Source organism: Tachypleus tridentatus, chromosome 1 (genome assembly GCF_004210375.1).
Source record: "Tachypleus tridentatus isolate NWPU-2018 chromosome 1, ASM421037v1, whole genome shotgun sequence".
Taxonomy (NCBI): domain Eukaryota; kingdom Metazoa; phylum Arthropoda; class Merostomata; order Xiphosura; family Limulidae; genus Tachypleus; species Tachypleus tridentatus.
In genome coordinates, this window is record NC_134825.1 from 86,889,433 (window position 1) to 86,961,521 (window position 72,089).

Sequence of the window (72,089 nt, forward strand, 5' to 3'; positions counted from 1 at the left end):
TACAAAAATTGTCCCAGTATAAGTTCTCCTGATGTTAGCACTGCAAAGTGCGTAATGTAATGGATTCATTATGCTGTTGATATAACAAAGATAATGGCCCAGCATGGCCAGGTGGTTAAGGCACTTGTTCGAATTCCCGCTATACCAAACATGCTTGCTCTTTCAGTCGTGGGGGTTTTATAATGTAACGGTCAATCCCGCTATTCGTTGATAAAAGAATAGCCTAAGATTTGGCGGTGGTTGTGATGACTAGCTGCCTTTCTTCTAGTCTTACACTGCTAAATTAGGAACAACTAGCGCAGATAGCCCTCGTGTAGCTTTGCGAGAAATTTAAAAACCAAAAACCAAACCAATAGAGATAATAAACAGTAATATAAGATTGACCCTTATTTAATGTTAGGTAACTTAATTTCATAAACAAACAAAAAAATAAACTAATTTTTTTTGCCTAACAAATGATTTCTCTATTTTGCTCTTTTGTGAAGAATACGCATGTTTTATCGAATTACTTTTTTTCAGTATTTCCGTCAGAGTCTAAAATTGTATGTCTTAAAAGCAAATTTTATCCTTTAGCAATCCTTTAAAGTTTGATCATTATACATGTATTTGTTTCCAACCTTCTTTTAGTAAGGGATAACTAAACATAACCCTTGTTCATGTACGACAAGTGTTCGTGTGTAAACGTACCGTATGCAGGTGTGAGAAATATTCTTACTTCCGTAGACAGCTTTGCAACGTTAAAAGTGGAGGTTTGATCCTCTCGGTAGGCACAACACAGGTAACCCATTGTGTAGTTTTACGTTTAAAAACAAACTCGACTTAACAAGTAGTAATTGTGTGAACTGTATTACATCTCTTTATGTAGTAATTTTCTTAGCATAAAATGGATCGACATTTGTTTCTTAAAATATGGTTACATTCACCATTGTGATATGCACTAATTGCATTTCATTCAGTGGACGCGAATTTTCACCATTTACTAACACTGAGTGTTAATATTCAAATCAGTTGTTTTTTAAGTGTATAAAATGTTCGGGTATTGCAAGTAACTTTTCCAAATAACAAAGAATTGTCACACTAATCTATTATTGTACAACAATGAATCAACCTCGTTTAAACAATAAGTCTATTTATCTTATCATCTTCTCGTAACCAAATCACCAAGTATGATTAAGTTAATACAAAATCTCTGGATGCATTAGTTTTTTGTGTATGTTTGTATCTTGTCTTGCTTTGGGATATATAACTATTTTGTGTTTCAATATCGATTAGAAGATCGGATAATACGATTTATTGTAATGATGTAAGCAATTTATTAGACTTAAAAAGTCAAGTTGACAAGTATTTAAAGACATTAGATCCGTATGACGTAGAAATATATATTTACATAAGCTTACAGACATATAGAAATATTTTCATGCAGTCATAAAGAAAAAGCTAACGCATCAAACGCGTACGTACATAAACAGTTTGATATATACATATCGTACACATACATGATGGAAACGATAATATACAAAAGGAAGACAAAGAAAGAGAAGTGGAACTGGTAGCTGAGTAAACAGAAAATCAATCAAATATAATATGTCAAAGAGAGTCAACATAAAATAATCTGATAATTGTTAATAATATACAGACACTGGTGTTATTATACTAATATTTAATCCGAACACTGACAATCAGAAACAAATAGTATACCCAATAATACGTGTAATTAATGCAGCTACTTCAATATGAGCCAATTGTTTTAATGGATTTACTATAAATACTACAAGTAAAATATTGAATCTTGTGTCACAGTTAACCACTCAGCACAGCTACCATACATACTCAGCTTTATATTTAGTTAAAATAACCTCGATTGACAATGTGTCGTTTTTTGTTTTGCCATTTGCAGGATAAAATCCTGGTATAGGTTCTTCTGAAGTTAGCATTGCAAAGTGCGTAACATAAAGGATTCACTGTGCTGTTAATATAACAGAGATAATAAGCAAAATTCCATAGTCCTTCCGGGATGCACTCGTCGTCCGCACAATAAGACAAGGTTTTGACCAATACTAACACATTGTAAGGTGTCCACGTGACAATAAAAGCCAACAAGATAGCACTTAAAGTCTTAGCTGCCTTCTTTTCCTGTTTCCTTTCTTGCTGTTTTCGCTTTCTTTTGGGCACTCTGTTTTTGGCAACTTGCTTATGAACTAGTTTAGTGTTAAGCGGAAGTCGGATGGCATCAAGTGCTGATTCCGATGTTTTTAATGAGGAACGGCGATACTGGCTCACTTCAGAAATGCAGTGCTGACTGTTTAAATTTCCCATGCTCTCTGAAGATTTCACATTATGGAGACTTGTCTCTGCCTGGATGACTTCTTCTTCCAGGATCATTTTTATGGAAGCTTGTGACTCTCCATCGCCCACAGATGGGTAGGTTGGCAAGCGAATCAAGATAGTGTAGACAGAATCTGAAGAAAACGATCGGAAAGTAGGGGACGCCACGGTACTTGTTGCCATATCATCAGCCCTTTTAGGTCCATTCCTAGTGATAACAGGAATTCCTGAATCTAAACGGCGCTGCGCTCTAAATGTTGCAGAGGTTGTTCTAGAAGATGACTGAATGGGAGTTTCATGAGAACCCGGAGTTTCAGCTTCAGGAGATCCATGACTCGAACTGTCATCTTCCTGAACATCCTGATCCCTATCTACTCTGCACCAAGACACCAAAGCTTGCTTCAGAGTTCGGGGCTGACTCTTTTGGGGCTTGGTAGGCTCCACACAAAGAGAAGTTGGAACATAAGTCCTTTCCAGCGTATCACCCGGTACACATGAATCAGTTCTTGCTCTGAGATACTCCTCTGTCTCTGCCGGGTCATCACTAGAGGATGACTTTTTACTGTCTCTCCTCTTTTCAGCTTGGAGTTGAGTGAGATCCTTCTTCCTTTGTTCTGTCTCTTGCCAAATGCGCCAGTAAAGGATACACATCACAGTGACGGGCAAGTAGAAAGCTGCGATAGCTGTCCCGAACGTTACATAGGAATTTGTCTCCAAAAACTGAATGTGACATTCGTGAGCCTGAACCTTTCGTTGACCTTCAATGTACGGCCAGGCATATATCCAAGGTGGCCACAAGACAAGTGATATAACCCAAGCACTAGTGATCATAAAGGCTGCACGTTTAGTGGTCCTTTTGGCCCTATAGGTTAATGGTCGAGTGACTGAGAAATAACGGTCAAAGCTAATAATCAGTAAGTTAAGAACGGAAGCATTACTACTGAGATAGTCCAAAGCAAGCCACGTGTCACAAATCATGGGACCCAATGGCCAGTATCCTAACAACGTAAACACAGTGAATAAGGGCATGGAAATGAGTCCTATCGAGACATCAGCAGCAGCCAGGCTCAACAGAAAATAGTTGCTGATGGTTTGAAGCTGTTTGTCCATCTTGAAAGAAATCATTACCATCACGTTTCCTACGACTGTACCAAGACTTAGAAGGCCTGCTACCAGAGCTATCAAGATGACTTCGGCCAGTGAGTATCGGGATTCAGGCAGCTTGTTATCTTCCTGCACAGTATTGTTCACCAGTGAAGAAAGATTACTTCCGATGTCGTAAGAGCCGAGTACAGTAGCCGCCGACGAGTACACTAGGAACTTAGACTGAACAACGGGGTTCATTCTGTCGACAACCTTCCATTTAAGATTCGTCATCTCGGCTTCAAACAATTAAACTCAGCTATGGTTTAATGTCTTTATTCAGGATCGTACAGAAGTTTACGATTTAGAGGTTATGTTTTCTTCTGTTTCACGTGATATAACTCTTGGTTCACAGTAAAATCTATTTCATTGTTGTCTATTTTCCATGGGATGTTTTCTTTTGAGTTTAACTGTTCATACTGGAAAACAAAATAACAATAAATAACAATATTATAAGCTATGCACGTTTTCTTAGATATAAACAGTTTATGTGAACAGTTATAATACAATCCACTCACAATTCAAATTACTCAAATATGTAACCGAGTGACCTATGAAAAATAGTATGACAATTTTAAGTTGACTTTAAACCTTAACTTTAAAAAGAACAACATGAATTTCAAGTTAGCTTTATGTCTCCATTTTTCTGAAGCTATAGATTTCGTGATTCAAGGTTAACTATTTGTCAGTGTAAAAGTGATCCCAGGAAAATATCATTTAAGTAAATATTTGTTGAAACCCTAACATAAATATATATAAGCTTAGCATATGTCTAAATTAAGAGCTTCACGATCAGAAAATTTTACTTCTTTAGCATTCTAGATGAGAAATGTACATCAAAAACTTGTTTTTAAATACTTTTTTCACTTCAATTTTACAATGAGTTCAACAAAGTAGAGTAATAATAAATAAATATATCTACTTAAATTCTTAAATCTTTTAACACTAACTGGCGTTTATTATTGTAAAGATAAGATGCCCTCTGTAAAACTCTTGTCGAGGTACTCTAAAGCGAAATATTGAGTTACAACAAAAACAGTATTCTGGAGATTGGTTGTGTTATATGTATTTTAGAAAGTATGTTTAGTTTAGTGATTAACGATCCAATCGTCCATTACTTCGGAAGCAAAGCGTTCCATCTTGTGATTTTAGTAATTAACGGATGAGTTAAATGTGAGTGAATTTTCAAGCTGAGAGTAACCTTAACTCGACAGCTTCTCGACTTGAATATTCAGTTCTGATATAAAATCAGTAGTGCTGAATAATATGTCATGGTTTGTGCTTACTTAAGCGTTATAATTAAATGTGTTAATATTATCATAAAACTTGTAAGTTTCAAAACCTGTTTTTACTTGTGTATATACCTTAATACCAAGAATAAACCAAACTGCTATTGAGAAGCGCGTTGTAGTTATCAAAAGATACTTTATATTCAGGTGAAAACGAATAAGAAATTTATACCGATAAAATTCAACACCTAGAGATAAATTTCGAAATAACAAACATTTTTAGAGATAAATGTATAATTATATTTATAAAAAAAAAAACATTGGTTAACTTTAAACTCCTAATTCGTCGGCTTTCGGAAAATTGATTAAAAATAAACACATAAGAAAAGGTGTTTATCACATTACTCAACACAAAGCTGAGGCTATATAAATCTGAATGCTAATGAGTTCTTTCTCAAAGATTAATTTAATAGGATGATGACTGTTTACATTCCACAGTGCACAAAAGTAGTAATGCATTAAGATTAGCATCAGTGAGTAACAAAGAGCTCGAAGCTTGACTAAGGTTAGAAGGCTTAACTAGAACATTATATTACGATAGACTCACGAGGTTGTAATAAAGTTTATACTCTTTTATTTTGGGAGCTATTAGTGATGGATTCAATATATTTATATCGCTTATGTTTGGAAACAACAACACATCTGTAGCAAAACAAAATATGAATTTAGACCGTCCTTGTGGATATGTATATGTGTTTTTCTTATAGTAAAGCTACATCAAGCTATCTGCTGTGTCCACCGAGGAGAATCGAACCCCTGATTTTAGAGTTGTTAATCTGAAGACTTTCCGCTGTCCCAGCAGGGAACGCTTGTGGATATACAGAACTATTTTACTTCTCCCTCTTCTAAAGTTAGCATAATGCTGTTCTGTACATGGTTACAAGATTTTATTAAACAGTAACATAATACTGTTCTGTACGTGGTTACAAGATTTTATTAAACAGTAACATAATACTGTTCTGTACGTGGTTACAAGATTTTATTAAACAGTAAACTGTTGGAGTTGAAAGATTGTTAAACAAACAAAGATAGGTGAATCATGTTCTCAAAAACAATTTATACGTTTATTCACTATGAAATATCAATAATCTTAATTATTTCCTTATATATGAAAATGTTCACCCATTCATAGGTTAGTAAGACTGTTCAGCATGAACATGTATTTCAATTTCGTAATGAAAGAAATATCGGTATTTATCTACGGGTGTTCGTGTAAAAATACGTATCCACCGAGTGGAATCAAACACCTTTGTAAATCCGTAAACTTACCGCTGTCCTACTGGTGAACACAACAGAGGTCTCACAATTTAACTATGTTGAGCTATGAACATAAAAAATATTTATGTGGTTTCAAATATACTTCGAGGACCAAATAATAAAACGTTTGGTTCATTAACCCAATGCATTACTCTACAGGGCCTATTTCTAGGGCTGCTATAATGCAAATTTAATTTCTTTAATTAAATTATAAACGTAATTAGTAGGTCTACTTCTGTGCTTTAATATAAATCATTGTCAGATTTAGGGTCCACTTACAAGGAATGTCCAAGAAAGCGTTTTCGCGAAATGTTTGTTTGTTTTTTGAATTTCTGACAAAGCTACTCGAGGACTATCTGCGCTAGCTGTTCCTAATTCATCAAAGACTAGAGAGAAGGCAGCTAGTTATCCGCCAACTCTTAGTGGGATTGACCGTCATATTTTAACACCTCCACGGCTGAAAGGGCGAGCATATCTGGTTTACGCCAAATACTCAGGTTCTTTAAGGACTGGATGAAACGTTTTACATTTATTCAAATTTCGGGTACTAGGCGATTAGTTTGGTACCATTTAGAAGTCAGTGCAGCCAGTGGTTTAGACAATGTTATGTGACACAAAAACATAAACATTGAATCTTATTATACTTAATGGAATGTTTTCTGTAAGTTGATGAGGTATAACTTCTGTTGAGCTACTTTTACGAATAATTTATTTCTAGAGATATTTATTATTGTTAACTCGTAACCTTTTAACTTTAGAAGTATTCATCAAATTCCCCTGTTGGTATTTTATCTCCTGTTAGCTTGTGATATCTTCATCCCAGGAGTATCGATATATTTCTCCTTGTGGTATTTATTTTTATTTAATTTTGATCCTTGGACACTGAAGGTAAGTAACCATGACTTTCTTCTAGTGGTAGCTAAATTATCATTCACTTAAAATCGATTACTTTCTATGATTTCACGAAAATTCGATTTAATCGACAATTTGCCTTTTCTTTTTTGACATTATCGCACAAACATGATATATGTGTGGGAATAATTTAAACAGTACTGAAAATATACAACAGAGAGGAAACATGAGGCTGTTGTTTGAGTGATAATTATGCTTTTCATTTCAAAATACAAAATCCGTAAAATAAATTTACGTATTATTTTTAAGAGACCGAAGAAATATCTGAACAACAATGTAAAAGATAGGTGTAAAAAATTTAAAATACATATATATAAACTTCTACTGGTGTAACCTACAATATAACAATTACGCACACTCTAGTCCAGATGGATACTTATACTGACGAGATTAAACTTCCATTGACGTGTTTCTTCATTACATTGGAGTTTACTATAGCTGCTGATTACGTTCTATTGCAACAATTCTTTATTCTCAACACCATGCTATAGTCCATGTCACCATATTCGGTAGTTCTCTATCTGACTAGTTTACGTATTACCAAAAACATAGTTTCTAATGCAAAAGGCTCTGGTCGTAAAGCTGTCATGACTAAAGTATGTCATTTTTCCGCGCTTGCTTTCAATATTCCGTCTTGTGTATGAAAACTATGGTTTCCTAGTATATGTCCAATTGCGCGTAAATCTTTAGGTGACAATATATGATTTGCTGATCTGCCTATTGAAAATCGTTTTAATATAACGTACTCAGTTCTCTGTATGAAAGCTTTTTGTGTGCAAAATTCCAAAGATGCACTTGTACCTAAATGAGATTTAAGCTCCTAGTATCTTGTAATATGTATTCTAATTCAAGAGATACGATTTTACTTCAAAGAAAGCTAAGCACATACTGATCTGTATTAATAGGTGGAATTGTACAGAAATGTATTTACATGAAAGAGATTTAATTGTTTAGTGACTTGAACTATACTAATAGGAGTGTAACATCCAACAGACACGTATGTAGTTTAATAATGCATGTGAAATTCCAGATATACTCGTCTGCTTCAACGAGATTTAAGTATTATTACAGTATTATTAGTACTATTACAGGCATTATCTAACACTTATGAGATATTATTCTATAAATTCCAAAATTAGTTTAAGCACAAATATAAAACTTGTCATCCAATTTTTTTGTGTGTTTTCATCACTCTAAAATTTAAAAAAATAAATAAAGAACACATTTCTGCGTTCGAACCATTCTTTTTTATATCATTTCACTTATCTACTTAAATAACACTATGTAACAAAATTTTTACTTTTTCTTGTTCCTGGACAGAAAGTGTTATTTCCCAATTGCTTATGCCTAAAGTAAATGGAAAATACCTGCTTTTCTATTCAAACTTTGCTTTTGTGAGGGTGAGTTACATTACAGTGGCAAATCTCGAAAAACTACTCACTTCTAAACATTTTTGAATAACCTTAATATAAATACATGTAAATCTTGATTCATATGTTGTTTTATTCAGATCTTATGTAAATGAAAATGTGAAAATTTGCCTGTTTTTACATAGAAAATGGGTTAGTTTGTACTTTTTATTATCCAAGTCACATAAGCAAAGTTTGAATGGAATAATGGCCACTTTCTGTACTTTTACAACATAAGCAATTAAGAAATAACACATACTATCCAGGAACAAAATTTGTGTTACATTGTGTTATCTGAAAACAAATACTTGTAAAATGAAAAAGAAAACTTTACCATTGAGTCAGTCTCTGTATTATATGAAAACTTTACCATTGAGTCAGTCTCTGTATTATATGAAAACTTTACCATTGAGTCAGTCTCTGTATTATATGCTGTTATTTTTAGTATTACCAGAGCAAAAACTTACCACCAAATTATTCTGTTACTTTAAGTCAGATCTAAAAGAAGAGGAAATGGTCATTGTTAATGGAAGTCAGCGGTAGAAACTTTTTACAAAAAAGAACAAAATAATTTACTCTTCTGTTTTTTTTTTTACTCAAAGTTTCTTACAATATTATGACTCGCGATATTTGCTATAATCGACAAGAATGTTTTTAATATGTTTCATATATTATGGTGAAAATAAATGTTTTTTTGTATATGCTACTCTTATGTAAGCTGCTATTTATTATGGTACTTATAGACCAAGATGAGTAACAAATGTTTCGGATACTTTTCTGCTTCAGGCTAACGGCTACAGGAAGAACTCACGATTAACATGAAAACATCGCTTATAGAAACACAAGAACAGCGAATGACGCCCTTCTAAACCATTAAAATATATTGATTTACTAGATATTTCTTCTTGTACACTATCGTCTAATTGAATCATCTGATTATACATCTAAGTAGTTAATGCCATTTTTTCAATTTTTTTAACTTCTTCATATTTTTCTCAGTTAAGCTAATTAGCTTGACTCAGTTTCATTTTGAAATTTTTTCTTCATTATTTTCTTTGCTATAAATTCATGTCATGACCTACTTTGTGATCTTAAGTTAGGCTTCTAAATTAGACTTTAATTTAATGGCTTTAAGAAGAAAACATAGCTTGTAGTTTCAGTCTTCTTCGTCCATGATTACCTTTTTAACTTATTTGTTGTTTAATTGGGAATTATATTTACTTCGATAGCTTTCATAAATTAGCATAATTAATCACTTTTGTAACTGTATGTCTAAGTTTAAAGAGAGTTAACAAGTCATAATTCACGTGTGACTTTAAAAGTGGAAGAACTCTCAAGTAACATACAGAAACTCATCCAGCCATGTGGAAAAACATGCACGCGTATATTGATATCAGTTGAAATAAAAACGTTGTGCTGAAAACCTAAACATATTAGTGTTTTTTTTCCTCTCAAACGCAGAACTAGTTTTTTGCAGCCTTCGACTCGTAATCCGAGGGTCGCTGGTTCGAATCCTGGTCGCACCAAACATGCTCGCCCTCCCAGCCGTGGGGGCGTTATAATGTGACGGTCAATCCCTATATTCGTTGGTAAAAGAGTAGCCCAAGAGTTGGCGGTGGGTGGTGATGACTAGATGCCTTCCCTTTAGTTTTACATTGCTAAATTAGGGACGGCTAGCACAGATAGCCCTCGAGTAGCTTTGTGCGAAATTAAAAAAAAACAAAAAACTTTTTGCAGCCATGAGAAAAATCCATGGAATTCTAAGAATCACTACACCATTTCAATCCTTTGTGTATTTTTTTCTAAATGTCGAGCATGTTGCTTTTAACTTGCTGATAGTTTTTATCAATATATAATGTAAAACTTTTTTAAAGTTTTCCTCTATAAATGATCATAAAATTCTATTCGACTTTGATCTCTATTTTTGTTGTTCTTGTAGTAAAAAAAAAACTCAAATTATCAAATTAGTGAATTAGTAGAGAAACATTACATTATTCGAATAACATTTCTAGAATATTTTATTTTCAGAACACCTTATGTTTTGACTTATAAGCAATTCCAAAATAATTATTATTGAAAACTATATTATTGTTACTGCTTTAACATTTCTTGATACTTACATGAATGACGCTTGTGAACTAAATTTTCAGTTTACTAAACAATGTATGTCGTTTATTGTTTCCTTTTTAATTTTAACGCGGCTGGTTGGTGCTTATTAACCAACACTTTATAACACTTGTCAATGTTCACTGTTTTAATTAGTGACTCTTTGATTGTCGACATAAGTCCAAGTCATTTTCTTGAGCAACCACATATATTTGTTATAGCAAATATTAAAAAGTAAATTGTTTATATAATGTTTTGTACTAAAGTGGAAAGACCTGTGTTTCACTTTAGATAAATTCAATGAACTATATCTAAATACATTAATTTTCTTAATCAAAAATTTCCAGTGATGTCGAGAAACCCACTTGTTAAGAAATTTATATGCAAAAACGGCTGACGATGACCGAAGAAGGTCGAAACGTTGTTTGCTCTTCTATGTAAAATATTTTCTCAACCCAAACAAGCCGTTTTTGCATATAAATTAATCGAAAATTTATATTATACACTGATATAATATATGACAAACAATATAATAAGAAAAGTACACATTTTACAAACGATCAGATCATGCTAGTTGTCGATACTAAAATCATTTTAGTTGATATTGCATTTTATAGTAGACTGATTATTCAGAAAATTGCAAATGTGTAAAACAAACAATCAAAACTCAATGGAAGAATAATTCGTGATCAACATCAACGTTGCTTGTAAGAGCCAATAAAAGATAAAACTTGCACAGGATGGATTGAAACATTAAAGTTTTGTGTTTGTTCTAAAAACACTGCACTGAAAAGACTTTATAAAACAAATTTGTTACTTTGCATTCTTAGAAAATTAGAAATTATAAGTTTACTGGGTAAAGTTGTTCCTTAGCAAACAAAATATATTATTTTTTGTACTCATGAAATAAACCGTAACTTAACCCACATAACTGGTCTGTTTCTTTGTATTTATGGAACATCTTTACAGTGACGTAGTCCTTTACATGACAAAATAGACCAGTTTCTTTTTATTCTGGGAGAACTAAACGGTTACGTAGTAAAGTCGTTACTCAATATAATAAACAAATCTATTTCTTTCTATTAACAGAACATTAGACAGATTAATGCTTGATAATTAGTTTTGTTAAGCTCTCGTAGAATACCGTTGAAGTTAAGTTTTTAACTTGAAAATTCTAGTTCACTTGCAGCAAGTAACTGATAGTTTATTTCTAGTAAAAGAGATAAGCACAACAAGAATTCATTAGTATAAAAACAAAATATTAATGTAATTCAATTATGTTTCTATCTTTTGTTTATTAATTACTTCCAATCAAAGAACAAAATTTTCTGTTATATTTGTCTCATCTTAAATTATGTCAAGCCAGTGTTCCAGTGAAAGTCGGTCAATAAAATTATCATGCCCATGTATCATGTAGAATTCATAAGATAGTCATCGCTACGCAGTTCATGTTCTTAATTAACAGATCGCGATAATAGTTATACGGTCATACTGCTAATAGCTTAAATTAATTTAAAACTGAATAAAAAAGTTTTAAAATGGACAGATAAAACGAACTAGTTTATAGAATTTTTAAAATACACCATTTTAGGCTTCTTTTATTATTTTTATATTTTTCCTTTGCTTCACATGAAAATTGGTTTTTCTTGCTGTTTTTTGTGTGTTAATGTACATTGTTCCCATTTCCAAATGTGAAATATTTTTAAAATACAAAATGAAGAAAGAAGTACGTTTTTTTCCTTTCAAACTAATAGTTTATGTTATTCGGTAACTCAATTCTACAGTTTATTTAGGTTTTTATTAACAATTCTACTGTACTCGTTCTGAATTTCGCCCAAAGCTACACGAGGGTTATCTGTGCCAGCCGTGCCTAATTTCGTTGTGTCAGGCTAGAGAGAAGGCAGCCAACTCTTGAGCTACTCTTTTAACATCCAATAGTGGGGTTGACCGTAACATTGTAACATATCCACGATTGAAAGCATGTTTAGTGGGACGAAGATTCGAACTCGCAAATTTCATATTGTGAGTGGAGCGCCTTAACCACCCAGACATGCTTTGGATATAAAATGTTACAAGTATTTCACTATACTGAATAACGTTATTATGTTATGCACACATCACTTATTTATAAAATTAGCGTCGGGCAAAGAAGAAAAACCTATACTTTTTCTGACATAATTTAAAATTATAATTTATTTATGACGTGTAAACTTGTGCTCCTATGGCTGTAAATTAACTTTTTTTTCGGAATGGAAATCCCACAGTACGTGTAATTTTTAGATTGAAACGTCTTTCTATTGAAACTTAATCAATTGTCACGTCTTGGATGATACTCATTGTAATGGATTAACTATTAATCCTTTAATAAAAACAGTAAAATGATTATGTAATTTAATGACGAGACTAAAGAATACAAAAACTTCTATACAATAAACACAGAATAAGACATTTCTTTTATTTATAATGTAGTCATGGTATGTCCTGGTGATAGAATACTCAACCTGCGGGTTCGAACACCGTCATCGAACACATTTGCCTTTTTAGCCGTTGATGGTGGATAGTTTCGGTTAGCTGGGTTCCCTCGCAGTCTATTATTTCTAAATTAGGTATGGCTAACGCAGGTAGTTCTAAAGTAACTTTGTGCAAAATTGGACAAAGAGATTTGTTATGAACGTTGACATCAACCGTGCATGCTTTATGCAGTATGGGTTGCTTTTTTCAGATGTTTACAGTATTTTTCTGATTTGTTTTTGTAAATTTTAATATTCTGGAGTAAATATTCATATCCCAATTTTTTTTACATTTTTTCGATAGCAGTTTGTTTGTTTGTTGATGTTTAAACAGAAAACTATCAGCACTGTAACTACCATGGATATCGTACTTCGACTTTTAGTGTTACAAACCCTCCAGCTTACTGCTGAACTGTCATACGGGCTCCGTATCTTGCATTCAGATAGGAAGCCTTTTAAATTATCAGATAAATTAACCATAACTAAAAGTCTTGTGCTTTGAAATGTGTTCGTTTTTCTCACATATTTCTATTACATAGAAATGTCTGATTTTATGAAATGGCATTACACTGATTGCTAAATAAATACTGAGAAACACACATTACGTCCTACTGGTGTATATTTTAACAGGCCCGGCATGGCCAGGTGGGTTAAGGCGTTCGACTCGTAATGTGAGGGTCGCGGGTTCGAATACTCGTCACACCAAACATGCTCGCCATTTCAGCTGTGGGGGTGTTATAAAGTTCGGTCAATCCCACTATTCCTTGGTAAAAGAGTAGCCCAAGAGTAGGCGGTGGGTGGTGATGACTAGTTACCTTCCCTCTAGTCTTACACTGCTAGATTAGGGACGACTAGCGCAGATAGACCTCGTGTAGCTTTGCGCGAAATTCAAAACAAACAAATGTCCTACCACGTGTGCAGAGATACCAACCATTACGATTTGAGCGTAATCATTACGATTTTAATGTATACACTACGACTATACGCTCATACACACAAATATTACGACTTGTTGCAACTCCCAAATTATTATATATTATATAAGCCTGTACAATAAAGTGATAAATTTTTTCCCCAGGACTTGAAAGAGATGAAAAGAAAATTTGTAGTGAGATACAAATAAATTTTGATAATAAATAAAAGACATAGTCCAAATGGCTACTTCCGATAATCATGTTTGTGCTTGAAATAATAAAAAAAATATTTGTATTTCCGACGGCTGCCAATAGTTTGAATGCGGTGCTTCTTCATACTGGGTATGTGAAGGAATCCATAGTTACGTCATCAGTGCTTGTCGGCCAATCAGCGCTCGCGTAGATGGGTATTTCTCGTTTTCTAAGCGGCATAGAAACACCAATGCGATCGTTCAGAAGATGGAAAAAAAAGTGGCCTCGTTCACCAGATTGTCTTGTTTCTGGCAAATCTAAAAGGACTAAACTGTGAATCAAAAATTTAGGGAAGAGTATGGTGCAAAATATCTGGTCATTGCATCAAAAGTCAGTGACAGTCATGTGTTTTGTACAGTTTGTCACATCGATTTTTCTGTGGCGCATAGCGGGATAAACGATTGTTCCAGACATACAAAATCGGCATCTCACCAACAAAAGGCTGAGGCGAAGACAAAAACGATGCAGATAACGACATTTATTTGTAAGAATTCAAAATATGAAAAAGAATTTGAAAATAATTTTTTAAAATTTATTTATTAAATACACAAAACACAGTCATAATTGAGCAATCTATAGCAGTAATAAATAATAATAGTTATAATAATAAACAGCTTAGAGACATTGGTCAGGGCTAGTAGCCGCAAATGAGAAAGGGCTCTGTCTACAATCATTACCTCTGCGTGTGGCCAACCTCGAGCATAGTAACACACTTTGTTATCAACTGCGTCAAATGTGAAGATAATCCTGCTTCCGCAGAATATTTATAATTGATATTTTAGCTATCTTTGCTATTGTATTCTCTCCAAATTTACTTATTTGAGCAGTGATTATAAGCATTGTCTTATACTATTTGTTTTACGGTGTAAACGAAAGGAATTAATAGTTGAGTGATTTTTGTACTAGGCCGTTATAACGGGTAAAAAAGAACACTAAAGTAAATACTTACAAATCGAATCGCGTTTTTTTGGGGGGAAACCTTTCTCGTAATTGAATATTTTAAAAACATGGCAATGTAATCAGCAACTTTTACCCTGTAATGATAACTGACAAACAAACACACACACTGTGTGTACACTTAAAACTACAGCAAACACATTTTCTTGGCTGTATTTCTATAACTCACCTTTACTGTAGTATTAAGAGCTAAGAAATAAAAAGAAAACATAAGAAAAAGTTCATAAGTATATTTTAAAAGTAACCTTTGCTATTGTTTTGGAAGCCCAACAAACTAGAAAGCACACTGAAAAATATCAAAGAAATTTCCGAGTATACACAGATCAGTAAATACCCGATTTTATATTAGTGTTTATACACGATCACCTTGTGCACTTATAATTGCACACTGATAGTTATTCTGACGGAATAATAATAATAAATGTCAGGTCTATAAATTTGTTTGTTTGTTTGTTTTGGAATTTCGCGCAAAGCTACTCGAGGGCTATCTGCGCTATCCGTCACTAATTTAGCACTGTAAGACTAGAGGGAAGGCAGCTAGTCATCACCACCCACCGCCAACTCTTGGGCTACTCTTTTACCAACGAATAGTGGGATTGACCGTCACATTATACGCCCCCATGGCTGGGAGGGCGAGCATATTTAGCGCGACGCTGGCGCGAACCCGCAATTACGAGTCACACGCCTTACGCGCTTGGCCATGCCAGGCCAGGTCTATAAATGAAATATAAACGTATTTATCTGGCTGTGAGATAGTCACAGAACAAAGTTAGTACATTTGTATTGTTATCAATGTTATTGTTCGAGTTTGTTTTAAGTCACGCAGAATTTTCTGCCTATTACAACGAAGTACAAACATTAAATGAACATTAATATAACACCACTGAAAACAGAAAGACTATTCAAGTAACTTCAGGTTTATTCTGTACAATGTCAATTGATTACCATTTTCATAGTATATTACAAAATTGACTTGAATATTCTAAGGTTTATCTTTACAAATATTGAGAAAATATTAATATAGGTCATTTTAGTAATTCGTTTAAAACTAGCTAATTTTATATCTTACGTGCTTGCGTGACATATTAAACTTTTCCTTTACTGTCCCAAAACTCTATGCTTTAGTGAAATATTCAAAATATGTTACTAGTTATTTTTTATTTAGTAAAAACTTTAAAAGTGATGCACAAATGATTTACAATTTCTGTTTCATTTGTTTGTAAAATGGAAGTAAGGTATCTCATGACCCGTTTAAACGTTTTTTCTAGATAAGGGAAACAAAGGAATACCAAACCTGTAATGCAGAATTGCACACACAAAAAACAACAACAAAACACATGCAGAGTTTGTGTTAATCCTCATATTTGCTTCATCTATTACAGAGTGCTGTTACTCAAAAATGTCTTCTGAGTTATGATCTTTGCGATTTCTTGTCAGTGAAGACCAGTTCGACTGGCGTAGTGTATTATCTTTCATTGTCACGCGATACTTTCTTGAATGGAAGAAACAGGTTAACTTTTTATTCGAGCTGTTTTAGAAATCGCGTAGGCGTAAAAGAACAAGAATATCTAAGTCCGACAGGTTGTATACGTTTGAAATTATTTTAAAACGAAAGGTTTTAAGGAATGTTTCATAAAAAAATTCAGTTATGCACTTCATGTTTTTATCGTAAAGTTCGTGTTGTGAAATATTAAATGTAAAGATCTCACATTATTTTATTTCAGAGCTTCTTTCTTAAATCAATACCGCGTAACTCTTAGTTTTTATTCCATAAACTAGATTAGCAGGTAAGCAGTAAGTCTTTTTTCTGAAGGGAAGTTAATTTACTCTAAATCTATTTGAGGTTTATACTTATGTGTATCAAAGCCTAAGGTAACTGCGATAAATCTTAAAGCAACTATAGCGATGATTCAGCTTTGATAACTTTCCTCTGTAATTATCTGATTCTTTTATATAATATTGAAGTATTTGTGTTATTTCAAAATAACTTTGGCATTTATTACATTGAACACGATTCATAAAATTTTCTTTTCTTGATAAATGATATAATCACTGATGTATATGCATCAAGCCATAGATGAATTGAATATGAAAGATATTCTATCTAAAAAGAAAGAAAAATGATTATAATAGAATAATGGATTTATTTGTAGTATTGCATTAATTGTAACAAAACTTTAGGGACAGTTTCCAAGAGTAAACTAAACAATGTTGAAGGGGAGCATTTAGAATTTGAAACTGCATAATAACTGTTTGTTTGATTTTACTTTTACGTAAGGCTACACGACGGCTATCTGCGCTAACCGTCCCTGCATTAATGACAAATGGGATGGTTAAAAGAAAAACATTTCCGTTGTAATGAGGTTGTAATTGATGTTCTCTAGATAAATAAAATTGGGGTTATAGATAAAACTGTATTGACTGCTTTTCGAATTTGTAGTTGCATATATTTATTACAAAAAGTGATTGCATATTTTAATAAATTACAAAAATAAAAACATTATGACTTGATACATATACATATTGTTTAAAAATTACGTAAATTCTAAAGAAAATTTTAAATACTTTGTGGTTTTTTTTATGTAAGATGCAAAAATTTGGTCAAGTAAACTCGTTTGTTAATTGATAAGGATCCAAACGATTTAAACAGTTAGGATCTACTTGTTTAGTGGCGCCATCCCTTGTATGTTTTAAGAATAAGTTAAAAATACTCAAGTTAAGAAAAAACGACTATTCAACACTAGCTAACGGTCAAAGCGAACAAAGAGCAAGAGTAAATCTTAACTGTAAAAAGAAGCTGTTAAACTGAAGCCGTAAATAACTATTTATAAAATGGTACGTTTATCATATAGTCAGGATGTAGCTTATGATTGGGAGCTATGTAAAAAATTATAAGTGTGCTGCAAGTAAAAGTGACGTTATGAAAATATGTTTGATTGTATTGAATACATTTTAGTAAGCACTGATATACAGAAATATCTTTATATATAAAAATATTTTTTCTCTGCAAAAAGGGACTTTACCTTTACATGAATACTATATTATACATATTTTTGTTAGTTTATAAGTTGAATTTGTGTGTGCCTCAAATATATTATTTATTGGATATTCGGAACTTACAATAGAAGAAAACAAAGAAACACAACGTTTATAAGATAATGCCAGTTACCCCTCTTCTGCTCGCTTCCTCCGGGTCCTCCGCTAGTACGGCGGTAAGTCTACGGATCTACAACGCTAAAATCAGGGATTTGATTCTCCTCGGTGGACTCAACAGATAGCCCGATTTAGCTGTGCTATAAGAAAAACACACATGCTACCCCCGGTGGCTGAGGGATAAGTGTGCAGGTCAGACATCCAAAGTGGGCAAAACACAAATACTCCATTGTGTAGTATTTTAATTAAGTAAAAATCAACACCCCAATTCATTTTTATGCTAATCCGGATGATTAATTATTTTGTCCGCACTCTAAATGAACATCCGGTAAAAATAACTTAAAGCATACTTTTTTAGTCTTCATGACGTATCATTTCAATATGCTGTATGGTCACCAGGAACAAAATATGTATTCTTAACCACAAAGTCCAGCTAAGATCCTGAAGCATTCTCAATTTCTCTTCCGAAAAATCTGTCATTTTCTTGGGTACTGGTCACATATGACGAAGATTTGCCAGTATGTGAAGTAGTAAAAATACCGGCATGTCCTGTGCCTGATTGGTCGTGCTGTGTAAAAGAAGTTGTTCGCGGGAAAGGCTATTGTATCTAAGTCACCAGTGTCGGTATATTCAGTTTAAAACTCACTTAAAATAAAGTAAAAATGTATTATTATTATCACAACTGTTTGTCCGTTGTTGTACTTTAAAATAGTCAACATAAGTGCAGTTTATTATAAATTAACACATTCTTTTGATGATGTGTTATTTTGAACGTTGGAACTGAAGTTTGGATAATGCATGTGTCATTGTGCCTAACACAGTTCATAGGCCAAAATATTTGTAGTGGTATATTTTATTTTTTAAAAAATAACGTTAAGTGAGTTTAATAGCTAATAAAATGATAAACACGTAGGTTCAAGAAATATTGATAAAAATTACCAAAAACCCTATAACCCGAGCGGTGGACCTTTCGTGTCATTTTTATAATCTAACACTTCTTGGTTCTGTCCTTGACTAAATGTTGTTTTTTTTCACTGTTATGTACTTGTTACCTGTATTTTGTACAGATAGATTTCCTTCACACAAAGTAATGACACTTGCCTCATGTCTTGAATGTACAAGGCTTATGTTTGTGTAACAAATGATACTTGTCTCATGTTTTGAATGCACAAGACCCTAACAAACGAGATTGCTCTTTTGTGTTGGATGTAAACTTTTTATTCTAACGATTTACAATGACCTTTGCATCATGTTTTGGAATTCGAAATCTTTCTTTGCTCTAAAGAATGACACATCTCATGACTATGATTTCCAAGTATAACTTTATATAAACCATTAATAGTTATCTTATGTTTTGAAATTATGAGCTTATTTTTACTCTTGCTTCGTAGCTTGAATTATGGGCCTGCTTTTAATTTACTGAGTATCCATTGTATCATACTTTTGATATACGTCTAGGTCTTCTTTACATTTTATTGGCTGTCTTTTACTTCATACTTTTGACACACAGCCGTGTCTTTCTTCTACTTTGATGAGTTTCAATTATCTTACATTTTTCATGTACATTCAGGCTTTTATTTTACTTTGAGGGATGACACTTGTATCTTATAATGGATGTATAGTATACTTTCTAATTTTGTTCTACCATTGGACTGATAATTCATCCAAATGAGAATTTCCAAATATAGTATTTCTACAAGATAGTGTGATAATTTGTAACCCAAAGACAGTTGGACTTTTGTAGTAATCCAGCAAATTAACATGATGTTTGACACAGTCTAAAATGAAACTAAATAAGTTAAATGCGTAGTTTTAGGAATTTAACTATTTAGACTTACACACAGTCGTCGGCAATTTCAACAAAAATGTTAGTTGTAAAATCTCTATTATCAATTTGTTAAATAAACGTACTAGTTAGCTTTTTCTTGAAGGCTGATCCAAATAGTTGTTTCCAAAATGGATTACTTCTGTCAAATAGTTGTTTCCAAGATGGAGTACTTCTGTCAAATACTTGTTTCCAAGATGGAGTACTTCTGTCAAATACTTGTTTCCAAGATAGAGTACTTCTGTCAAATACTTGTTTCCAAGATGGAGTACTTTTGTCAAATACTTGTTTCCAAGATGGAGTACTTCTGTCAAATACTTGTTTCCAAGATGGAGTATTTTTGTCAAATAGTTGTTTCCAAGATGGAGTACTTCTGAAGCACTTTCTTTTTCTCATCTATTGTTTTTACTAATGCAACCACTGTTTTCTTACTATGTTCAGTTTTCTTATCAGTAGTATACTATCATCACGAATTCATTTACAAAGGCTGCCTAAGTAGTTTATAATACAGGCTAAACTGAATTCAATGAAGGTTAATAACTTATTAAGTGATTGAAGAGGTTATTAACTATGCAACAGTAATGTCTTACCAATACTGTAAAATCAGTCGTGTAATATCATATTTTAAGTGTTATGAAATTGTTGTTATATTCGCCATATATCAAGTATATCGAAATAATCTGTTTAAAAAGAGAAACATATTCATGGCAAAAATATAACATGAATCTTGTCCACTAAACATTCAGGCAGTTTTTACTCAAATTAGCTTGATGTGTCCTAGTGGTTATCTAACTTGACTGTAACTTGGATGTCCAAGGTTTGAGCCTTGACATGTTTGTTTGTTTAACGTTAAGCACAATGCTATACATTGGGTCATCTGTGCTCTGCCCACCACGGGTATCGAAACTAGGTTTCTGGTGTTCTAATTCCGATATACCACTGTGCCACTGGTAGAGGGCACCTTGAAATGCAATTAAAAAGATTCTTGTTTTCGGCTTGTTAAGAGTCTGTGCCGCTATTCGGATACCAGAATACCCTTAAATAAAACACTTTAAGTGGTGGACTGATTACCCTCCTAGGCTGCTTCTGGTCAGCAGTTCTTTATCATAGATGGCTATGCTATGTCTTAACCTAAGCCCCACCCCATTGGCTCAGCGGTATGCCTGTGCACTTACAATGCTAAAATTCGGGTTTCGATACCCGTGGTGGGAAGAGCACAGATAGCCCAATGTGTAGCTTTGTGTTTAATTCAAAACAAGAACAATAACAACTTAACCTATGATCTTTAACCTGGCCGATTAGCTTATGTGAGGCATAATAAGCCTTTCCAACTGAACATACTAGGTTAGTAAGACGTTATGCTGTTTTCTATTAATCCTTATTGAAATGCAGTATTTGTATATAGTGATGTTATGTCATGACGTCCAGAGGCCGTCTTTATAGAGCGTAGAAATTCAATAAGAAAGCTAGTTTTCAAAATGGAGCAGATCAACTCAATGATTGCAGTACTAGCATTATTAAATATTTACATAATGTGTTTTTACTGAGGTATTTTTAAATATCCCGGTGTTAGAAAGTGAGGAAACGTTTACTGTACATTTCATACTGTTTTGTAATTTTAAACCAAATTGAAATTAAGGTATTTGACGGAGTGAAAATTAGAATTGCCTAAGATATAAAGTGTGGTATATATATATATACATATAGAACAATTTCATTTATCAGATTTATCTAACTTGTTGTTACGCTGTACTGAACGATAGTAAATTATTAAGTAACAAGACTTTCCTGATGACAGCAGCAGATTATTAGCAGAATCGTAAAATAAAACTACTGAGTAATTATAGTTACATATGTTATCAATAAAACACTTAAACATAACTAATCTTTTAAACTACTAACCACGACAGTGATAGAGCATTTGCATTTATGAACATGCTGCTGTCCCTATTTTCAAATTTCTATTCAGAGAGAAGGTAGCCAGACAACTGCATCCTCTTTCCCACCATACAAAAAAGAATTGATAATGCACCTACAGCTTAAAATATTTTTAGATACACGGATTCAAACTCCATTCGTTAGGTTTCGAAATACAGATCTATAACATAGGGCCACCCCTACTAGAGGTGTGTGAACTCACTGTTTGACAGTTATGATTAGGTTAAAAAGAAAGGCAGATTGTAATATCTTTCAAATTTCTTAAATTATCATTCCGAAGCTGGTTTGAAATTCGTCAATTTGTATATGTAGCTTATTTTATGTACATAACACAACAACTATGTCAAACATTGCTCCCGTATTTCAGTAGTGCATTATTAAAAAATGTGGCAAAACAAATCATTCAAAAAATAGTTTGCTTGTTAAATGCTTTTTCATTCATGCTACAAACGGTTATCATGAACCACCGTAGTGATTCATAATAGGGATCGCAGAAATTGCATAAAACCATAACAAAACGTTCGTACAAAAATACTTTAAACAGTAAAATTCCAGTTCAAAAAACCTTTATAATTGATAGCTAGGTCTGTACACATGTATAATTGCACAAAAGATCACGTATGTTAAACTTATAAGGAAAAGAAAAATCCGCAAATAACGGCCCGTTTAAAATTCTCTTACTACTATTATTATTCTATTGCCAACTTACAACACCTAAACCTTTATTAGAAAACAAAAAGGAACTGCGAAAGTTGTAGAGACATTTAAAAGTTACTTTGTTTTTCTATATTTACATGTGTAGACGATGTTATTAATATCTGTTAAAGTTAGCTTCCTTACAGATATCCCTTGTCCTTTTAAAAACTTAAGTACAAGGTGAAACATGAGTTACCAGCCAATAATAAATTAATATTAGATGAGTGTAACATGCAGATATTCAATGATTTGTACATTATACAATAAGCGTGTTTAGGGAGTTAAGCCTTACATTATGCATGAAGTAAAAGGTAAAAACAACAACAACATAGCATTAAATTTTATTACACTCATTCATAAAATAATTACTTTAACAGATAACAACGTTTTTAAAGCGATGTTTTATACGTATGTGTTTCATTTGAAAAGTTTGTTTTTCTATTAGTAACATTTTATACGTGCTTAGAGGGATTGTGTCTTACTCTAGACGTATAATTTCCCATTACTATATATTATAAATACTGAATTTAGTTACACAGAAACTATAATGTGTGTGTGTGTGTGTGTGTTTTTCTTATAGCAAAGCCACACAAAGGGCTATCTGCTCAGCCCACCGAGGGGAATCGAACCCCTGATTTTAGCGTTGTAAATCCGGAGACATACCGCTGTACTAGCGGGGGGCAGAAACTATAATGCTCACTGCATTCTCAAACGAATCTCCAAAACAATTTCTAGTTGCAGCTTAACATTTTACAGTTCAAACTAGTGCTATCGAATAGTCAATAGCTACATTAAGCCATCAAGAACCGTATCAGCTAACTATTTCTTATGTTAATTATTAATATAATGTATAAAATTATCTACTATATGAAGCGGCTCTCTGCTCATATTTGAGCACACAAAAGCCAGGGAACAACATAAATAAAAAAGGCTGGAGATACTATAAATATTACTTCCTCAAACTACAGATTACTATTTTCACTCCACGAAATGTAATTCTCGCTAACAGCATGGAACTAAAATAGGAGTTTGTAGTTTTAGTAAATAATATATACAGTAATTCCAACCTTCGTGATGACGAAAAACCCACCTGAAATAAAAATGCATCTTAATAAGTTTTATGTTAACCTGAAGATGACCTAAGAAGGTCGAAGCGTTTTCTCTACTATATTTTAATAAAAGTTTTAATATCCATACTAGTCATCTTGAGATACATGTTAACTCCAACCTTGTTTTCTTACTTTTTCGATCTTTATTTACAGGTTTTAAATTTCTCTGCTTTTATTTATCTTGTTATAATTTTAGGTACATTAACACGTACGCCATATGTATATTTGTTCAGTGGCAGTACTGCCAGTCATTCATTCAGGAACGATTTGAGACGTCATTATATTCTAAACAAAAAATAGGCACAATAAGCTATTCTTCCATAGTTAGTACATCGTTTAGTAAAGGACCTTCAAAGATGGCGCATGAAAATACAGTACTAATTATCTAAACATTTTTAATTGTTATACTGTTTCCAACAGATGGTCATTAACTACCTATTCAATCATATTTTTAAAGCACTTATTTAAAAATCTACATTCAGATATTTTCATAAATGCATCATCTGGGTTAAACAGTTCAATGTTCAGACACAGTCATCCTCATTTTTGAACTGCTCACCAGAAGAAGACGACCAACCAACGATGTCCACTGCCTACAAAGCAATGCTTAATTGAAAAGCAGAATTGATTGCTATGGTTATAATGTTAACACAGCTAAAAGTTTGAAATGCGTTTCGCTTCATATCGTTGCTCGAACTTACAACCTTCCGATGTGTAACTCAGCATATGATCATTAGACCATACTTGACCTTTCAGAAATGTTACTACATTTCAAAGTCTACCATACTTGACAAATGATAATACCACTAATGATATTTAACCTTCCTTTTAGAATTAGTAATTCTTACAAATGTACGGCAATAAGTAGATTAACAACTCTAAAGCACAAGGCACCTTACATGTATATTAATGATATAACATTGTTACACACACTTATTGTCAGGAGAATTGTAACATAATAAACAAAGTAGAATTGTTACATGCGTTAATGGCAAAAGAATTGTTACAAGTGTTAAGTGAAATGAAGTTTTTATATATTATAATGATGTATTGATTACAATCTGAGCGATTACATGTATTGGTCACAATAATGTTCATATATCCACTAATGATAGCAAAACTGTTCCATGTGCTAATAACATAACGGTGCAGTTGCTAGAAATACTAACGTTAGTAGAATATGTACGTGACACTAGAGTTGTTAATGTCTTGATATTACTAACAATTATTTTGTCTTCAGAATGGTATCAACTTTACATACGCTGTTACATTCCATTGTTACTACTACTAACATCAGTTGTTCAGCCATTCGTAGATTCTATGATTTCTATCTTCATAAGTAAAATATTATCTTAATAAACAAATTGTCAGAATTGTGTGACACAAGAAGGAGATTTAGTATTAAACTGTTTTTCATACAACTCCAAAAATAGATGCTTTGAATTAAGCACAAAGGGCCATCTGTGCTCTGCCCACCACGGGTATCGAAACCCCTTTTTTAACATTGTAAGTCCGCAGACATACCGCTGAGCCACTAGGGGACTCTGAAAAAAAAAAAGAAATTCTAGTTATTGTTCGTTAAATGAGACTTCACGCTTTGATGTTTTTGTGAATTTCGAGCAAAGCCAGCTGCGCTAGCCGTCCCTAATTTAACAGTGTAAGACTAGAGGGAAGGCAGCTCTTGGGCTACTCTTTTACCAACGAATAGTGGGATTGACCGTAACATTATAACGTCCCTACGGCTGAAAGGGCGAGCATGTTTGGTGCGACCGGGATTCGAAGCCGCGACCTTCGGATTACGAATCGAACGCCTTAACACGTTTGGCCATGCCGGGCCCGAGACTTCAATAACTTGTGCTGTATTATTTCATTGAACAAAAAAATCGAGATAAACATTATGCTGTGTCCATCAGCACTTCAAGTATTACATTTTTAACACATTTATGAATTATCTGTTATTATTTTTCTTTATAGGTAAATTATATTATTATATAATTAATTTAGTCATGAAACTAATAAAAAAAACTATTGATAGTAATCTCATGTTTTGGAATTATGATCCTGCTTCATATCTTGAATTATAGGCCGGATTTAATTTACCGAATAATATCATACTTTAATGTACGTCCAAGTTTTAGTAACATAATAATATTATCAGACAAAAGCAGGACACACTATGTTATTAATAGGTGGGGTAGTTTAGCGATTTTCTACCTCCTGTATCTCGGACTGTGGTAACTCAAACTACGATAAATTATCAAAAGATATGAGCTAGTGGACTCTTACTTCACATACAAGATTTCAAGACAATATATCAAGAAATACCTGAAGTATAACATTTACAATACTGATTGAGTTTCTTTCTCTTTTTCTTTCCTTCGCGCCAAACGTACGTACATTTCATTTGGCCCCCCAGTGGCTCGGCGGTATGTCTGCGGACTTACAACACTAAAAACCGGGTTTTGATACCCGTGGTGGGCAGAGCACAGATAGCCCATTGTGTAGCTTTGTGCTTAATTCAAAACAACAACAAACAACAACAACATTTCATTTGATATAAAAAATATACTCTTTTTTCAAATTCGGTACGCTGATAGATAATTTCAACTGGTAGTTAGGAGTCATATTTGATGTAAGTATAATCCACCTGTGCAAAGTTATTTAACAAGTACTGCTCAATATATGCGCACGCCTACATACAAAATCACGTGAGCTATAGGTCTAAAATTCTTAATACATATTTATCTAAGAGAAAAAGTGGACGGTTTTTAGTTTTTTTGTCGTTTCGATCAAAAACCGCTGATTTAAAGCAGTAAAACTATAAGGAGAAAGGACGTGCAGATACATAAGTATTTGTTAGGCCAAGTAGACTAGATCAGTAGTTTCAAGTTCAAATTTTCAAACAAATCATAGAAGTAGACAGTTATTATTGATTATTCACTGCCAACTTTTCAGAACATATTTATTAAATTTTATGAACTTATCCTAACAAAAGAGTGATTAGCGTCACATGACATTAGCATAAATAATGTTGCCTGATATGGCTGTACCTATTCCATGGTGTTATAGTAAAGAAAGTTAAAACTGTTTTAGAGAGGAAAACTACTACAAAGAATATGGTTGGTCTGTAAAGTACAGGTCTGTTCGGAATAATAGGGTTGTGACCCTAGAGCTGATGTTGCTTACTATCCAGTGTTACTATTCTACTTGTTGTGGTCTGTTGATGTATATTGACAAAAAGTTATGTTATCTAATGAAAGACACTTTAGGTGTGGGTAAAAAAGGACTGAGTGTGCGACGTAAAGGATATGTTCATATGCTCATATACAGCATAGGTTAATGAGCATATGTTAAAAATGATAATTTTTAACATATACAGCTTATGTTCATTCATTAGATAAAGGTTCGCACGTATTCAGTTCTCAAAATATCTACAAGCAATGATGAATTGAAGGATGAAAAATGCTTGACATCTAACAACATTGTACAAACAAAACTTATATATCATTGTATCAGGGGTTAAGATGTGGATTGAAAATTTGGTTCCACAGATGAAAATGCAGCCAAAACAGTAGGAAAACACGGATATTATGGGACTGTCCAAGTACGTTCACATCCATCAACAATGTTAAGCCTTGTATACTTTGGCAGCAAATATCAGTTATACAAAACAAAACTGAAGCAAATCAGATTCTTTAGTAATATGCAAGTAACGGTCACTTTCCAAAATAAGGAATTCATAACCATTTTTTTGGTGTCCTTAAAAGAGGGATCTGGTTTAAGATTCAGTTGAAGAAAACAATAGTGACAATGTGATAATTAACTCATAATAAGACGCGGCACTAGAGACTATTTGATATTACCCTGTTTTCTAAAGAAACATTATTAGGAAAAAAATCATTTCTGTGATATTTATTCCAAAACTCGCTTTTTGACACTTTTTTGTTTTGTGGGAGCTTCCGTCTTTCCTGGTTAGGAGCACTTATGTTAGCTATATTTTGAAATATTATGAACAGTAGCGCAAGCTTGCTAACATTAAATAATAAAACAGCTGCTTCTTTAATTCTTCAATTCAGAGCATTTCTCGGACTTTTGTTAAAGAACTTTTATATGGGCGTCATAAAGTAACGAAATGAATAAGAAAGTGGTTTGGTTTTTGTTTATTTGTGGTTAAGTGAAAAGCTTCAAAAAAGGTCAATTTTTTTATATTCTCACTATCGAAACGTAATTTTTAGAATTGCTGATGAGCTACCGGGGGTAAGTAATACAAAATAACATCATACCACTATGACAGTGGCGTAAGTCTATAGTCAGTTGATGAATTAGTTAAATATACGTTCGAAGAAGAACATTTTGAAGTTAATTTCTATCTATGACATTACTTACAAAAATGTGTCTGTGTGTTTTCTTATAGCAAAGCCACATTGAGCTATCTGCTGAGCACACCGAGGAGAATTGAACCCCTGATTTTAGCGTTGTAGAAAATTAAAATTAACTAAATTCAGGAAATACTTCTTTTCCTAACAAGAGTGATAACACAGCAGCACATCTGGACTGAAATGCTATTTACCATCAACACAAAAACTAAATAAATGTAAGTAAAAATGAAGTTTAAGTCATTATCTTAGAATATTTCTCGCTCACTTTATTTGTATCAAAAACTTTTCAATCTTTAGATTGTTCTGATTTTTCAGTTATTATTATAATATGTATTATGAACTGTTTTCCCCGTTATTTATATTCCATATCTGTGTGGAGTTGTCTTTAGAGTTATCATACAATTGATTAGTAAGTTTATAATGATTCAACTGATAATTCAAAGGAATAATGTTATAGTTATTTTATATTTAAAAAAAAGTGTTTATGTGAACATTACAATCTTATTTTACTTTTTACACTTTTTACTTAAGATGGGAATGCAAAAGAGATACTTAAAATATCTTATTTTAATTATTTATTATTATTAATTTTTCATTTCGAATATAAATCCTCATCCTTATCCACCTGTATGTCAGAGTTAATGAGTTAAAATAAAACAATGCTTTTAACCTTTATGATTGGTTGTTTTCTTGATGGTGTAAATCAACATGTTGTGATGTTTCTCTATGTAACATGTAAAGACGTATTTGTTTTAGTAATTAAAATCCAAAGATGCACAAATTAGACACCGTTTGAAGCCTCAGTTTACCAGATTGTATACATGATTCTTCAGATATGGTTACAAGATCAAACTAAAGCTTTGAATGGAAATTCGAAGTTTGTTAGCGAGATCAATTTGAAGATCACGAATTATTTTGCAAAAGACTTTTAAAACTACTGCCTCAAGGTTTCTAATAAGCTGTTCAGTAGAAAATTAAACATATTCGCTTTAAACGCTCTCGCTATTGAAGTTGTACCGTATAATAGAAACAACCTACGAGAAATGCAGAGAAATTAGCCGATCGACTGGAGAGAAGGCGCTCAGATAATTTATCAGATCTCTCAAGGGTCCTGTATCTCTCTGGTGTGGAATGATCTCAACATAATGGAAAATTCCCTCGTGTTTACTTGTATCTTGTACGTTCCTCGGTCTTTAAACAAAAGAGTAACAGTTACGTCGATATAGAATAATCAAGAGAAAAGCCAGAGAGGCGAGATGAGTGTAATGAGATTGTACCTTACAAGGCAAAACGATCGATGTTCTGAAGGTGATGCAGCTTGTACAATTTTTACATTTTTTATGTTTCAAAACAGAAAAGCTACCTATTACGCCAGTGAGCTAATTACCAGATTTTTGCAAGTAATTCCTGCTTCTTATTTCCGTGTTGACTCATATTTCACAGATAAAAAAATGCTGAACCATCTGTGTTTGTTTATATTATAAATGAGACCTCATAAGGATAATCTCATTAATGCCTATTTCTGATAATATAGTGTTCTTACAAAACTTATTTGCCACTGCTTCGTTGCTTAACGATGATAAACAGCTAAGAGAGGCTAAATAACGGAGACTTTTCAACATCCTTACGAGGCTCACACTTTCACATTTCTCAAATTGCAAAATTCGTGCTATAATAAAAAGTTTCGTTGTTCGAGTTAAGCAAATACATATACTTCACATATGTTACAAAATCAACAAATATATTCAAATACGTTGTTAAGAAGAAATGTGTATATTGTTTGTTTAAAAGCGCAGACATGCTTGTGAAAAAGTATTGCTACACGTGTCTACGATTTTCTGTTCCCCTATCTTTTAAGATATGCTTTACAAAACTACTTTTACCGTGAAGACAAAAGCTTAACATACGTAGTATAGATGATAAATACGTCCATCAACAAAAGATCGGGTCTTATTGTAAAGTCGCGAACTGTGCGAGATCTGCTTCTAAGCCTTAAGTGCAGACGGGTGCATGTAACTGATTGATTTCCTGCTGCACATCTTTTGATGCAGGACAGTATGTATTTATGTAGGGTAAAGTGTTTGTAGGTATGTATTTACATATGATGCTGTGTTGTAAAGTTCTAAGTACATATATATTTATATACGATACTATATTGTGTGTGTGTGTTTTCTTACAGCAAAGCCACATCGCGCTATCTGCTGAGCCTTAGGAGGGGAATCGAATCCCTGATTTTAGCATTGTAAATCCGTAGACATACCGCTGTACTAGCGGGAAGCACTATATTGTGATGTCCTCCTAGAGATTGGTATTTCTCTATATATGATAATATGTTGTGGTGTTTATTATAAATTGGAATGTATCTATAAATTATAGTGTGTTGTTGTGCTCTACGAAAAGTTGATCTGTATGTGTTGAAATACAATGTTGCGGGATTTACAAGAGATTAGTAAATGTCTTTTAATGATACTACGTTGTAGTGCTCTACTAGGAGTTGATATATATATGTATATGATACTGTGTTGTGATGTTTAGTAAAGGTTAGTATACGTCTGATATAATACTATAATGTGGTGTTTTATAGAAGTTTATATTCATGTATACTTGATACTATATTATGGTGTTTAGTAGGGGTTGGCAATAGTAATATTTTGTGATGTTCTACTACAGGCTGGCCTATATCTGTTTGTGAAACAATTAATTTATTAGAGAGTGGTGTTTGCTAGACTTGGTACGTATATATATGTGATTCCATGTTGAAATATTACTCTGTCTTGAAAAAGTATTCACTCCAACCAATGATGTCATATTTTGATAAATATACAAATAATGTAAAACGTTTATGAATAACATGTTTTTTACTCAAAATTTTAATGATCAAACTTAACATTGTTATATGTAAAAAGAGTTGAATGCCAGTAAAATCCGTAAAGAAATATATAACTTGAAATTTGCTGATTGTATATGTTTCATTCCTCTAAATCAGTACTTGGTGGAAGAACCTTTGGAAGTAATTACTGCTCTGAATCTTTTTGAATATGTTTTTAAAAACTTTACACAATGGTATGGTGTAATATTTGTCCATTCTTCCTGGAAAAATTGTACCAATTCTGACAAGTTCGTTGGGGATTGTTGATGGAATGCTATCTTCAAGTCTCACCATAAATTTTCCATTAGATTCAAGAAAGGACGTTGACTGGGTCACTCTAGAACATTCACTTTCTTCTTGTGAAACCACTTCACTGTGGAATTGGCCTTGTGCTTCAGATCATTGTTCCATTTAAATGTGGATTTTCGGCCCAGTTTAGGTTTTTAGCTGACTCAATTAGGTTTCCTTTGGGGTTCGCCTGTACTCTGTACCGCCCATCTTCTCCTCAATCCGGACAAACTGAAAAGCATCTCCATAACATCCCAGTTAAGCTCAATTTTTGTCTAGTCTGACCATAAACCTTCTACTATGCGTCTGCAGTATTATTTACATGCTTTGTGACAAACTCCATATGAGATTTAAGATGATTTATTTTCAATGCAGGATTCTTTGTTGCCACTCACATATATATACCAGCTTTATGCTGGGACTGGGATACTAACTCCCATCTAAGTTAAGGAACATTACAGTTCTTTTAAAGTCACTGTTGGCTTCACAGTGTCATCCCTAACATTACAGTTCTTCTAAAGTCACTGTTGGCTTTACAGTGTTATCCCTAACATTACAGTTCTTCTAAAGTCACTGTTGGCTTCACAGTGTCATCCCTAACATTACAGTTCTTCTAAAGTCACTGTTGGCTTTACAGTGTTATCCCTAACATTACAGTTCTTCTAAAGTCACTGTTGGCTTCACAGTGTCATCCATAATCAATTTTCTGCTTCTTTGAAATTTTCTTGTCCTCTTCTCCTAATCTATGTTTCTCTATCGCTTTACTTCCGACCTATTTCGAAAGCTTCTTGGTCTTCGTTGTTGGTTTGGCGTATCACTATGAGAGTTGTGTATTGAACAGATGCATTTACTCTAAAATCGAGCTAAATCATTTTGATTACACAGAGAAGGAAACTATTACACTAATTTTGGGATTTTCCAAACGAATATTTTGGAACTTGAACTGATTTAGCAAAGTAACTGAAACCTTATACAATTGAAAATATTGTAATTTTCTTTGCAAAAATAAATTACAGACATAAAATCAATGTTTTCTTAACTTCATCAGTTTAGTGTAGATTGTGTAAATTCAAAATATTAAGTCTCATTTGATACTGTGTTGCAGTATTTCGCTATAGATTGAAATGTGTCATATATATAATACTATGTTGTGGCGCTTAGTAGAGGTTGGTGTGTATCTATGTGTTATACTATATTGCAGTATTCTGTTAGAAGTTGAAATTTTTTTATACATAATACAATGTTATGTTTCGGTAGAAATTGGAATATATCTATATATGATAGTATTTTGTAGTGTTTAGTACAGGTTGGTGTGTATCTATAAATAATACTATCTTGTGGTGTTTGCATAAGGTCAGTATGTATCTATATCACTGGGGAACACTTTTTCAGTAACTTTGAGTTGCATTGGATATTTTAACTGATTCTGAAGGAGTTTTAGGCGCTGATTTCAAATCTGAAATTAGTTTTTCTCTGCAAGTTCTAGTTTGTATGCAATTTGAGGTTAATGAAATTGTACAAATGTAAAATTGCATAAACCATGTATAAGCATTTTCACGTCCATATATATAGATAGCTTCTAATATTTTGATCATTCTTCTTTTGTTTCAGATCAAACATGGCTTCCAAAAATAGATATCATTGCAGAAACAAGCCTGATGCCTTCTGCTACATATGTGGATGCTACACACTCAATCGTCAGAGACGTAACATATCCTCGTTCGTCAAGCGTGCCTACAAGGCATATTTTGAAGTTCATCTTGGTGATCAAGACAAGCAATGGGCTCCTCATGTTGTGTGCCACAATTGTGAGGAAATGCTTCGAGACTGGACCAAAGGAAAACGCAATGGTCTGCCTTTTGGTGTTCCAATGATTTGGCGCGAACCCACCAACCATGTAACTGACTGTTATTTCTTCATGGTAAACACAACGGGTGTTGGGAAGAAAAACCGACATAAGATTACGTATCCGAACATTCCCTCAGCTATTCGGCCTGCACAAACAAATTGATAAGCTATTCCTATAATTTCCTATAATAACGAAAAATTAAAAAATAAATAAAAATGTCAAATTGCATAAAATCTGTAGCTTGCAGACAAAAACCGACTTCAGATTTGAAATCAACACACTCAAATTGACTATAGAAAGGTCTTTTTTTAAATGCAACAAAATGAGTGTTCCCCAGTGTATTTGATACTATATTTTAGTATTTCATTAGATATCGCTATATATCTGTACAGAGTATTTTTTACACATATATGTATACATATTTGCATTTCTTTCTCTTTTCTGTATTCCTGGTTTTTACTGTGGGTATTTTTTTAAAAAAGCTAACCGATGAGAGACCACATGGTTTTGTTTGATCACAAGTAACTGCATTTTCAAGTTTTGTACCATCAAAGCGAAAAAGTTTCTGATAGATATATTTTTCACAAATGTTTGAGTATGTGCACCCCTGAAGCTTCTTCCTTTGCTTAGACAGATCATATTGTAATATCTCCTAGTCAAACTCAGGATCTCTTCTCATCCATTTCAAAGCACAATCAATCATACTATATCTACAATATGTTGGGTTTGCCTATCTACATAGTAATATGAGAAGCATTTGTTCTCGTCGTGGCTGAGCGAACAACAAACTCGCCACCACAAGCCCATTAGACTTATTGTGCTGCTCGGTATAAGTATTTCACATTTAACAACCATCGAACCCTAACGCCCACACTAGATAAAAACACGAGTAGTATATGACTTAAGACAATTATGATTCACAATGTTTGGAAAAGCATCAAGAAAACATATCTGTTAGATTAAGACAAATGTGTTTTAATGTCTTAATACATATTTAATTTTCTTGATAAAACTTTTAATACTTTATACGTATAGATTATATATAATTTTCACAAAACGAATCGGTGATCTTGCACATTGTTTGTGATACTAGGCGTGAGTTATTTAACACCCATAACTGAAACATTCGATATTTTCGTTCAAAGACTTCATACGCATTTTTTTTTCTGTAAATCACTGATTTTTCTCACAAAACATTTTATAGTTGTTTGTTTTTCCTTTAGCGCTTAGTAACAGATTTAACACTAAAACATATTATTAATGCATGAGAAGTAAACGGAGAATGAGGATAAAGTGACATAGACGTAATCAAGAAAGTAGTCATAATAAGCTCTGATACTGAACAAACTTTCCAGTCTGTTGTAATGCCATCTTACGATTTAGAGTATCCTCTATGATAGAAGTTCCCAAACATTTTAGCATGAGTATTCACTAACAGATAAGCTTTTAATTTTCTTTTTCCATGAATTACTAAAATAAAACATATCCAGACTTTTGAAAAGGTGATTTAAGATTTCCTATAATAATTAGATTTTTTTCCTTCTGTTCTAACCTGAAATATTAATTGATTTGCAATTTTTTTGCAAATGTATTTTATAAAGTTTAATGCAACTACCTTAATAACAGTAAATGTGATCATGTAAATAGAAGTGGTTATTAGTTCTTCGATACAGATGAGTTTCAGAAATGTTCTTGTTTTTATTAGTTTTCCTGATAAAAAGGTTTTAAATCTTTAAAGATCAAGTTTCGTTAAGTATTTTTATGTTTGACAAACTAATTTAGTTCTATGATTTCTAGAAGGTAGAACGTGAACGACAGTTATTGCGCATCAACTTAGAAAAACATATTTATGGACAGTTATTTCTACATTAGTTTATCCTTTGCAGAAAATACATTTCGTTGGTATGTGTAACTTAAACAACTTACAAATTTATTTGTTTATAGCATTGACTAACTACTCTTACCATAAGATATTAGTATTCGGCATATCACATTTTTAAACACTGCGTTCACCATCCAGTTCTTTACAGATTTTCAAGAGATAGTAGGGGATATAAGTATTCCAACCACATTATCTTCAGGGCTTATCAGGTCGGCTGAGATAAACAGAGCAAGCACAGTAATGGTCGGAACAATATTTATATAAGCCATGCAACATAAAAATATTCGTTATACAGAGTGTGTGTTGTAGTTTTGTATTTAACCAGAAACAAGCACTAGCCTATTGAAAACACTGGCAGGTGAAATAAAATACTTGATTTTAGAGTCTTTGCTTATTTCACTTTCGTGCATGCAGAAAGTACTCCTAAGACATTTATTGGTAACAAGTATCTTGATTTTGGTAAACTTAAATATGAATATATTTTTTGTTTATGTGTGAAAAACAATAAGATTAAAAAATTTCATGAATTAGAATGTTTTAATTTAAACAAACTTTTAAATAATTTCTGATTTTTTTTATTCTGAGTCTATTCAAAACTTCCAAACTACATACTTTCCAAGTTTTAGTTATATTATTTGAAAAAGTACTTATTATTGTAATAATTATTATACTAATTATTGTAATAAAGACATTCCTGGGTAAAGATAAGTTTATATAGCGACAGTTTAGAATTATTTTGATCACTGATGCACAGATATTTCAATATTTTGAGTTAATAAACCCTTGGCATCTGTAAATAAATATCAAACTACTGCCTAAGGTCATCTTAGATTTTCACAAAATTAGATTTATAATATTATTCTTTAAAATTATCTCTGTAATTTAAATACATTTGTATTACTAACTACACAATCTGATATTCTGATATAAGTTAGTGCTTTTAGACATTCGTATCAAATTGCTACGTAAAACGTTGAATTATTCCTTACTAGGCTTGTTTCTTCTAACTTGCTAGTCTAATCAACTCTTACCGACCTGAATGAAGCGTAATGGTTAGCGTACAGTCTGTGAATCCGATCATTCACGCTTCGTAACCTTTTGCCGCAAATCGCACTTTGAGGGCGTAGGTTTTGCTACAAGAGTGACAGTCGATTTCTACTACTCGATTATACAGGAAGACCATGAATCGTAGGTGTTGGGTCTTATGACACTAAAATTAGGGTTTCGATAATCGCGATAGGCACAACACTGATAGACCATCATGTGAAACAAACTAACAAAAAACTACCGTCCTCTTACTCTATCAGTTGAAATTAAATAAAACTTTTCATTTGAACAAGTATCGTCCTTTTATAACACTGTACTAATTTCAGTGTTGCTGATTCGTATCTGTATTTGTCATTGCACTCGTGTAAACGTACCTCATTTGCTGTTTCAACAATTCAAATTCCTTTTGCAATTATTTTACTTTTAAAGGATTAATTACTGTCTTGCTATTTTATTTTTATATACTAAAGATTTCTATGTCTGGTTTTTTTATTTGAAATTGTGTTTGTTTGTTTGTTTTGAATTTCGCACAAAGTTACTCGAGGGCTATCTGTGCTAGCCGTCCCTAATTTAGCAGTGTAAGACTAGAGGGAAGGCAGCTGGTCATCACCACCCACCGCCAACTCTTGGGCTACTCTTTTACTAACGAATAGTGGGATTGACCGCAACGTTATAACGCCTCCACGGCTGAAAGGGCGAGCATGTTTGGCGCGACGGGGATGCGAACCTGCGACCTTCAGATTACGAGTTGCACGCCTTGAGATTGTGAAATCTGATAATATTTTTTACTTCTTCTCACAAAGACACCTTTTATTAAGAAATAAGAAAGCAATTGGCGCCAGTGGGGAAGCGTTCGATCTCTTTTCTGTTCGATAACTTAAACATCAAAGTGTAAGACTCCAAGTATCTCCGTACACGAGCGATCAATGCTCCTAAGCAACTAATTACTGAAGAACTAAATATCTGGATTACTTATTAGTGAAACTTTAAGACGTTTCTTTTTTATGTTTTATTTTCAAGAAACATTTTATATTCAGTTGTGAATAACTTTGGAAAATACCCGGATAAATTTTTGTCGTTGTTTCATGTAAACCTTCGCAACGGGTTACCTGCGATCTGTCTACTATATGGAATTTAATTCTAGATTTTTTGCTTTGTAAGTCCGTAAATTTACAGTTGACTTTACTGGTTATCTCTGAAGTAAAGCTCGAGATTTTGGAGCTCGTAAGCCAGGGTCAAAACCGTGTGATACCACAAAATATCTTCTACTTTAATCTGTGGGTGAGTTGTAAAAGTGACCGTCAATCCCTTAGCATGAGTGTGATTGATAGGTTGTTGTTCATTTGGTATTTTTTCTCTTGTTGGCAGTTTCTCTTGTACCCCAAACAAATAAACATCTCTGGAAACTAAGTATCACCAAATTAGGTTCGCAACAAGTTAGTCTTATTTGCGTTTTTTTTCAAATTTTAATTCATAAAATAATGTTATGTAGTAGTAATGCTTGCATGATTTTTTCAGTTTTCTTTAATGTCTAACGTTGTTTGAAATTTTATCTATCGTTTTAAAGTTTTATAATTAAATCAATAATTTTATTCTTTTGGCATGAAGTGATCATATTATTTTTATCAGCGAGTTTAGACTAATATGATACTAAATAATCGCTTAAGTCACGATACAATCATTAAAAAGTGAATACTTTCTGAAAGTTAAGTTTAATTGAAGCCTTACGTTCAGTACAATTTTTAGCGACTTTAAAGTTTATTAAGCTATCAATCATAAATAATTTGATACTTTCTGACAGTGAAGTACGATCATACTATCTTCAAAAATTTCTGAATAATATTAAGCTACAAGTTTTAGCGACTAAAGAGTCGATTTTTAATTCGATCATTATAAAAGTTAAGACTTTCTGATAAAGTGCTGACAAATTATGCTAAATTTTAATGAAAGTATTAATCTCGAAGATGTTTTGGCTAAAATGTAAAGCAATAATTACTGAACTGAAAACCTTCTGGACAAAATACTTTCACGAACAATTTGATGTCTAAGATATGATACATTTATCTGTAGCTTGACTACTTACTAGTAACTTATATATAATTTTGATGTACAGCAGTGATAACTAAAAGTAATAATACAACAGTAAGAAAGTAGTTTTGCACATTACTGGGACAAGAGAATATTTTATCATTTTTCGATTTTATGGGTATAATTCTTCTAGGCCTTTACAGAATGTAAATTATAAAACTATGGCAATGTTTCATTGACACCTATTGATAATTGAATGAGCCAGGGTGAAAATGTTTACATTTCTTTAGAATTACCATATACTTGTACCAAGGGTATGTCATAAGGATCCTGCTTGAATGAACATACTGGTCAAATTGAGGTTGTAATAAATGTCAAAGTATCCCATGCAGTGTCTTAACTACAGAAAAAAAAGCCAACATCGGTACGGTATGTGTTAGAATAAATTAATCTAATAGCACTCAACAAATAAACTTTGATAAAAACAGTGTTTAACGTTTTGTATTAAATTTTGTTGTAGCGTAGAGAATTGATAATAGAACAGAGAGATTGCATAAAATCTTTATATGGTGCTGGTTGGACTTTCTGACAAACTTCTGTAGACTTGAAACACTCCCCAAACACTGTCAAGTACACCCTAGATCATGGCACTGAGACAGGTAAATTTAAAAATAGGAAAAGAAGAATCAGAACACCTAAACAGTGATATTGATGTTAAGTATCTTCGTTTATGCAGCCTTTAGGGCAAATGGAAGAGTGCCACTGATCTCAAGCATGAGGTAAACGACCGTGTATCAAATGACAGAAAAGTGTCCAGATTTATAGTATCAAGAAGACTTAACAAGAATGAAATACTTGGTCGTGTAACAGTTAAACTACCTTTACTTCGATCTTCAATTATTTTAAAGAGACTGAAATTTTCTAAAATGTGCAAACCTGGACTGTTGATGATTGGAAAAGTTATTATGGACGGATGAGTCCAAGTTTGAAATATTTAGTTCAAATCGTTGGTCGTACATCCGTCGGTAGAAAGGTGAAAATTACTTACCTCAATTCATTGCACTTACAATGCAGCATACAGAAGAAAGTGTGATGGTTTGGGAGCGTTTTTCTGATAACGCGGTATGAGATATTTGAAAAATAGGTGAAATAATGTACCAGCACAGATACCCTCAGATACTGATCTGTTATGGTATACCTAGTGATTTGTCTATTATTGGTAAATAATTATACTGCCAAGAACATAATGACTCCAAACACTCATCCAAGTATGCAGAAATTACTGAGCTAAGAAAGAAGCTACTAGAGTCATTCAAATGATGGAATGGTTCAATTATGCAGATTAATAACTTGACGAATCAAATATTATTTTCAAAAAATCTTTATGGGAGTATTTGAGAGACTTTTGGAAAAATGCCTCAAGGAATGTCTGCAGTTGTTAAAGCAAAAGGAGGACACATAAAATATTAACTTTTTGCTGAACTCAGATCCTTACACTGAGTTTCTGTTGTACTAAACATGAAAATTAGTAAAATGTTGGTGTTTCACCTGTGATTTACCTTCTACTGTCCTTTGAAAGTAGCCTGAAATCTAATATTTGACTTTGTTCTGACACTTTTACACAGTACTGTATATGTTGTGTCTTCAAAGTAATCAGTTCTAGAATAAAATTATATTTGAAATTGCAAAACACCAGCGAGAATATCTTAAAACAATAAACCGAAGCCGCAGTTATTATAGACTTCTTTATTGTAGTGAATTTAGAAATTTAAGTGATTCATTGCGTAACAACGTTATACCCCGAACACGATGTTTTCAACATTTTGTATATCATGAAACTAAAATACATTGCTTTAAATTTGCATTAATTTTTATGTGAATCGAAATAAAATAATTATACAAAAATACACGAAGACTTCAAATCATATATAACTCATCATTAAATCAGAGATTTAACATGACTTGATTTGTCCGTGTAGAAACAAACAAACAAACAAACAAAAGCTTGTTTTAAGCGAGCTCACTTAGACGTAACAGAGCTTTTTAATTACTTGAGATTTTTGTACCAGTTCTCCTTAGCAGCAATCAAAGATATGTATTCGAAGTAGACCATTCATAGTTTATTAGTTTCAAGATGCAACTAAAACTCCTTTGTGCTTTTTTCAGAGAATTAGGAGTTATTGGTTCAGATATTTATTTTAACGTCTCGTAGTGCATCCATGTGCAACATTTCTCAGAATTACAATTAAAGTTACAGCCGTGTTCATAGAAGAGAAATGTGATCAATTAGGTTTCTAAACTTCTGTTTTAATAAACATAATATAAGCTCTACATGAGGTATCTATTCGAATAAAAATCTCAAATTATCATTCATAATTTAAAATATTTTTCTCTGTTTTATGTACATTAATTATACGTAATAGAGCTTATAAACAAAGCAATTTGCAAATCAAGAAATTGATAAATGATAACGTAATCATATTCAACATACTTTATTTACCCCATTCTATTTCTTCAATATATTTCAACAGTTTAACATTTTGTATCGATGACAATTTACTTTGAGCTTTCGACTGTACGTAATATTACGTGAACTTGCAAGTAGAACGAGCTGGTTGGTCGTTTTACTATGACATTTACTAATAGAGAAAAACATTGTGAGCATCAACTCGCAATTGGTGCATAATAAATATTAAAATTAATGAAATTGCACAACTACAAAAAACAAAAATATTGAATACAGATCTAAGTATGAAAAAGTATGAATATATGATTCAGTGACTATTGTCGTCATAGAAATAAAGTTGAGTAGCTGTTGAATAACAGAAAAATGATCAGCGATAGTCGTAAAATACACGTTTTAATCCAGAATTTTATTTAAACAATCTTGTTTATTAGCACGATGAACACACGAGTGCACTTAAGGAAAAACATATAAATTTGGAAGTGAATGAATTATTCTAAATCGCATAATTTCCGTTCCGCAATCAAGAAAACTAGGCTTAATTGTATAGACGTAGCATAGATCGAAATACAGAATGTGGGTTTTCTGTATGGCTAAATACGTTTGTAAGCCTTCAGTTTACACAACTTTTTAATCAAGTTTTTTCAGACTCATAAAAAAATAATAACACCGTAACCAAACTTGTACTTTCGACTAAAATATATCGTGTTTGAACTATAAAAATAACCGTAATAATCATAAATGCTTTCATAGATTATACATTGTTCAAAATTCGCAGTTAGATGTTTTTCTCACATTTAATTAAACTATCTAAAATATTAGGAGTAGTTGTAAGAGTTGTTAAACATAAAACTAACCAAAGTGCCATTTGTACTCCACCCATCGCGGGTTTTGAAACCAGCTTAATTGGAGTAGAAGTCTGCAGACATACTGCTGTGCGATTGAGAACAGGTTGCTTGTTTTTTGAATTTCGCGTAAAGCTACACGAGGGCTATCTGTGCTATCCGTCGCTAATTTAGCAGTGTAAGACAAGAGGGAAGGTAGCAACCGGGAACAGGGTTGGAAGATGTATTATTTTAAAAGAATGACATTAATATAAAACTCTGAGTACTTTAAGATATTTGATATAAAAATATATATAAAACACACAAAGTATTACCTTCTAGATTTTGCAGTGAATATTTTTTCTGTTATACTAGAATTCCGTATATCTATGGTCATCTTGTTCGTCAAAGCTAAGGCAGTTATATCAACAAGGACATTTTTCCAAGTTCCATGAAATATTAAAGTCATCAGTATCATATAATTATCAGTTCTATCTTTCTAGTAAGAGCAAGTTTTATATATTTTAGAATCACATGTATATATAACTTTAATTCGAAAGTTTTCTGGAATTTTCTCTTTTACACAACATCTTATTTGAATGACCTTTCAGATGATCTTTGTTAGATCTTTGGTCTACAAAACAGCTTTATATTTATCTTATATTTTAGATCTATTGAAATTTTAAGTTCTTGTGAATTGCTTCTTATTTTCTGTCTGATTTGTAAACGACGTTTCAGACTTTGTGCGAAATCCTTCATCAGGTCTCAAAACATCTCTAAATAAGGTTAAGGTCAGGAATAACCTATATGAACTATTCAGAATTTCAAAAATACAGCTTAAAACTTTCTTTTGCTGTAAAGAGAGCACATTATTTTTGAATAAAACTTGCTGAAATAAAGTAGTTTAATTTCTTTGTGGCGTTAAGAAGCATGAAGAGAAATAAAGACAGGTTGGAATACATCGCAAACTAAGCGGAGATAACAGCTGCATTTATTTTTGGTTCCATTTAATATAACTTACAGGCCCATACTACCAGTTGTTGGCAAACCTTTCATAAAAAAACGTTGTTTTATTGAGATATTTTCCCGAGTTTCATACATATTAAAATTTCTTTTTAAAATGTGAATATTCTACTTTTTCTGCTTCAAACGGATTGGACGTTACAAAAAAAATATGAAAATAAATTTTACTTTTAAAAAATTTGTATGGTATTATATAAGGAACCAGGTTTCATAACTTAGAAACGATGATATATTGATGACGACAATGGATGATTTTTCTTTATGTTTTTCTGCACCATATAAACATGTGAAGATAAAAATGATATAATTATACTCATTAAGTGTTATTAATAAATTAGTTAAAACATAAAGTTAATGTATTCAAATTATTTTAGTTAATATTATTTTTCTTTAGTTTGATTTTTTCAAAACAGAACATTGGTTTGGTTTGACAGTTACAGAAAAAGTTTTGTAATTGTTAACAATAGTAATTAACTTTCTATTTTGAAAAGTTTTGAGTTGCTTAGCATGCCAAAATACACATGAAATAGCCTGTAAAAAATAAAAGGATATAATTGTATGATAAAATGTAATAATATAACAGAAGCTCTGTACATCACACACACGCAGTTTTTCTTTCACTGTGCCTCATTTACATTCTTTATAATAACAAATAAGAGGTCGCAAACCTTCATTAGAAAATTGCTTACTCCTTAAAGAATAACTTTTTTGGAAAAAAATATAGCACTATGAACTTACTTTATAGAAACATTACAAACTTATGCAAATAACGATTTGTGTGAATATAATAGAAATGCGCGAGGAAAACAACATACATATACAAATAATTCAGAACGATAAACGTTACGAAAATACTTCAATAAAATACTATAGACTTTCATGAGGAATGCTACACATTAATACTATAGACATTTTAGAGAAATAATTCCTACAGTTACTCTAGGAAAATTCCGTACAATGCTACATACTCACGCAAACAGGTAAGGAGATGATATATAAAAATGGTCCATGATTGGATGCTGTAGCTCTTGGTGTCTATAAAGTCTAAAGACGAAATGCGATATGCTAATGTTAATCCTGAGGTTTTATAGTTAAAATATTGTTATTAAAATGTTCGGGAGGGGCACCTGATGTGAAAACAATTCGGCTAAATTTTCAGTTTGTCTTACAATTTTAAGAAACTGGAAATAATCCAGTTAACTCAGTCGTATTGACTGTGATAAACTAAGCCTAGTTCAGTCAGATCAATGTAATTGTTTGATTGGCACGTGAGACACAAGTTCTATATTAGTAATATTTTACAAACTCCACAAGGTTTCGCATTTCACGAAATAAGATCGTTTTATATTGATCACGTTTGTGACGTTTAAATCAAGTTAAAGACTGGAATGAGACCCTTTCCTTCCGGCTTAATTCCAGACAGAAAAGAAGACAGAGCCTAAAATTTCACGTGTAATACATGTCGCATGCTGCCAGCAAGTGGGGATGAATCAAGAGGAAAGAGTTGGAGGAAGAACTACTACGCGATCGAATAACGTGACGTCGGCTAGACGTCTGCTTCAAGAAACGTATTGGTCTTTTACCTGAGGTAGAATAGTGAAGTGTAGGTAGTGCAACACAAATCACTCGTATTATTCCTTTTTTGCATTGTAGAGCAAATCCTCAAGTATTTTCTGAGTTACTAATATGACTGTCTGTATGACTATTAACTTACTATGATTATTATAAAGAAAATAAGAACTAAAAGCGATTTCAAAGTTAAGATAATCGTTACACAATCAGGAGGTACAATAAGTATAGCCACAATAGTTTAAACTTAGTGAAACCAAGAAGTCTTGAAATTAAAACTGACAAACGTTTCTTTTTTCTCTCTCTGTAATGAGCTTTGTTCCAAATGTCTTTAAATGGAATTTGTATATACTTTACTTCAAAAGAGAAACTTAACTTTTATTTTTTCTGTGATGGTTGGATTCAATTTTCTGACTGCAATACCGTTTTAATTTTGTGTTAAACTTGCTTAGGTTTCAGTTGAGACATTTGCTTGGTGTAGACTTCAGTCTAAACTCATTACCATTACTTATCCTGTGTTTGCTTCATTTAGGTTTTAACTGAATTATTTACTATATTTACCGATGTCTTGCACTTGGATTTCAGCTGAGAAGATTCATTATTATCTATTCTGAACTGGTTTCACTTATAACTCAGCTAAGAATCTATTCAGTAAGTTATTCTGCATTAGTATTGCTTACACTTACAAAACGTACGATATTACTACTTTGTACTGATGCCACTTAGATTTCAGTTGAAGAGACTCATTATTTACTGCTCTGTTTGGTTTCACTTAGCCTTCAGCTAAGTGATTTATTTAACATTAACTGCTCTGTGCTGGATTCTCTTTGACTTCAAGTTAAAACATTTGCTAATACCTTTTTTGTAGTAGTTTTACTTAGATTTCAGCAATCGAGCTTTATCATTATCCAAACTAAATTAAAACTATATTAGTCTTCAAGAAAGGAACGTCGCCATTACTTAAACTATGCTAGTTTCCTTGTCTTTATGTGGTAATTCTAATAGTTTCATATACAGTTCTGTTTAGAAGCTCTAGATTATAAAAACATATTCATATTAGTTGTTGTTTGCCTGCAAATTTCGAGAGGGTTCTAGAATAATCCTCTCGTGATACTCGATCGTTTGCCACAACTTGACTTGTTAAGTGTCTCTAACACTTGATTGGTTGGCAGAGTATTAAGCGTCTACTCTTTCCATATATATATAATTATATCAATGAGAAATGTAAACGATTTTAGAATCAAGGATACAAATGTTTGAAAAAGAACGACTTCAAGTTCTCCATGGAAGTGGAAAACTCGCACAGCATAACGTTTATAACAGCAATTAGTTGTGAAGTCACACACCAAACTAACCTATAAAGGTAACTCCCGATCCAAAATACCTATTTTTATGACACTGTATGCTTAATGCACAACAACAATACAAACTAGAATCTAAATTAGGTGAAGGTTTCCTTCCATAAGTACATTGAAAAACTTTTAAAATAAGAACAGTGGGCGAAAAACAAAATCAGAAATTAAAACATATCTGTCAAATTCTCTGATTTAACAGCACTGGACTTTTGTGCTTTTGATATGTTTATAACTTGGGTTTGAGAGATCTGATACGTTAACCGATTTATGGAAATAAAGCTACAGAAAAATAGAGAACAACATTGAAATGGTATTTCTTCGAAGAAGACTGATTTCATGAAAACAATGTCGCGGGAAAAGTGGATAAAGCAAGTAAAGATAATATTGTCTCTAGTCTAGCAAGTTAAGCTTAATTATTGCTCAAAAAAGAAGTGTCACTTACTTTCTGTGTTCACTTAGTTTGTGCTGGTTAGAATAAGGCTTCTATTCAAAACTCCTCTCTATCTCCAGGTTGCGTCTAATGTAGTCTCAGTTTTCAAATTACACTTTACTGATATGACTGTCACTTCACTATGTTACAGGATAAGGTGTAGACAAATAGCCTTACAGAATGTTGGTACAATGATATATTTTTTATATTAAAATCTATTCAGAGTTGATGAAACAAATAGGCAATCAAATGTAACGTTGCGGTGGAATGTTATTATTCTAAAAATTATGTAAATGTTTTAATTTTGTTTTGAAATTGAACCTTGCAATTTTGTCGAATACTTTCTGAAAGTTTGTGGCGCTGGAAATAGGAAGGAATTCGTATATATTTCGAAATCAATGCTGCATAACTAAGATTTATACTCTCAAGTAAATCTAACTTTCATTTTCATTAAATACACATTTGAAATAAATGACTTTTGGTTGTGCAAGAACAAGTAATTTCCATAAGCATAAAAATACCATGTAAATAAAAATTATTTTTCTCAAAATTGTATTACATTAAAACGTGTAAACACTGCTGTTTAAGAGCAAATGCTATTTGTATGTAACATTAATAATGCTTAAAGCCGTGGTCACAATGATGAGAAAGGTGTGACCCATTTGAGACATCATATAATGTGTTTTTTGCAGTTTTAGACATTTTAGGGGTTTGCGTTTCCTGGATAAATAAATGTCAAGTACTGGAGATGGAAATCGTTGTACATATTCTTCATTGTTTAGTCTTTTTGGTAGACTTGCGCTAGTGATTTATTATTAAATTACTGCTTCGTTATTTATGGAAGATTCAATGCTGAAAAGCAAATTTATTTCTATTCATCTATTTACGAGAAAAGTTGAGACACTTTAGTTGAGACAAAGGACAGAATTATGCCGCGCTCAGTAGTATGTTTTGTTTATTTGTTTTAAAAATCACATTTAAAACGTAATAAATATTTATTAACAACATTTTAGAGCCTAATATTTTTAATCATACTTTAACTTATAGATGATTTTGAAAATACGTTTGCAGAAGGCCAACAAAAAATGAAATGCAGTTCAATATCAAATCCTATTACAACAGTCCTTTCAGGCTATTTTCCTAAAATTGGAAAATCACAACAGATAGCAAGTGGCTTTCGTTTAAAAATCTCTTATAAGTAGCAACTTAAAAACAAAATATATCTCTCTCAGTAAGCATGTAAGCCATGGAAATCTTGTTGTAAAGCATGTTGAAATGGATAAATTATTACATATAAACTATATGCTTGTGTGAATCCAATTATGTGGCTCTGTTTAGTGTGCAGCTGTTAAAGAAATAAAACCGTTTTAGAATGTTTCTGTTTGTGAAGTCGATTTCATTCATCATCACATGGGTCTTTTAAGTCACACTGCTGCTTCAACCTAAACCTAATCGAACGAGCCCAATACGTTATGCTCAGGGTAAACTATGATTTTTTAAACGAAAATCCTTAACGTTAAATGGATATATTTTTGTACTTCAAACTGTAATAGACAATGGTGCGTAGAGTTATTTTCTAACTATAAACCTGCGAGTCATATCCTATAAAAAATATTTAAAGCTTGTAAGAATTATATGTTATTACAACTCCCAGCTTCTTGAATTCGCCACCGAGTCGCACAACAGCATATCTGCGGACTCACTCTGCAGAAACCTGGTTTCGATCTCCTTGGTGGACAAAGCACAGATAGCCTGTTGTGTAACTTTGTGCTTAATTCTAAACAAACAAATTCTTGAAGTCGCATGATCAATCACATTGAGTTAAGTTTCATAAAGCTTTATTGATATAAGTTTGTATAATATCTTCACGTGCAACGAGCGACTAATGTGTTAATAGTACGGTATGACTAAATACAAGAGGGTGTGAGGTATAAAATAAATGAGAAAGTATATCTTTTCTTTCAGGCTCAAATAGGATTTATGAGGTATTTATTTATAATTTACGTCTATTTAATTTTTCTATATCCTAAAAGATGAGATCTCACTGAAAACTCTAATTATAGTTCATCTTAAATTATTATTCTTAAGTATCTGTGTTATCAAGACCTAATAAAGTTACCTTAGGTGTGAAAAAGGGGGCATGATGGTGGGTAAAACAAAATACGCAGCCTAAATAACTAATGAAAAATTATTATCAATCCTATAAGTGTAGCTACCATTAAGGCCGCCAGTTTTGATTTCATTCCTTTAAGTCTTTCACTCAAATTTTTCGCTGCACATTTTTTTCACACCTAATGTATTTTTGATTAGATATCATGACTTTTATCAATACATACCATCAAACTACAGCAAGTAGAAAAGTGACACTCGATAGTAACCCACATCAGCCTAAGGATCGAAAACTATTATTCTTAACAAACCCTTGCTTTTCAGAAACAACAAGGTTCTTTAAAATTTTTGGTGGTAGTGTATCTAAAACAGTGTTAATAAGCTTCTTCATAGTAACACCATGGAATCTAAATTAACAGTTTCTTGTCATCACCTACATGCACTCGGTTCAGCGTATCAAGTATCATTAATTGCTTACGCTAATATCACCTAATCCTTAACGCTATTTAACTCGGAAAATTTCATTAAAATCTAGAAAATTTGCACTTAAAAGCTAACAAAATAACGAATAATAACTGTTCACTTCACCCACATAATTATTTTGAAAACTGGAGCTAGAAACTGCTAAACCAGTTTGTTTGGCCGAACTGATACTTATGTATCTGCATGTCTATTTACCCTATAGTTTCGCTGAGCTATGAAGCTGTAGTAAATAATTCTAGACTGATAGCTCCTGTTGTCTTTTTATGGACGCTTTCGCAAAAGGTTTGAACAAATTTAATCGTTTTTAATTATAAAAGCAATAAGTGAAAGCTATAGTAAACCATATAAATTGACAGAAGTCTAATATTAGAGAAATTAGTTTCATCACATTTGTTCGTCATCTTCGTCTCACATTATTTTTGGCAAGAAAAAAGTCGTCAACAAAAATCTTCGTGACCCCTCATTTTAGAATTTCCTTAAAGACAGAGAAAATCAGGAAGCGTTAAGTTTGAAGTCGGAGGTGTTGAAACCAGGCAGGATTTAGACGGTTCTTCTTTTTATGTAGTTACCAGTTTTGTATAAAATCATTGTTGGTTTCCAATCAATCTAGTGGATAGAATTTCTCATATAAAGAAAATGGCATTGTTTTGGTTTCCATATTTTATGTTTTTTTTTTTTTTTTAGGTTCAGATACTTTCGTGTCAACATTTCTTCCGGATTCACCTACATAACCTCTAATATAGTATAATAAAACGTCTTTTTTATCTTCGGGTGTTTTATGATTAAAATTAGGTTATTTTTAATGATGTTCAAATATTTGTGCATGAGTTTGAAGTTATTCATCCTCAATATTTTCAGAAGGGATTTGGTGTTAGTGTTGTAGCCAATATAAAGTGGTTTAACGTTATTATTAGCTAATATTTATTTATCTTAATGGAATAAGGTTTTTCTTGCTTTGAGATGGCACTTTGTAATGAAACTGTAATTCTTTGAAAATAGAAAAGATATTTTTAATTTTGTAGTTCGAACTGTGGTAACCCAAACTAACATATATTTTCAATGGACGTGTTACTTACTCTTACTTCACATACCAAATTTCAAGGCAATTCATTTTGAAATACCCGTGATATAACATCTGAAATTTTGATTGCGTTTCTTCCGCTTTTTATTTTATTGGCACCAAAAGTGCAGAAAATTGTGATTGATAAACATATCTAATTTTAAGGATTTTTTTTCAAATTTGGTACATGGATAGTTCTTTCCATCTTACAATTAAGTGTCAGTTATGGTCTAAGTGTATGCCACCTGTGGAAAGTTATTTACCAAATTAGTGAAAAACTACAGTAAGCTGAACAAACTGGCCAAAGACTAATATTAAATAAACTACTTTCGACACATTCTTGCATTAATCTTCAGTCTTACGTTTTCTTCTGGTAGTAAAAAACAAACAGACTCGTCAACAAACGCCTGCGTGATCCATGATCCTGTGTGTGTGCTTTCTTATAGTAAAGCCACATCGGGCTAGTAAATCTGTAGACTTAACCTTGATCTAGGAATTCCCTTAAGAACAGAGGGTCTGATTAAAATATTTTCAACATTTTTGTTGATTTTTTATCCGTTTATAATTATTTATTATTTGTTTAGAATAAATCACTACCTGTTGCAAATATCGACCCATCAGGTAATTTTAATTTTTACCAGTTAAAGCCACTTGTTTCCATTATGAAATATTTTGGGAGGCAGCTATTTTATCATTTTATTTCTCATACTTAAATTACTCTCTCTAAAATGAAACTTCTATTTAATTTAAACTTTAATATTATATAACATACAAGTACAAGTTTTCTCTTTTTATTTCATTGCATTTTTGATAATTGTTTGTTTGCTTTTTTATTTCGCGCAAAGCTACATGAGGACTATCTGCGCTAGCCCTCCCCAATTTAACAGTGTGAGACTAGAGGGAAGTCAGTTAGTCATCACAACCCACCGCCAACTCTTGGGCTACTCTTTTACCGAGAAATAGTGGGATTAACCGTCAAATTTTTAACGCCCCCACGGCTGAAAGGGCGAGCATGTTTGGTGCTACGGGGATTCGAACCCGCAACTTTCAGATTACAAGTCGAACGCCTTAACCTATCTGGCCATGCCAGGCCTTTTTGCTAATTACTGAATCACTTTCTAGTGAAAATTGTATAAACTAGAACCCAGTTAATAATTCTTGTGTTAACGATAACATTAAAGTGTAGTCTTTCGGAAATGAGCAAGAATTTTCATTGCAAAAATATATCCATTGTGAATTACTGCGCGTAAAGACGGAAAAAACTCAAGAAATAATTAAGATTATTATAACGAATGTTAGAGCTAAGATTTCGGATTACAGTTACATGGTTCTTGTGCGTTTTGTTTTTTTTGGAAAACAATATATTTAGTATGTTTTGAAAGGGGATATTTTCTTTAGACTTATGCATCTTATTATATCATACCTATATGAAACAAGTATAAGTTTTATTCGATTTAGAATTTTCTAATACTAAACACTTCATTATTGGTCTCTTCATATCGTATGGGTTCTTACATTTTTATTTTTTTATTCGATCAAGTTCCAATGTTTACAAGGGTGTTTCCAAGAGTTTACTTCTATCGAGAGTAAAATATTTAAGTGAATAGGACATTTAATTTATTATATCCCTATTACATGCATGTCTACGTGTGAAACAAGCATAGATATTGTTTGTCTTTAACATATTAACAATACATCTACTTGCAACTAAAGAGAGAGGTTAAAAGTAGCTTTACCAAACTGAGACTACATTTTAATCTGTCACTAAAGCGTTTCATTGAATAAATAACTTCTGATTTCATTAGCGATTTAACACGGACATAATTTTTTTCTGATGATTTCATTATTACATTTAATAAGTAGCAATTTTAAAACTAAACAAACAAACAAACAAAAAATAACAGTAAGAATGAACGTGTTTTCACCTTTTTAATTACGTTGTTTTTTACTTACGCATACGCGTTAAGAAATTAAATAGTGGTAGTGACATGGCTGATGAAGAGATGATATATGGAAACATTTAATAATGAAATATAAAACGAAGAATTCGAAGATGGTGTGTTTTCTTATAATCGAGTAAGTTGTTTACTTTATCAAAATGGTTATATGCAACCATATAATCAGAATGTGAAACATACCACTAAATATCTTATCTTTTATGGGAATTCCGAATTTTATGAACTTTAAGAGATGGCGCATGTTCTTTATCTCGTACTGGATTTAATAAACCCTTTATTGGATAACAAGTTGTTTTCATTTAAAGATAAATTCCGACAAGTTTTACGCTAGAAACCTTGTTTTTTGTTCGACTTTCTAGTAATTGTTTAATGGCTTGTTTTTGTTTTTAAGGACACTCTTTTAGAGTTTTCCTTTTCGGTCTTGTAGAAACAAAAGTAGGAGACTGTATTATGAAAAACTCTTTATGGAAAAACCTTAAAATTTCTCCCTTAACACCCTTCCAAGAAAATGTATCTTAATACAGAGGATGAGAACGAAATATTAATTTAAACTATTTTGAGCCCCTAACACATCATTATATTACATGTTGCCACATCCCCACCTTACTGCAAGCTTTCATAATCGAGTATGATGGTTTTTCAGGATCCGTTATGACAATTCACAGGAATTCATAGGGTGAGTTCGGCAACTCTACAGGTAAAACTTTATATGGAATAGCATTAATTCTCATTTCACTTTCTAGCTGCGAGTTGTGTACAATGGATGGGTTGTTTTGAATTTCGCGCAAAGCTACACGCGAGAGCTATCTGCGCTAGCCGTCTCTACTTTAGCAGTGTAAGACTAGAGGGAAGGCAGCTAGTCATCACCACCCACCGCCAACTATCGGGGTACTCTTTTACCAAAGAAGAGTGGGATAGACCGTCACATTATAGCGACCCCACAGATGTAAGGGCGAGCATGTTTAGTGTGGCGGGGTATATCGATAGCTAAACGTATATGTCGTGGGAGCAACTCAAGTACAGTGAGGTTTTTCTTTTCACTTTATCAGAAGAAGTCCCTTTTTGATCATGTTACTCACCTTTACCAGAATGAAGCTGACAGCTTTTGCCACTGACCTTTGTGTTTGTAGATTAATTGTTACCTGTTACAAGACGGCACGCTTTGCTTAACATAGCTGATATGCGTCTCGTTGCACTTTTATTTCTGTGTGGATATTAACTTATTTTCAAATACTATTAAGTACAAGAGATATAACATTTTGCAAATACTGAATATCCGATGTAGACACATTTTTATGATCTCAGTTTATGAACATTTTGATTTGGAGAACGGTAGCATACGTTTTTCAAAAGCGATCAAATTTTCTATCGCATTACACTAACTAAAACATCTAAGAAGTGTATCTTTAGTGACTTCCTACACCCTATTCTCCTGTAGTTCTCTAACATGCCATCATTTATCACAACATAAGTTCCTTTGTATAATTCCGTAAGAAATATTTAACAACCAGTTTGAACGATTTCCAGGTAGCAGGTTCTTTCTGATTGACTACTGTTTCAAAATCATCATCCATTAGTATTTCCTGAACCTGTGGTCCAACTAAGATACCTCCTATAATTTTTGCTTCACTGAGTTGTGGGAATTTGTCAACAGATACCCCATCATCATCTTCAAAAATCTTTATGAATCCCAGTTTAATATGAAATGACGGCAAACATGTATTAGTGAAACTAATAGTTGTCACACAATATTCTATTACCCAGGTATATAATTCTCTTTCAGTAACCATTCCTTCTTTTTAAAATGATTTTTATCATTTCGGCTTTCCCAAAGACACAAAAAAGCAATAATGTTTGTATACTCACTTTGCAAGCCTAATATGACTTGATAACTTTTAGATCGCCATATTTGTTCCACCTATGATGATCACAAAGTACCTTGCATGCTGTAGTGAGAAGCATGACATTGATGGCAACTTTGGTAAACTTAAACTATTGTTTCTGTGGCTAATAAATTTCATTGCTGTAAACGAGATCCAAGAAGTTTCCCACATTGCTTTGATAGAGAAAGTCACAAGTCATATCATTTAGTTCTTGTGTGACCAGATAAGGCAGTTTATGTTGAGATGTCATTGGAACAGAATTACTAAATGAAGAGAGTGAAGAGGATTCATTGTCTTCCACCCAATTTTAATTTTCTGTTTCTCACTTTACTGGTAAAATATCATGAGGTACTTTGTTACATTCAAAGTGCAATAACTGAATATCCAGAAACATTAATCATGCAAAAATAGCAGTCAGTTAAATTATCTTTGGTGACATTCCATATCATGGGAACTACAAATGGCATACTTACTTTCTTCTTATTCAGCCGCTGTATCAAGCCAAATGTGCAAATTGTGCAACACACGTATGTCACCAATTTTACATCCATAATAGTAAGAGTAAGCTAACTATTTGGATGATTCTTGCACTTTTGGACTTTATTTGAAATTGGGCAGACAGCATTACAAACTATTTTATATAAAAAAGAATCTATCTTCACATAAATAAAGTTTAAAATGTTTAAAAGGTTTCAGAAACAAAGTTTTACGAAATTTTATTATATCATGGGTCTGGTGCAACGAAAAAAGATCGAACTTTATTTTGATGGTGCGCAGAGTGAGATGAAGTGATCAACTGAGCGAGTGAGAGGTAATTGACAGAGAGATGTCTGATTTCGTCCTTTTTATATCAATTAAATGCTCTAGTAAACTGAGCACGTGAGAGTTTCATGATTCCCGGGAACATAGGAATAAAGCAAAAGTGATGAAATTGGATACAATCATATCGAAAACAATTAGCAATATAAACAACATACAGGGTATTCGGAAAGTCGCTGTGCAGTTTTTGTAATCATATTTTATTCAGTCTATTTCATGCCAGCAACTGATAGCGGTGTTTAGAAACAAAATAAGAAGGATCCAGGCCTGTAATGATCCAACGGGGGTCACTTTCAATATTGTTTATAATTGTCATTCATATTTATATCCTGTATTCTATATTGAAACATGTCTATTAATAAATATATAATTGCACAGTGACTTTCCGAACAACCTGTATTTCAAATTTTACTCCAATATAATATAGTCAATATTTGAAGTTAAAATATCCAAAAAACTTAATTTTATAACGGAAATCTATTGTACTGAGTTGATTATATGCTATTTCAGATAGAGCCGATAAAATAGTCAGATATTGCAGTAACTCAAAATTTAGAGGAGATGCAAAAATTCTGACTACACTTTAAAAATCAGTACAACCGAATTATTCCGAATCACTCCAGTACCAAATCTTTTGTTGTCGTAATACGAACAATCTCTTAGATCTATAATTCTGCATTTTTAAAAATTAAGTAAAAAGATCTTTTTTTTTAGATCTTAAGACTAAGAAATCTATAGTCTGTTCTTGGGGATTGCGATTGGTGTGGAAGGATCTGCTTTAATTAAAATATTAAAATGTGTTAAAAACAATAGAGTTTTTTGTTAAAGTGCACTAAATTTCAAAAATTTGTCGAGTGAAACATATCATTTTTAATAAATTAGTAAAATTATTTAAATTTTGTATGCTTTCAATTACTTCACAATCAGCAGCTTTTAATATTATATATTTATTTTAATATCTGTGTTTGTTTTACTTTAATATATATTTAGAAATGTATGTGAGATATATTGTTAAATGTGTGTTGCGAAAGTCCTGCTTGTTTTCAAAATTTATAGAAGATTCTCGAATATAGAATCAACAATGTACGATGTGTGTATGTGAAATACAAGTATTGTTGCAACTTTAGTGAATTAACTTCGGACATTAGTCTTTCTACAAGGACATTAGATATTGTCGTCCGTGAAAATCTTAGGTGTGCTCAGTGAAGAAGCTAGCTAGCCGTTAAGAGAATTGTACCTGTGCACCAACATAGAATTGACTCGTTCTCTGTGAACCGTCTGTAAAAGGTTCAGTTCCAGATCAGATAAAAGGTTCAGTATTGTTTGTATGTTTGTAAAAAGTATTTGTAATAACCGTTATTATAAATTATAATTGTTGTTTGTATGTTAAAATGTATTTGTGTTAAGAAAGAAAATTGTATGTATCAATCTTGTTGACAAATATAATAAATTTGATACATATTTAATTCGATATTCAATTAACTTCTAAACTCAAATTCAAAGTTCCGGCTACTTAAAATCGTAATACGTTAACATACGTAACGTAATAGATCAGAGGCTCGTCTGAGATATAATACATAACGCAATAGGTATGTTAATTACCATACTCATTGTTATTGATACTGAGAGCAATACATAGAATATAATGGATTCTGAAACGTAAGGGTTATACTATTACTTTGAGTTTCATATACAAGCGCTTAGAAGGCTTTTGTGAAATAAATTACTTTACTTTTGACTCATCACGGATTAATTTCTATCTCAATCTGTAAATATGACAAAATTTAGATATACATATATTTTTAAAATTTTGTTATAAATATTGCCCTGAAAAGTAAACTTGTCTTTGAGGTTTGGCATATTTTATTTAAGATGCATTTTAATTATTGCTTTTCTTTTAGATATCTTCTGGCAGAGCTAGTAGTTTGGTAACTAAAATTATTTTATCTTTAATTCGTTCTTTCCTACTCTGAGCTCGACACAGGCGTATCTTCTTCAGAAAACAACTTTAATTTTTACAAAATGCATAAAATTCTCAGGCTGGTTAATCAAGGTATTGTTGATCAGAACGTAAGTACCTATTGAAAAGGTTGCTAACTTTTATTCTTGTTTAATTTTATCCGAATAGCAACACCCAAACACTGTAAGATGAAAACAAATTACATTATAAACGTCTACCACTGCTGCACTGAACATAATTATTTCTGGCATTCAATTATCTGAAACTAATTAAATCATTCTTTGTAAATCTGAAAATAATTTTCAATACAAACTTGTAGAAACAAACAATTAGTAAATATTTGATTTATTTAATATATTGGTTGATATGACAAACAAAAACCTCTAGAATAAAGACATTTTGTTTAACAGCAAAGTTTGAATTACTTAACAGAAGCAGCTTTAATAAAGGTAATCAGACCGAGTTATTGTGATAAATAATGTATTATAAGGCTTCGTAGATTTCCCAATTAAATTAGAAACTTTAGTTATGTTCTTATAAATTCAACTATATTGATCGAACAAAAATAAATGCATGATATGTTGTTTTTTAACTTATTAACTGTTAATGTTCAAATATGTTCAGTATTGCAGATTATAAATATATTGCATTGTAAAACTCGAACAAAATGATTAAAACTTCGTTAAACCAGGTTCTATAGCTATTGAAACGATGTAAGTGGATCGGAAATACTAGACGTGACGATCTATTTTTATAGATATGTTTGTTAATTATTCAAATCTGCTTAAAACTTTCTCTGTCTTCTTGGATAAACGTTTCCTTCGATAACTTTGTTAACTCTCGTATTCTGAACAGCCCGTGATTATGTTTATAGGCAAAGGTTAGGATCATGCTCGTCATAAACTTGTACATTTTACAAAGTAGTTTCGCTACCACTTAAACACTTAAAAGTAAAGTATTATATATATACAGGTGTTTTAAGTTTAGTATGCATAGTTTACTGACTAAATTGCACGATTATAGGTTCCATGGAAATAATTAGTATATTTACTCGGAGTGAAACGCTTATCCATGAACAATATATTACCTTACCAGATAAACTAGTATTTTGAACACAACACATTTAAAAGACAACATATGTCTTATCGTCGACTCCTGATTTTTTTATGGTAAAGTATATGAACATTAGGCCATTTTTGTGTATCCGGCTATAATGTAATTTTTGTAACTTACAGGGTGTTTGGAAAGTCACTGTGCATTTATATATTTATTAACAGACATGTTTCAATATAGAATACAGGAGGTAAATATAAATGACAATTATAAACAATGTTGAAAGTGACTCCCGTTGGCATCAATACAGGCCTGGATCCTTCTTATTTTGTTTCTAAACACCACTATCATACTATTGAAACTTTAAACATAATAGAAAAAATATACAAGTAAGTGAATATTTTGTAGGATCTAGCATCTTGATTGTTATTGGCCTTTTTATTTTGTTCACAATTAACTGAATTCAAAAACACAAGACTAATTAGCACTACAACCACAAGTTTTTTAGATCATTAAGAAAGCCTAATTTTTTATATTTGCATATTTTGAAAGTTAGCGGTACTTCTGATGTTGTTTTAGCAACACTTTACAGCTTTATTGTATTTGTAAGCTCCCAAGTCTGACAGATCATACCACAAGTTGGTTTTAGAAATAGCGTATTCACGTATTTATATATTTGTAGTTTTTGATGTCTGATAACTTAAAACTTAAATTAATTGGAGAAACGGTACATTTTATTGTACTTATATTTGATTTCTAACAAATAAACACTAAACTTTTTCTGCCCATAACATATATGGTATTAATATTACGGAACACCTAGATGTTAAAGTGTAACCACTAAGTATCATTTATCAAACAAACGTTTGTTGTCGATGATAAACCTAGTAGATACTGCAGTACTTTATTACGAAAATATGCAATTTTAAGTATTTTCAGGTACCTATACAAATTTGTTTTATGTATTCAAATTATATCTATTAAGTTTAACGATACAAAATGAGGTGAATACTTTATTTTAGTGAACAGACGTATGTTTGAACATGAGTATTGAAGAGGTAGATATTTTTATTTGAAATATACTTTTTATTTCTAAGTACAATCAGAAAGTAACATGTAACACATTGATTTTATTTCTGTTAATGTACGTACAGAAAAACTGCTTAAAACTCTTTTTGTGAATAAATGAAGAAGCGACCAATTCGAGATTTCATGTTCTAAACAAGAGAAACCAGAGAGATTGCATACCCTCGACCCGCCGTTCCGTTTCGAGGTTGCATGCGTTTATATAAGATAACGTTAAATAACACATTCGAAAATCCTTTTTAGATCCAGAATGATCAACGATCCGGATCATTGTTGTAGTATGGTGAGGAGTCTCAGTCTTAATGTGCCCATGGAATTTGGTACAAATCCAATACACTTTACAGTGTTATTAACTGAAGATCTCGAAAATGCCATATCTCCCTATTATAAAAACTGTTTTAAAGTGATCCATAATCCGGACCAAAATTGAAGAGGACTAAATTACACTGACTTCCCATTTTGTTGAAAATGTTCGCATATATCGGTCTTGTAGTTTTTGAGGTACGCGCGAGGAAACACATACAGACAAACAGACACACAGATACGATTGCAGGACTTTCGACTTCCCTCCGGGGACGAAGGTAGCAAAAGCAAGTATAAGTTCATACCAATATAAAACTTAATACATCAAATATTTATAACATAGATGTCATAATAGCAGTTTATTAATTCAACAAATAACATAAGGCAATCTCATTTGCTACTTTAATGGCTGTTTAGTGATTGCTACTAAATATAGAACCTGCTTTGTTGTATGCTATAAGTTTAAAACCTCGTTGAATTTTCTCAGTGTTTAAACTACATGTAATGAGCTCTCATAACGAACAGTAAAAAAAGGAAGTTTTGTTTATTGTATGAAAGATAATCTATCTCTCCACAACTTACCAGTTAGTAAATACATATCTACTCCAGAAAGAATACCGTTCATTGAAAGATGTGAAATAAAATGTGGAAGATTATCATTAATATTTAATGTATCTTCTCTTTAAAACATTTAACAAAACGAGATTATGTGTAGCTTTTCACAACACTCAAAATCTGGGTCTATTGCCGTCACTATTGATAAAAACTTGGATGTTCCAATAAGTTAGATGTTCGGTGTAAATTTTTATGGAAAGATCAACAGTGAACCACATACATAGTGAGGGTTTATATGGGGCCAATGGCCTGCTCACTTGTTAAGTTGGGGTGTATATCTGGCGACTGACTTGCCACGAGAAAGTACTAATACTTGACTTTCAAGCAGTTGTTCTTTGATTCAGGCTGAAGGTGTACGAATCCGATCTTGTATGAAGCTTCTGTCTTGTCTAGTAAACTGGTCATTGTCGTAAATATGTTTAAAGCCTTACTCTAAAAGTGTGAAGTACTGAGTATTAGCGATTGTCCTAGCCTGAAGAAAATTACAGTGTTCCAAAAGAAAGGAGGATGTGGTAGTGTCCGAAATGCTCGCTCCTATCAATCTATATTATTGTTGGAGTGAAGAATGGTTTCCCTCTAGCTACTTTGCTGTTGTAGCCCGTGTTAAGAAGATAGCTTTACGTGGCACTGAGACACACTTGAGTTTGTTCTGGTACACATGCAATATTTTTTCATATTTTCTTCCACATCACCAAGAGTCCTTTGGTTTGGATTTTGTGTGTCCAGGCCTTATAGAAACTACTGTTTCCAAGTTAACTGTGTAAAAGATTCCCTGTTGTATATTTATTTTAGTGCCTACGTTTGTTTCATTATAATTTCTTTTTTGCCTATGATGTATATGTTTTACTGTGTATTGCGCAAGTCCCACTTTTTCTCGAAAGATGTTTGAAAGTAAAAATTAACATTTGTTTTACAAAAACGCTAGCTTTTTCGAACATTGTTGAAACTTTGAAAACCTCGTGTGAGTCATATAAAAGTAGCTATCGAGAAACAGTAATAAAAGCTACAGTCAGTGTGTTACAAGCCTCGGAATCTACAATAGTGCTTAACGCCTAATAATCGAAAAACTACAGAATTGGACCAGGAATTTTTATAGATTTCGAACATTAAAAACCGTTCAACTTCAGCGAATTAATTTCGGAAGTATGCATTTTTACGAGAACATTAAATATCATTTTCGGTGAGAAATGAGCTTGCAATTGGTGTGAGACTAGCCAAAAGAAGACATCTTTATATATTTATCTTAAGTGAGATGTGACAATATCAACTTAGAATTAATTTTCTCGTCGTGAACCTGAATCGTCGATAATATATTCAGTTTTAGACCAGATATGGAATTCAGTATTATTTGTAAGCTTGTAAAATGTTTATATAGAGACAATTATTGCAAATTGTATTGATTTTTGGACATTAAAATATATCTGGGTTAAAAAGAAAATTGTGTATATCAATATTGTTAGCAAATGTCATAAATTTGATATACATTAACATTTAATTAAATTTCCGGTTATTTGAAATTGTTATACGTAAAGTACGTGACAAAAATTCGGAGACTCATCCCAAATAAATCATAATATGTAACAACTGTTACTTATTCACTGTTGTCAGTGGTTCTACAAGTGACATGACAATTTTTCCTTGTATTTGTCTGTCTTCCCACTCTTCACCTATGCGACCTTTTTAAATTGCTTTTGTATTAATATATCATTTCGTTCGCAGCATAGACGGTGGGCTCAGCAGATAGCCCGACGTGGCTTTGTTATAAGAAAACAAACAAACAAAATCGCAGCATAGATACTTGTATTCTGTGATATTCTCGAGTTACAACCATATTTATGCGTCAAACCCGTTTGCATATAGCGCCACCTAGAGGTTGAATTTGTATTTTGTGGGCGTCTACTTACTTATTGGTCGCTTTATGTTGCTCTTGTAAACATCCATAAATCGAGAACCGCTTTATACACAACTTCTGAAAAATATAATCCTGCAATTCGATTTGACAGTTACATAGATATATTTTCTAGTGCAGAACAAAACAATGGCGTATTAAGAGTCAATTTGGGGCTCAATTTTCGAGTTGAGCATGACAAAGATAGTCCGTTTTACAGTTTTCCGCTTAACAACAAGAGCTTATTGCGATAATGTTTGAAATTATACTTCACGATTGGTTGGTTGGTCTGGTGTTTTATAGCGCAAAGTAACTAGGTTATCCGCGCCACACTTCATGAACTTTGAAATTATATAATGCTGATTACTTATGATAGTTCATGAACTGTGATTTTCTTGTTTAGTAGTCTCCGCTGTAAGAACGGTAAATTTACAGATTTACAATGTTAAAATCAGGGACTCGATTTTCGTCGTATGACACACTGATGTGACATTGCTATAAAAAAAAAACACCACCATACTTGGGTAGAAATATCATTGGATGATGCATTCAAAATCGCCATCATATTGATTTGTTAGAAATACTTGTTTTTATTCTTAATTTTTAATAACTTCGGTGATATAACATCAAAACAGTTTAATTCGGCAATTTCGTGATTTTGAGTTGTAGCCAAAAGCACAAATTTTACAAAGTAATGTTTGAGCCAAGCCTTACATTTACCGATAAAGCTTAATACTTAAATCAGACTAAAAGTAGGCCTACTGTTACTAACGTTATAGAGTTAGTGTTTAAAAAGTTTTAAGTGATGAATAAATGTTAATTAATAACTATTCTTTTGGTATTTTACAATGTATTATCTATTTTGTCTTAAAACATAAATAAAAATAAACGTTTATTACTACCAATTATCTGTTATCCTTTGAGCAGTCTTTTACATATTATAATTTATCCTGGACCGGTCTCTGATATATTATGTTACGTGTGTTAATGTATTACGATTTCAAATGGGCAGTTGGGTTAAGGCGCTAACCGTCCCTAATTTAGCAGTGCAAGACTAGAGGGAAGGCAACAAGTCATCAACAAGTCAATGTTTATTATTCGATTTATGCGGAGGAAACCAATATAACTCAAAGTTTACAGCGGGAGACAGTGTGGATTTTGTTGCTAATATAAGAAATGTTTTTTATTAGAATAGATAAAATTGAATAGATAGAATAGGTAAAATAGAGGCCCTGAATCCTGCTGGACAGTTAAAGAGCCCTAAACTATTGTTCACACGTTGGGTATGTTAAAGTAAGAGCAATAGAGATTGATCAAATAAAAGTTCTTTCTATGTGGAGCTTAGGATCACAGCATATTTGCGTTTTACACTACGTATGTCAACGTATTGAAACAATCTCATGGTTTGTTTGTTTTTTGAATTTCGAGCAAAGCTATTTGAGGGCTATCTGCGCTAGCCGTCCCTAATTTAGCAGTGTAATGCTAGAGGGAAGGCAGCTAATCATCACCACTCACCGCCAACTCTTGGGCTACTCTTTTACCAACGAATAGTGGGATCGACCGTCACATTATAACGCCCCCATGGCTTAAAGGGCGAGCATGTTTTGTGCAGTGGGGATTCGAACCCACGATCCTCAAATTACGAGTTGAACGCCTTAACCCACTTGGCCATGTCAGGCCCAATCTGATGGTCTTAGTACTTAATAAACAAACGTAAATCTAGCAGTATATTGCACTATAGTACTGAATATAAAATGTTGATTTTGGCTGTGTATTACATTAACATAATATATTTAGTACTGAATATCTAAAGTTTGGTTTGGCAAAACATCGGACTAACATTATAATACCATTATATACAAATACATATTTGGCAGTATATTAGACTAACATAATTATATACAAAGTTAAAATTAGAATATTATAACCGAATATGAGACCAGTACTTAATAAACTAAATTTTGTAGTACCTTAGGCTAACATGGTCAATACTGGATGCATGAAGTAAGCATTGGCAGTGTGTTATAGATCATATGATAATGATTAATATACAAAAACTGAAATCACAGCTGAGTTTCTACCTGGAGCTTTAAAATATTTTATTTCATTTCTAATTTATCTCTAAATCTAAACGTTAAAACGAGTTACCAGAATAAACTCTAGATTACTTTTTTATAGTTGTACGTGTTGAGAGCTTATAACACAATCAAAAGGGGATTTTATTTCGTTACAAACCAATTTATTCCAAACAACCAATGTAATTCACTCCCTTTGGTACTAGAAGTATATTAGTGCTTCTCCATCTCTTCTTCCTTCATGCCTTTATTTTTCTTTATTTGCTGCTTCCGAATGAAACTCGTTTTTTCATGTTCATTCAGTTTTGTTGATTTGACTCAAAAGATTAAAAGCTTTATTGAGATTTTTTTATAACTTATGTATACATATATATGAAAACTAATCAATATTCCATTTTAACAGTTCCCGAAAAAAAATACTGATTGGTTGTGAAGAGTTGTTCGCATAGTTTTGTTTCATAATAATTATTTTTAGCTGCTTTTACAAACGTTTAGCTCATAATTCTGTCATCTCATGACGGATTAGAGTTCAGTTTACAGTTTTTGACTCAGAAGGTCAACCCCTTTAGATTGATTGTATTTGACCACGCCCACGATATCATAAATGAATTTATTCTAATCCTGTCTACAAGAATGTCAATTTGAGGGTAGCCAGTAGAGATCCTGACGAGTAATAAAATTATATCAAGTATACCCACGGTCCCACGCTCAGTATTGCAGACTATCAAAAATATAGTTAATAAAAAGGAAAAAAATTCTAATAAATTAATTTATTCTATTCTTGCCTAAAAATTTTCAAGTATTGCGGCTATTTAGAATTTCCTCTTAATTTATTTTAAAGAAATATTGTGTCATTTATAGCCCCGATTCAAGTGTTCTTTTGACCTCTAAATTTAATTCAAAGAAATAAACTTCATAGACGTAAGAAATTATTTATATCTGTTAAATTATTTTTTAAAAGGTTAAATAAAATATTTTTAGTATCTATTGCTAATTATTCGAATCCAACTTAAACTTATACGACAAATAGTTCTATCAAACTGTAAACACTAAATTATCAGTACTGGCTAAATGCATTCTTTTACAATTAGAAAAGTGTGGCATAAACGAAAATAGCAAAAAAATATCTGAACTTAGCTCAGAGAATCGTGTTCTAGTCATGAAATTGTTGATAAGGTTATAGTATTTACCGCAGAAAATAACTTTGTTATTTCTTCCAAAGTATTGTTCCCTGGTGGGTCAGTAGTAAATTTCGGGACTTACAGTGTTAAAAACTGGAATTTCGATTCCCCGTAGCAAACACAGCAGATAATTTAATGTTACTTCGTACTAAAGCAAACATGTTTTCCAAAGTAGTTCAATTAGAAAAACTATGGTTCTTTCAACTGCTTATTTCTCAGTAAAAACTTGTTATAATATTTGAGTAGCTAATCTATCTTCTATTTATTTTTAAGTTATAAGATTAATTATGAAATAATTTATAATCAGCCGTGATGATTTGTTTTGGTGTTTGTGAGCAAATTAAATTGTTTCGCCAATCTTATAACCTGGCGTATACATGTTTAATGAACAATATATAAGTGAAACAATAAAATAATGATAATTTAGTTCTAAAACCTGCAAGAATGGGATCCAACGTTGGTGTAAAATTAACGACACAACATTGTTTGATATACACATATTATGCTGTAATTACGAAAATAAAAACAATTATTCACTATGTCAAGAGCCCAGCATGGCCAGGTGGGTTAAGGCGTTCGACTTGTAATCTGAGGGTCGCGGGTTCGCGCCCGCGTCGCGCTAAACATGCTCGCCCTCCCAGCCATGGGGGCGTTATAATATGACGGTCAATCCCAATATTCGTTGGTAAAAGAGCAGCCCAAGAGTTGGCGGTGGGTGGTGATGACTAGTTGCCTTCCCTCTAGTCTTAAACTGCTAAATTATGGACGGCTAGCGCAGATAGCCCTCGTGTAGCTTTGCGCAAAATTTAAAAAACAAACACGCTCTGTATCAAGAGCATTGCGAAATGAATATGAATCAATCGCGGGAATTGTTAAAGGTTTAATAATGAAGCATTTATTTTTCCAAACAAATACAGAAAATTATGAATGTTATATTAGAATGATTCTTAATATGCAAATTAATAGACACTCGACAAGCTCAGTCGATATAAAATCGCGCTGGAACGGTATGTATCATAACTACATTTTAACATTGATTAATGCTTTCAGGTAATGTGATGCCATCGAACATTGATCGCTTTTGGAAAGGGTATGTAACACCTCTTTTTGACGCGAGTTATACATATAATGATATAATAAAGGTATATTCATATCCTAGACAGAGACATCCCATGTACTTAATGGTATTGGAAAACAAAGAAGTATGAATGAAGTTGAAGCACACAAAAGACTTGCAACAAACCTATCATTAACCATGGTAAGGAAAATACGGCGTCTGGTAACGGGTAAGGCTCTAGAAGCACAAAGTTCAGTAACAAAATTAATTCACATTTCACAGGTAACAGTACAAAACATAGTGTTCGCTGCCTTGTAATAAATTAAGGAGCAGTCACAGTTTCCCATCCTCATACGCCACAACAAAAATTTGGCTTCGAAACATAATTATCTGTTAAGAGCGATCTCTGATGGGGAAAGCGACACAGGTCACGTGTATACAAGTTGCTTCTATGACATATCCTTTAAACCATGAATACCTCAAGCATTTGTTTATTTGTTTGTTTTTTTGAATTTCGCATAAAGCTACTCGAGGGCGATCTGTGCTAGCCGTCCCTAATTTAGCAGTGTAAGACTAGAGGGAAGACAGCTTGTCATCACCACCCACCACCAACTCTTGGGTTACTCTTTTACCAACGAATAGTGGGATTGACCGTCACATTATAACGCCCCCACGGCTGAAAGGGCGAGCATGTTTGGCGCGACCGGGATGCGAACCCGCGACCCTCAGATTACGAATCGCACGCCTTAACACGCTTGGCCATGCCGGGCCAACCTCAAGCAGCTGGAACATGAAACGAGTATTCAAGATGTCCAATACGATGCCATATCAATAAAGTTGTCAGGCGTAACTTATATGGCTTTATTTTCGATTGAACTGTTGAAACATGGGTTTTGGAGAAACGGTTGTCCTCACACACTAAATGGAATACGGAAAGCTTGCAGCAAAAAGGGTTATATTTTTGATACTTACATCAAATCCACTTGCAATGAAAAGTATGTTTCATAAGAATTGTTTGTTTGTTTGTTTTTAAATTTCGCGCAAAGCTACACGAGAGCTATCTGCACTAGCCTTTCCTAATGTAGCAGTACAAGACTGGAGGGAAGCTAGTCATCACCACTCACCACCAACTCTTGGGCTACTCTTTTACCAATGAATAATGGGATTGACCGTCACGTTATAACGCCCCCACAGCTGACACAGCAAGCATGTTTGGTGTGACAAGAATTCGAACACCTTAACCACCTGATCAGACCGTGCTTATATGACGATTGTCAACTTACAAGATCGACATGACTGTACGTGAAGACGTGGACTGTGAGAAGATGGCGATGCTTCAAAATTGTTTTAATATCATATATCCGACTTTTGTAGTCTTGTTTGAGCTGAAAAAATTGCAGTGACTGAATATTAAAAACATTGTAAATTTGGATTTGACTAAAACTGTGAAAAGTGATAAAGTGATGGGATTGTTCTCTGTTCAAAAATACTAACCATTTTAAACTCATTTAACTAAGCCGTTTCTTAATATTCCTGTAACGCATATAGTGGTATACAATTTATTATAATATTTTAATGCCATAACTCAGGCTTCCAGCTCTTTTTTTACTTCTCATCAAATAATATTTTGCAAATTGGGCATTTTCTAAATTGTTTATTAGATTAGGTTGATTTTATGTTTAATTTATCAAATTATTTTTCTGTAAACGCTACAGAACAAATACCTGTTTCCTGTAGGCGTTATACGAGTGGGCTTCTGTCTATGTACTATTCTGCTCAAGTTTCGCACGTGGGCATATCAGTGATTGATCTGGCAGATTTGCACAGCCTATACATTTTCAATGGAAAGATTTGTGTCACGAAAGAGCCATAGAAACAAGGTCTAAAAAAAAAAAGATTATTTCACTGCTTTTGTTCTTATATATTGACGTGAATATGACGTCAACACTGATGTATTTTGGCATTTCACATGAAAAATATTGAGGTAACTGTCATAAAACCAAGGGCCCTTAGAATATGATAAAGAGCGTAATAAGCATCATACCTGAAAAGTACACGAATTTACAGCACAATAAAATATTTAAAGTTTAGTCACTTAAAATATTGCATACGAATTTGAATGGATAGAATCGAAAATAAGTAAGAAATGCGCAACTGTTCTTTTATTCACTGTAGTACAGGTTATTCGTAAAACCAAAAGTTCGTCCGTAAATTTAACTTTTCGTTTTCAACGTTAGTGTGAGAAGCTTAAACCCTCTAAATAATGTTGTAAAAGGTATAACTTGTTTAATGTACACACATATCACAAGAATACTCCAGTTACTTGCATAAGTAAAATATATTGAGCATGTTATGCATTAGGTGATGGCTTGAGCCTTACAAAAGTAAGAATTCAGTTATGTAGTAGTTTCAGGTAGAAGCAACAATTAACAAAATATGGTCTCTAAATAATGGGTATTTATCACGAAATAACTCTCTATTCTTAAACTTAATTCGAAAGAAATAGAGACTGGATATGATGATATAATCACATTAAACAGTTTCTATTCATATAAAAATCACGATATATAAAGTAATGTGAAAAAGTTAGGACACCCTATAAAAGCTTGTGTATTTTTCTAACATTTTGGATATATAGATATTTAATCTCAATTTCAACAATACTGAGAGATTATAGGAATATAACTAAACAGTTAAAACTGAAGAAAAGACTTTTCAAGATCTTCTGTAAATGTAATTCTACAAAAATGCCTGTTCTAACTGAGGAAAAAGTTAGGACACCCTACCCCCTACTAGCTAGTGTTACTCCCTTTGGTTCAAATAACTGCAGGGAGACGCTTCTTGTAGCCATCTACCAGTCTCTGACATCGGTCTGAAGAAAGTTTGCCCCACTCCTCAAAGCAGAATTCTGTCAGCTGTGAGATGTTTGAGGGGTTTCTTGCATGTACGGCCCGTTTCAAATCACCCCACAGCATCTCAATGAAATTAAGATCTGGGCTTTGACTCAGCCATTCCAGGACTCTCCATTTTTTAGTTTCCAGCCAGTCCTTGGTGGATTTACTGGTATATTTTGGGTCATTGTCGTGGTGTATGGTCCAGTTCCGCTTCAGCTTTAATTTTCTTACAGATGGTCTCACATGCTTCTCAAGCACCCTCTGATACACAGTAGAATTCATGGTGGATTCTATGATTGGGAGCTGTCCAGATCCTGCTGCTGTAAAGCAGCCCCAAACCATGACACTTCCACCTCCATGCTTCATAGTTGGTATGAGATTCTTTTCCTGGAATGCTGTATTTAGTTTACGCCACACATCTGTTCTGGTATCCAAATAATTCAATTTTGGACTCATCTGTCCAAAGAACATTATTCAAGAAGTCCTGGTCTTTGTCTACATTCTCTCTGGCAAACTTCAGTCTGGCCTTGATGTTTCTCTTAGAGAGCAAAGGTTTCCTCCTTGCACACCTCCCATGCAAGTTAAACTTGTGCAGTCTCTTTCTGATTGTAGAGGCATGCACTTTCACATCAACAGTAGCCAGAGTCTGCTGTAGGTCCCGTGATGACATGTTAGGGTGTTTGGAGACCTCTATTAGCATCTTGCGGTCTGCTTTCGGGGTGAAATTGCTTGGATGACCAGACTAGGGCATGTTGTCAGTTGTTTCGAAAGCCCTTTACTTGTTGACTATTTTCCGGACAGTGGAATGGCTGATTTCAAAATCTTTTGGAATCTTTTTAAATCCCTTACCAGACTTATAAGCTGTTACAATTTTCTTTCTGAAGGCCCCAGACAGCTCTTTTGCTCTTATTCTGAATTTATTAACAACAAAGAAAACAGGACAAAAAGGCAAGACAAGAAATATAACAAGCGAAAAACATGAATATATAAAAACAAAACAAAAAACATTAAATATTTACAAACATTAATATAAAGAAATGGAAAAAAACATTAAATATATACAAACAATAATATTAAGAAATGGAAAAAAAACATTAAATATATACAAACATGAAATATATACAAACAATAATATTAAGAAATGGAAAAAAACATTAAATATATATAAACATTAATATTAAAAAATGGAAAACAATAAATGTACACAACATTAATATATACAAAAACACAAGAAGCGAGAGTGGAGGCATAGCGGCTCAGAAGCCGATTTCCACCCTATCCCCCACCAACGCACAAAGGAGCAAGACGTCCGGCCGCCGGAGATGGTGAAACGTCCCGGAACCCAGGCGCTGGTAGTCCGCCTCAAGGTAAAGTAACAGGCGATACCTGGCCCTACACAGTATCGAAAAGTACGACACTGGAGCCTGCTTGAAGACCAAGTTGTTCCGAGCAAGCCAGATGACGTACTTAAAGATGGTAGTTGTGTGCTGAAAGGTAAAGGCCAAGTGGCCAGGAACAGGGACAGGGTACAGGACGGTCTCAGCCGAGAGCAGCGTGACCCGGAAAAGGCCCGAAACCCTTTCCCAGATCTCCGCCGACGTCGGACAGAGAACCAACCTGTGCAAGACAGACTCCACCTGGGTGTGACACACGGGACACAACTCAGTTGTACATGAGTTCCACAGGTAGGTATGCCCCCCTCACCAGCAGGATGTTATGCACCACACGCCAGTTAAAAGCCTGGAGGTAGCGATCAACATGGTACAGTGCAACGCGGCCCCAAACAACGTCCCACGGTAGAGCAGGGTGGTATCGCTCCATCCTGTTGGTAGATGCGGGGACCAGCAGGCGGTACAGAGAACGGGAGTCCGTCGGCACATCGGCAGACACAATAAGACACTGCCATATCGCAGCAGCAACGTCGACGTACAAGGAAGGAGTGTCAAAAGACATAGGTGTCTGCAGGCTCATGGGAACACCAAAGAACCTGAGCCCAATGCCAACCTAGAATCTCATGATGTGGCAACAGAGGTGACCCTGACAGCAAAGAAAAGGCAGAAAAGAAGGACAGCAAAAGGCAACAGACAGAAGAAGGGAAAAACACTGGGTCCTGACACATGGGATGCCCAGACCACCCCAAGAGACGGCAGCGTCAAGGAGTGCCAAGACACTGCCTCAGGCTTGCCACCTCACAGGAAGGGATAGACATGGCGCTCGACGGCTCATGAAGTGCAGTCATCTAGAGGAAGGACTTCCTCCAGGTACCAGATCAAGGAAAGGATCCTCCTCCTCACCACCTCCGCCCTGTCAAACAGATTAAAAGGGCAGTAGCGGTAATCGTGCACGGTCGAACCAACACGCTGAACCACCCCCTCCCAAGTAGCCCCAGAACCCGCGAGAAAAGGAATCCCAATGCAGGTGATCAAGGAGGGGGCCAATCCAGACTAAACAAGAAGTTGGCAGACGAGGCCAATTTGCCAAAGCCACGTGCTCGAGACTTAGGAATATTTAACTGGGCGGCACTGGCCCGAGAGTAACGATGGACGATGGCCAGCGCTGAATCTAAGGATGTGAAGTTCTCAAGGAGCAGGTTCACATTATCTGCATGCGCAACATAAGTCACGCACGAACCCCAGGCAACTGGAGACCGAGTGGTACAGATGAGAGAGCAGACACTCGATAATCAACACATAAAGTGTTGGGGACAACGGGGAGCCCTAACGAATCCACTGTAAGATGGGAAAGGAAGACATCAGGTACCCATTAACCAAGAGTCTGCTCGAAGCAGTTGTATAGAGGGGTCACACATGCCAGATAAAAACCGGAGGGAGGCCACACCTCTCCAGAACGAACCACAGAAATCCATGGTGAACTCGATTGAAAGCTTTGCTCTGATCGGGGGACCCAAAGACCACAGGGATATCCCAATTCGTGATGTAATGCAACAGGTCCCTGAGAAGCACCAGATTTTGTTGGATATTTTGCCCCGCACGCCACAAGTCTGAGTGCAGTGCACCAAGGAAGGCATGATCGCATCCAAACGGGCACACAGGATCTTAGAAATGATCTTTGCATCCACATTCAGGAGAGAAATGGGGCGCCACGAGGAAAGAGCTTCAGAGTGACTGGGATCCTTACAGATAATGTAATTAGCCCATCCAGCATTCCCAGTGGTAGAGACCCTGCAGCCAGACATTTGTTAAAAAGTCGGACAAAGTCGGGTCCGACGACATGCCATACATGGCTGTAAAATTCCACTGGCCGCCCATCTGGCCCAGGACACTTACCAAGCGGCATGGACCAAATGACCGACCAACACTCACCCAAGGACAATGGTTTCACCAGATGATCGTGAAAGAAAGGATCGAGGGAGGGCAAAAACCGAGTAATGTCGTCCCACAACCCTTCGTCCACGGGTGAAGCCGAAAATAAACCGTGATAGTAGCCTAGACACGTGTCCAGAATGTCAGATGATGCTTGATCATTCTCCAACACCAGACTGGAGACGTGTCTGGTCTTAGCCATTTCTCGTGGCTTGCACAGTGGAACCCTGGTGACAGCTCTGGGATCGAGCGACTCGATCAGACTAGAGATGCTCCCCGCATAGAACAGTTTGGAATAGTCCAAATCTATTACTCAATAGTGTCTCAATGTTTGAGAGGACCCAGCGATCCGTCGGTTCGCCACAAAGCAAGGCAGCCAAGATGTCCTGCTTGCCCCACAAGGCCAGGCAGCGGACCAGCGAAAGCTGCATGCCAGCTTGCCTGGCGGCACAGACCTCCTTGAGACCCGCCCACCAAGACTCGGTGACAGACTCGACAGAACAGAGCCCCCAAACAAGGGCAAGCAAAGCATCTCCAACC

At 33.4% G+C, this 72,089-nt stretch overlaps 1 protein-coding gene across 2 annotated transcripts; it reads right to left on the minus strand.

Moving 5' to 3' along the window:
• Positions 1-1,339: 1,339 nt before the first annotated feature.
• LOC143254726 (muscarinic acetylcholine receptor DM1-like) lies at positions 1,340-43,913 on the minus strand. Of its 2 annotated transcripts, none has more exons than XM_076509798.1 (2): positions 43,421-43,913; positions 1,340-3,887 (listed from the first exon to the last, which is right to left on the minus strand). In XM_076509798.1, the coding sequence occupies exon 2, from the start codon at positions 3,700-3,702 to the stop codon at positions 1,843-1,845; it is 1,860 nt and encodes a 619-aa protein (XP_076365913.1). In that variant the 5' UTR covers positions 3,703-3,887; positions 43,421-43,913; the 3' UTR covers positions 1,340-1,842. The 2 variants fall into 2 exon arrangements, with proteins under 2 accessions (XP_076365913.1, XP_076365912.1); XM_076509797.1 differs by having other exon boundaries at positions 43,417-43,913.
• Between the last annotated feature and the right edge of the window lie 28,176 nt (positions 43,914-72,089).

Coding starts and splice junctions, on each gene's coding strand:
- LOC143254726 (XM_076509798.1), bottom strand. CDS start 3,702: ATGACGAATCTTAAATGGAAGGTTGTCGACAGAATGAACCCCGTTGTT.